This window comes from Mesoplodon bidens (assembly GCF_964165515.1).
Source record: "Mesoplodon bidens genome assembly, contig: HAP1_SCAFFOLD_495, whole genome shotgun sequence".
Lineage (NCBI taxonomy): Eukaryota > Metazoa > Chordata > Mammalia > Artiodactyla > Ziphiidae > Mesoplodon > Mesoplodon bidens.
Genome location: NW_027671328.1, coordinates 245,864 through 317,952, shown reverse-complemented (window position 1 = coordinate 317,952; position 72,089 = coordinate 245,864). Strand labels below are relative to the sequence as shown.

At 38.9% G+C, this 72,089-nt stretch overlaps 1 protein-coding gene and 1 long non-coding RNA gene across 2 annotated transcripts; both read left to right on the top strand.

Annotated features, from left to right (window-relative positions):
* The first annotated feature begins 26,233 nt into the window (after nucleotides 1–26,233).
* LOC308611561 lies at nucleotides 26,234–49,776 on the top strand. Its single transcript, XR_014014964.1, has 3 exons — nucleotides 26,234–26,353; nucleotides 43,444–43,665; nucleotides 48,844–49,776. It is a non-coding gene; the product is annotated as an uncharacterized lncRNA (long non-coding RNA).
* A 12,538-nt stretch (nucleotides 49,777–62,314) lies between these two features.
* Nucleotides 62,315–66,036, top strand: LOC308611562 (putative spermatogenesis-associated protein 31C2; the record flags this gene model as incomplete). Its single annotated transcript, XM_081260281.1, has 4 exons — nucleotides 62,315–62,363; nucleotides 62,719–62,779; nucleotides 63,008–63,984; nucleotides 65,954–66,036. The coding sequence occupies exons 3-4, from the start codon at nucleotides 63,138–63,140 to the stop codon at nucleotides 66,034–66,036; spliced, it is 930 nt and encodes a 309-aa protein (XP_081116407.1). The 5' UTR covers nucleotides 62,315–62,363; nucleotides 62,719–62,779; nucleotides 63,008–63,137.
* Between the last annotated feature and the right edge of the window lie 6,053 nt (nucleotides 66,037–72,089).

Genomic DNA, 72,089 nt, shown 5'->3' with positions numbered 1-72,089 from the left:
GATTCAACCAACCTTGGATCGTGTAGTACTGTAGAATTTACCATTGAAAAAAAAGCCCTATATAAGTGGACCTGCGCCATTCAAACCCATGTTGTTCAAGGGTCATCCGTATAGTGATGGGGAGTAGGTCAGTGGTTGCTAGGGGTTTGAGGCCAGGAGAGTGTGTGACTATAAAGTGAGAGCAATGGGGAGTTTTTTTGGGTGTAATGAAACTGCTCTGTATCCTGACTGTGCTGATGGTTACATGAACCCATACATGTGCTATAATTTATAAAAGTGTACCTCAAAAATGAGCCAATTTTATGGTATCATAATTTTTTTAACACAATTTTTAATTAATTAATTGATTTATTTTTGCTGTGTTGGGTCTTCGTTTCTGTGCGAGGGCTTTCTCTAGTTGTGGCAAGCGGGGGCTACTTTTCATCGCGGTGCGCGGGCCTCTCACTATCGCGGCCTCTCTTGTTGGGGAGCACAGGCTCCAGACGCGCAGGCTCAGTAGTTGTGGCTCACGGGCCTAGTTGCTCCGCGGCATGTGGGATCCTCCCAGACCAGGGCTCGAACCCGTGTCCCCTGCATTAGCAGGCAGATTCTCAACCACTGCGCCACCAGGGAAGCCCCAGTATGATAAGTTTTAAAACAAAGTGAAAAAAATATACATTCTTATTGAAGACTATTAAACAATAGGAAGCGTAAAAGTAAAATGGAGTCTTCACTCCTCACCTCCCTAACTCATACCTGGATGTGTATCCTTTCAGAGCTATCTATGCTGTTCTGACAGGCTGAGAGTTGCTGGGAAAGACATCAACTCAGGAGCCACATGGCCTTGATTTGTCCCAGCCCCTCCACTTAATTGTAGCTTTGTGACTTTGGGCAAGTTACTTAACCTCTCTGTTTCTCATGTTTCTCTTATGTACAAAATGGTGCTTATAGCTTGTTTACATAACAAGCACTGTAAGCATTTGCCATTTTTACTATAGGATCATGCGACATGCACACGTAAAATCGGTTTGTATTTGTATCGTTTTGACATCTTTCGTTCATTTGACATTACATAATTAATATCTTTCCATGTCAGTATATAAAGATCTTCCCTACTTCTGTGAATTCCAAAGGCTGCATAGTAGTAGTCTATTATATATATATGAATTAAAATATATTTAATATTACATATTATTTATAAATATATATTTAATACATTCATATTAAATTTAATATTATATATCCTATTTATAATATAATATATTTAATAATGTTCTTATTGATGAAGGCACCCTTTTTAACCTAAACTGGTTTTTTATTTTTGAAAAATTTTCTCTACCAATCGGATCCCAATGTGCTCGCAATCTTCCAGGATTTGTTCACAGTTCATAGTTTACTGCTGGTACCCTTTTCTCCCTTCTCATCCTCTTCTTCCCCTTTCTCCTTCTTTTAAAAATCTTTTCCATAAGTTCCGTGGGCTTTTCGGGAGGCATTGGACGTGATGTGTGTCTTCAGTCCGTCATCTTGAATCAGAAGCTCTTACCCGCCTAACATCCTTTCTTAAACCCATCTTATGAGTCAGGGGAAGTATTGAGGCAGAAGATTGCAGTGCTTAGGGAGAAAACTGAACTTAAGCTGGGAAATTTGAGTGTGAATTCTGCTTAGCCATCCATTAGCTGGCTGAAGGTGGGCATTCACTTCACATTCTCTGGTTCTCAGTTTCAACTGTAAAATGATATGCTTAGACTAGATGAACTCTAAAATTCTGTTACCTCCACTTACAAAATGGTGACACTAAGGCTCACAGAAATGATTTGCCAGTGGTCATCCAGGAAGTGAGATGTAGACTTGAGTCTTGAACACGTGTCTTAGGATTTCAAATCACAGGTGCACCAAGCCAACCTGAGCAATGCCACCTCAAGAACTGAGAGTGAAGGGGACACATCTCTCTGAGAGCCATTTCCTACCATGTGTGGACGTGGGCACGTGTGCCCCCACACAGAGGCTGTCCCAGGAGGTCGCCTCGTGGCTCTTATACGCCTGCCCTCCAGTGGACAGAGCTGTGTTCTAGAACGTTGCCTGCTCCTCCTCTCGTGGGGCGGGGGCGGGGGTGTAGCTCGGCTTTGGCCCAGCACTGAGAAGCAGCCCTGTACAGATGGTGGTGCGGCTGCGTGCACAGTGGTCGGGCCTCCCAGCACTGGAGAGCATGGCTGAGCTGGTTCCGAACTCGCTCTGACAACATTCCTCTCCTGGCAGCCATGTAATCTCTCCTCCAGCCTTGTGCAAGCAAATGGCTTTGCAGCGGCTCCCCTCAGTCCTGGTGTAAGCAAGGTACAAGCATCAGGGCTGTGCCTTTGTATACATTTCCCTTATTTGGATCTTTCCACAAGGCCTTCCCTAGATGTCAATTTCCTCCTTCCTTTCCATGGATTTCCCTTTGGGTTGTATGAACACGGTTTTTCTTTTTAGTCAATATTAGGATGACTTTTAAAAATTTGCAGCAAAACCCCTAACTCCTCTAAACACACAAACAAACAAGCCAACAGAAAATCAAACCAGCAAACAGACGCATCCTACAAATCCATTAAAAGTGCTTCTTCAACACAATCTCATCAGCCTCTAGTTAGGGGACGGTGTGCTTGTTTCTTACACGGTTTAAGAATTGAGTGCTCGTCTGTTGCCCCACACCTTTAGCTTCTTTGGAACATGAGCTTCTGGAGTTCTGATCTGTCACTTCATTCTTTCTGGCCGCCTCCTTCCTTCTCCTTTACCTGGTTCTGTCCATTCCCTGAGTCTCATGCAATTATACCATCTGGCCGACCTTTTGGTTACTCCAGACCAGCTGTTCTCAACTCTGGCTGCACGTTAGAATCACTTGGGGGTTGAATTTGTCTTTGTTGGATTCTAGGTGTGCATATATTTAAACATACCTTAAGTGACCTGTACACAGAGGGGGTAAGAAATGGATAACATCTGTTAAATGGGATCAACTCCTTCCTTTTTCTACCTACCTAATCTAGCTTCTTTCCTCTTTTGGTAATTCTCAGAGAGAAAATAGGGGGTTCCCTTGGGCGGTTGTTGGCTTTCAAGCCTTTGATCTGACAATGCATTCATAACTCTCTGGGAGTGTGGTACCCACCCTACAGGCTTATAGTCACTCTTAGAGGTCACAGGATGAACACGAGGTACAGCATGATTTTTCGCTTGCTTTATAATTTTCTCTATATCACTCTTTCATTCATAGTTTAGAAACAGTAGATGAATTATGTAGGCTTTTTAGACTCCTCAATAAAAGGAGAAGGGGAAAGGGAGCTCTAGGTTGAAGAAATTTGCATAGAAAGAAAGTATGCCCCAGTCACTGCACATTTCAAGATATGTGATATCAGTATTTGAAATGTTTTTGAGTCTGGTTCTTTTTAAAATACTTAGGGGCATCCTGGCTGTAAAGACACAAGGCATTTTGCACAGGTTGTATGTTTAAGCTCATGGGAGGAGAGTCATAAAGCCCATCTTCCATATCCACCTTCTGTTGGGTATTGAGAAAACTCTTTTCTCTTCGTCTAAGCACCTGTGTTGAATTTGGTAGCTGTGGTGTTTGGACTGATTCAGCAGTAATTAATCTCCAGGCTAATTATGAGCTCTGTTGTCATTTTGCTAGATGTAATTAAACTGCATAGCTGGAGAAAGTTGGGGAACTCTGGTTTCCAAGAAAACTCTTCCCTGTAACTTGGCAAGGAGCTCAAGAGTGTCAACATAATCAGCCAATTAAATATAAGCTGGAAGCCCGATGTCCTTCAGGATGAGTTTCCATGAAGAAGACAAGTGTATGTTCACAAGAGGCACCTGCTGTTTTACTGCTGCCTTTTTGGAAAGAGCTTGGAGTATTCTAGAGGTTTTCTCTCATTAATCCTCTTGATAGCTTTATTAAACAGGAAGCAGAGCAAACATTTTAGTCCCTTTCAAACAGATGAGATGATTAACATCGTGAAGGTCAACTGTCTTGTCAAAGAGCATAGTGACCACAGGTCAGAAGAAATTTCAGTAATGTATTTCCTTTAAAAATGTGATGATTGTCTACATAGATTTCTATAGCAACCATCAAATACATGATTATACTAGCATAAAGATATGAATTGGTGAATAAATTCTTTAAGTCTTTTGGGGCCAAGGTTCTGTTCCATTTTTTAGTCTAGGGTAAGGAGATACCCTAACAAACGTGGGTGTTGCTGAATCACACTGGCCTTGGCCTTGCTCAGAAGGGCCACTTTGAAGAGATGAGGAAGAAGGTGCATCTGGTCCGTCTTTCCATAAAAATCAGCCCTGGTAACCTGTTTGGCAAATAAGTTGCAGGCTTCCAATGCCTGACATAGGTAGAAAGACATATCGTACTTTGTTATTTTAAACAGGTTTTAATGCTTTACTCTATCTCTGAGCAGACTCTTTGCCTTGGTGTGCACAGACTACATGGTCAAGGAGAAAGCATTTAAAGCATGGGACAGCTACTCTCGTTGCTGTGTTTCCAAAAGCATGTGTGGGTGTGTACATGGGCTCCACCAGTGATACTCAAGAACTCAGGATGATTTGGGGAGGTACATTGACTCATATAGGTAGAGTTTTATACTGTTGGATATTTTTCATAGTTTTATTTATGGCAAGGGATTTCCATTTAAAAGAGTAAGGAATAAGAATGTCCTGTTGAAAATAAATTTATCTAAGTAAAACTGTGACCCATATAATTGTTAAATAAATAATGATATGGGTAACGTGTGGGTAGAGGCACAATTATGAAGGTGGCACTCGAATGACTAAGGTTTAGGTCACAGGGGCCTCTATCCGTTCTCTCCTACTCCTGGTAAGAGATTTACCTTCTTGATTCCTTTGCCTCTACAGTAATTCCACTTTGTTAAAGGTGGGTCAGATAAGAAAACTAATGTGTTGTACCATTAAGTCACAAATATGTATTCCGTTGCTATTGCAATAATGAAAAGATAAGGAAAACCACACTTAAACTCTGCCTTGAGTCTCCGAATTAATTTTAGTGCCCAGTCATTTGACTAACAAAAGTTTGGGTCTTACAAACATATGACTTAGTGCCTATAATAACCACAGATTATGATTATTCCCTGAGAGTGTTTCTTCTTTCCCTGCTCTGCTGAAAACAAACAGCCATAGTAAAAACTCGGTTTCTTCCTAACCATGGACAAACTAAATGGCAAGAGATCCAGGCTTTGCATATTGACTTTGGCTTTGGAAAAATAAGGGAAACTCTAAAGGACAATATGCCAGTCCACATTTCCTGACACACACAACACGGATAATCTCACTTACCTTGTGCTAAGTGAAAGAAGCCAAACTCAAAATGTTACATACTTGTTGATTACATTTATATGACTTTCTGGACAAAGTCAAACTATGGGGACAGAAAACTTATTAGTGATTGTCAGGGGGCTACAGGTTGACTTCCAAGGGGCAGGGAAAAATTTTCAGGATGCTGGAACTATTCTCTCTCTTCATTATGGTGGAGGTTGTAAGACTATATCCATTTGTCAAAACTCTTAGAACTGTACGCTAGAAAGGGTGAATTTTACTGGCTGTAAATTATACCTCAATAAACCTGACCGAAGAACAAATAAATGTTCTTAGTGTTCCATAAGAAGAATTACAAGTAAAATATGAAATAATAGTCAAAGCAAAACGAAAAGCCACAAATACCTGCAAATCATTTCTTGAGGGTGGAGAAAATCAGTCTCAAATTGCAAATTGATTTACCTTGATAGACAGCCTCTTAATCTGTATGTCTAGAGTGAAAATATCAAGTGTATCCTTTTATACAAACTGTTTCCATTCAATCTTTTTTTTTGTTCACGACTAGATTCATTTCAGCCCTACTGCTCCTCATAGTTTGAACAATTTATCATGGCAAAGCGTGCTTTCTCTGGTCGGGTATTATATTAGTACATCGCTGTCAATGATTGCCCTGTAGCAGTTTTTTCATATAAAACACACTCTACCTTTGGTACAATTAGGGAATGCCTAAGAGTGGAAATGATGGAGAAATTAGGAACATACAAACTTTTGGAGATAACGTACTCCGAATTAGTTCGGAATGGCCAACTTTTAAAATAGTGTGATCAGGTAGAGATAAGGTTTGTAGCCCCTCTTACCTTGCATGTCCCCCTGTCCCCATGCTCATGAGATTGTATGGAAAATTTTGGCTCCCCTGGGTGTCTTCAGTGTGTGAGTTCCTTAGGAGCAAGAGACATATTCATTTTTGTATCCTATTTCCTAGCACAGTGCTTGTAGGAACTAAAAATTGCTTCTGAATGAATAAGTGAAAACTTATGGCTTTCTAATGATCTTAAATGAATCATTACCATGTAAAAACGGACTTTTGCAAGGAGTTGGGCAAGTGACATGAATTCTGACATGCCAAGATGGACACATGAGGCCATATGTCTGTGATACTGTAGGTGTAGCTTTTCTTGGAGGCATGTGGCTGGACTTGAAGTCTTCTTGAAACTTGTTCTAGTTGCTGGTTGGTTAAAGTAAGAACTACTCAAAGCTTTTAATGCATTAATTAAAATTTGTTTAAAGTAGTATAATAATGAAAATTAAGTCATTTAGGAAAAAAATGATGCATTTTTAAAGGTTCCTCTGCCTTGCAAATATAATGAATTATCAAAGGTTACACATATTTTATAGACACTGTTTTCTTTCTTTTTCTTTTTTTTTTTTTTGCAGTATGCGGGCCTCTCACTGTTGTGGCCTCTCCCGTTGCGGAGCACAGGCTCCAGACGCGCAAGCTCAGCAGCCATGGCTCACGGGCCCAGCCGCTCCGCAGCATGTGGGATCTTCCCGGACCGGGACACGAACCCGTGTCCCCTGCACCGGCAGGCGGACTCCCAACCACTGCGCCACCAGGGAAGCCCTAGACACTGTTTTTATAGGACTAATTGACTTTCTTTTGAAGCACTGGTATATTGTTGCCAATTCAGATCATTCCATAGTTCAAATAAGAGGTCCCTTTTCCTCATGGCTTTTTAGGGAAGTCTTTTAAAGTAATACATGAAAATCTGATTAATATATAGTCTGGTTTTCATAATTGTATCTGTTGTGATTCAAGGACTGATTTAAGATTTCTATTTCATTTTATTTTTCTTGTTTTGTGGCAATCACAGACAGTTAGCCATGTTCACCTTCTGATACCTATGACACAATTTTCATATCACAGAAGGCAGAACTCACCTTACCAAGCCCTCAGGATTGTTTACTGATTATAGACTCAGTTAATTCTTCTCAAACAGTGCAAACAGTCAAGGTCAGCTCCTTTTTGTTGATTTGTTTCCAAGAGGCCTCGTAGGATACTGCCCACCTCTGTAGCTCCATTTCACAATTGATCTTGGCTGTGTTTCCCTTCACACATTGTATTTATCATCATTTCACTTATCCCAGACTTACTAATCAATACATCAATTAACAAATATTTGCTGAGTTCTTTTTGTGGTGGCACATGATATTTATCTTGCCCAGGAGACATTGCCTTTCCTATGGTAACTACATTTAGGTTTCCCTTTGGGGCGTCTCTCCCTACATCTCTCAGTCATGTGCTTTGGAAGCAGCAGAGCTCCAGCAGTGGGCACATGACTCAGACTGGCCAATCAGTGTAGTCCATTTCTCTGGCCCCAGTGAATTGTGTGGTGATGGGCACACGACATGAAACAGTCCATTAGGAATGAATTCCATGACTTTGGACTAAAACTGTTGGGAAGAGAAGCTGTCTTTCTCCCAGGGTTACTAACCAGGTGCAGTATTTCTGGGGCTATCTTTAATCCCACTATTAGAGGATCTTTGAAGAAGGAAGCCAATATAGAGAAAACCAGACCCAAGGAATGGAGAAAGAAATTCTTATGTCCCTTTAAAAAGCCTGATCCGGGCTTCCCTGGTGGCGCAGTGGTTGAGAGTCTGCCTGCCGATGCAGGGGACATGGGTTCGTGCCCCGGTCTGGGAGGATTCCACATGCCGCGGAGCGGCTGGGCCCGTGAGCCATGGCCGCTGAGCCCGTGCGTCCGGAGCCTGTGCTCCGCAACGGGAGAGGCCACAACAGTGAGAGGCCCGCGTAGCAAAAAAACAAAAAACAAAAAAGCCTGATCCAACTGTGTCTGAAGCTGATATCAGGCTACACGTGTACCTTAGAACATACACAATTTCTGTCCTTCACTAAAAAGGACTACTGGTTAAAATGCTCACATGTGCAAAGATTCTGAAAAATACAAATTTCTGGTTTCCAAGGGTTTACAATAGATCAGAAAGAATAAAATAGAATCATATCAAGTTAGCATTACTCTTCAAAAGTATGCTATTTTTTCTCTCTATCCCTGAAATTATTCAGGATTGTTTGCATATATTCCTTTCTTCCAAGATAGATTGCAGAGAAGAGAGCCTGATCTTCTATTCACCTCCTTTTTCTTAATATCTAGCAAAGCGCTTGTACATGGAAAATAGTCAATAAATTTTTATTGAATTTATCTGAAAAGACAACTAATGGTACTCAGGGATTTATGGTAAATGCCAAATGAGTAGTTTAGATCATGACATCCTATTTTATGTTAAATCACATTTTTTGTCCTCTGGGCCAGGTCTTCATTCAGATTGCTACCACTAGATAATTTGTGTTTTGTTTTGCTTTCTTGAGCAAAGCCATGGCTCAATACTAGACAGAGGCAGCTTTGTGGGGATAGAAGAAGGGGAATTGAGAAAGCCTCCAGGGATTTATGTTTTACAAGGAATATGCTCCATTATCAAAATAATGTTAAATTATCTTGTTCACTTAACTTTAAATTGATAAACCATAAAATTTTAATGAGGAAAAGAGAGAGGAAGATTCACTCCCAATAATCAAAAGTATATGCAATAATAACATCTTGATCATAATCATTGTTTTTGACCTTTCCTAGCTCAAATAACTCAGCCACTTTTACATAGTTGCAGTGTAGAACCATTTTGTCACTAGTTAATTAGAACCAAATGCCCTGACAAGGTCTGATTCTTTCTTTATTCTCAGAGCTGTGAATCTTTTTTCTTCCTGGACCAAACTAAAGTGAACTTCGTTCCTGTCTGATATTTATCCAGCTTCAAAAGTGGAAGCACCTGAAGGTACTTTGTTCAAGGTAAGTGAACTAGATATCTGCAGTTAATATTTGTTTCTTTTAAATTTTAATCGATACAGGCATGTGTGGTCTTATATGAGGATGCATATAAAACAATGCTCAAAACAATGCTTTTATTACAGTAGCTAAGATTCACAGAAGGAACTGAAAATGCATGAGTGATATTCAACACCTCTATCTTTTTCTCTTGGGTTATGTCATTCTATAGGATGAAATAATGATGGTTAAAGTTTAATTCGTTTCTATGTTTTTTTTAACAACTTTATTGGAGTATAATTGCTTCACAGTGGTGTGCTACTTTCTGCTCTATAAAAAAGTGAATCAGCTATACGTACACATATATCCCCATATCTCCTCCCTCTTGCGTCTCCCTCCCACCCTCCCTTCCCCACCCCTCTAGGTGGTCACAAAGCACTGAGCTGATCTCCCTGTGCTATGCGGCTGCTTCCCACTAGCTCTCTATTTGACATTTGATAGTGTATATATGTCCATGCCACACTCTCACTTCACCCAGCTTACCCTTCTCCCTCCCTGTGTCCTCAAGTCCATTCTCTACGTCTGTGTCTTTATTCCTGTCCTGCTCCTAGGTTCTTCAGAACCTTTTTTTTTTTTTTTAGATTCCATATATATGTGTTAGCATATGGTATTTGTTTTTCTCTTTCTGACTTACTTCACTCTGTATGACAGACTCTAGGTCCATCCACCTCACTACAAATAACTCAATTTCGTTTCTTTTTATGGCTGAGTAATATTCCATTGTATATATGTGCCACATCTTCTTTATCCACTCATCTGTCGATGGACACTTAGGTCACTTCCATGTCCTGGCTATTGTAAATAGAGCTGCAATGAACATTGTGGTACATGACTCTTTTTGAATTATGGTTTTCTCAGGGTATATGCCCAGTAGTGGGATTGCTGGACCATATGGTAGTTCTACTTTTAGTTTTTTAAGGAATCTCCATACTGTTCTCCATAGTGGCTGTATCAATTTACATTCCCACCAACAGTGCAAGAAGATTCCCTTTTCTCCACACCCTCTCCAGCATTTCTTGTTTCTAGATTTTTTGATGATGGCCCCTCTGACTGGTGTGACGTGATACGTCATTGTAGTTTTGATTTGCATTTCTCTAATGATTAGTGATGTTGAGCATCCTTTCATGTGTTTGTTGGCAATCTGTATATCTTCTTTGGAGAAATGTCTATTTAGGTCTTCTCATTTTTGGATGGGGTTGTTTTTTTGATATTGAGCTGCATGAGCTGCTTGTAAACTTTGGAGATTAATCCTTTGTCAGTTGCTTCAAATATTGGCAAATATTTTCTCCCATTCTGAGGGTTGTCTTTTCATCTTGTTTATGGTTTCCTTTGCTGTGCAAAAGCTTTTAAGTTTCATTAGGTCTCATTTGTTTATTTTTGTTTTTATTTCCATTTGTCTAGGAGGTGGGTCAGAAAGGTTCTTGCTGTGATTTATGTCATAGAGTGTTCTGCCTAGGTTTTCCTCCCTTTCTATGGTTTTATTAGATAACTAACATCATAGGTTTTTCATGAGACGGACCCCTGAAATAAGTTTGAATTTCAGCACCGCCATTTGTCAGAGCTGTTAATTGTAGACAAGTCACTTACCTTTGCCAGCCTGTTTTCTCATCTGTTCCTCATGGAGTTGCTGTGAGGACCAAGTATTCTAATGTACATGAGGTCAAAGGACAATGGTAGTAGTAGCAAGAGCTACAGATTAGCTGGAGTAGTAATTCTGTACAAGCTTTCCCTATATCCTCCCTAGGAAACTTGATGTAAAGGCAATTCCATTTTTCCCCAATGTTGAATGGGCCATATGGCTGGCTAGGCCCCCTCTTTCTTCACATTCCGCCTGTGTCCCTCAGGGATGTGTATGCGGTTGAACTGGTATCCTTCCAGGATGGAGGGAAACTGTCCTTCAGTTCAGGGTACACCTCTAGGAAACATGAGAATGACAAATAATAAAAAAGAACCAGCCCCAAATGCTGTCAAATTGTGAGTACAAAACTAATGTTGGTTTTCATGTCGCTGAATTTTTTGTTAAAGGAATTAAATTCTAACAAAACTAGCTTTGGTCAAAGAAGTTGACCCAATTTCATACAAGAAATAAGGATGTTACTGGGAATTGAACAGTTCATTGCTAGAATAATAAAGACGACAAGAGGAAGAATTATGGTCTCTTTTGTTCTCTCTTGAATCCCAGCTAGTAAAGTTGTGCCTGGACTATAAGAGGTGCTCAGTATATAATTATTGAATAAATGAGTGCATGCTGCTAAAAAAAATTAACAGGTGGACTTGGGCTGATTTTTAAGCATGATAAGTGTGCCATGTAAAATAAACTAGATAGAAGCAACATAGTTAAGCCAGGAAGCTGAAATTCCTCTTCTCTGAAGATCTCTAAGAGTAGGTTTAACTCCCATTTCTCCAAGATCCTGTCAGTTTACCTTTTGAAAAGAGGATAGGCCAGATATATTCTGAGGTTGAAAGGCTCTAGAACTCTCATGGAAAGTTCCATATATGTGTGAAAGGTCTTTCGTCATCTTGGAACTTGGAGAGCTTTGCCAGGCACCACAAATATTTATCCACAGTTAGTCTTTTACCCCCAATCATGCCTTAAGACAGATTTTCCTGCTACAGATCCATTTTGTTTCTGACACTCTTTTGTTGCAAGCCACCAGTTACCTGTGTGTGCAGGTGATAATGACCCCAGTGATATTTATTCATAGTTCACTTTTCCTTCACAGAAAGCAGGAAACAGTTCCTCATTAGTATCTGGGCCATATGTAAATAGCTGAATGACATTGTTGCTTTCTGTCCGCAAAGGAGAGAAATTTTGCTCAGGGTTTCACAGATAATACTGATTTTATGGTGTCCCAGATCATGTTCAGGATATCATCATACATTGTGGTTCTACTTTCCTTTTGAAAATAATGTAGTAGATCAAAGTACTTATTTCTTTTATGTGAATAATGCCTTATTCATTTAAACTCCTAATATGAAACAAGAATATTTATTAAAAGATTTCATGGAAATTTGGGGTAGAAAACAGTGCTCGTTTTATAAGCAATTGGAAATCAAATGGTAATTATTTTGAGAAAGAACTTTCTTATTACCATGGTGGGCTACTGACAATTGTTTAGGATAAGCTAACTAATTTAATAATTAAGTGACTATATTTGTTGCCCAAATCTCTGAAAATGGACAGGTTTCATGTTAAATGGTCTAATGTATATGAAGCCAAAGCACAATTTTTGTTGTTTTTCTGGTTTGATTACTTAATAGATACAGTACCAGAAACAAACCACAGCCTAGAAGCCCCCATCATAGCTAGAATACATCTCAGGAAGACATAATTGGAAGATAAGTTTGAACCAATGAAACCCACAGAGCAGAAAGATACCATTACAGATTTAAAGATCATATATCTTATACATTTTAAGATAAAGTTGATGAATCTGAAGGACCCAGATCAGTAAAACCAATTTAGTCACATTGCATATGTAAAGAAAAGACAATGGGTCTAGTGAAACTAAGATGACTAACATAGCAAAAGACTTCAGTGCTCTCTAGTTTGCTTTGAAGGTATAATTTATGAAGATGCTTTAAGGTCATATGTAATACAAATGACAGTATTTCTAGAGATATATTTGTGCTCTGTAGGATTCATGAGTAATAATGCCTGGAGCACTCCAACAAAGGTAGTTGCATGAATTAATGGAGCAATCTGGGCATCAGTCCAATAAAAATGTTGGCTGAATGCTTCCTTGGGGGGAAAAGATGCTGAGAACAGGAGAGTTATAAGCAATTGATGCTGGTTAAATAGAACATCTTCCTTACTCTTTTCAGCTTGCTTCTGAACTAAGTCAGCTGTGTGTCTTTGAGAGAGGAAGAAGAAGACTTTAAGGGGCAAGTTTACTTTAATGCAAAGAGTCAATTTTCAAGTAACGTACTTCTTTTTGGGTAGACTGACCTGAGTATGAAAACCCAGGCTTACTAGCAAGCCCTTAGTTATAAAGTCTCTGCATTTAATGCTGATATCTCAGCTTTATGCTGCACACTTCCTATAAGATCAAAGTACAATATGTAATTCTCAATTTCAATGCAACTACATATTTGAATAAATTTATTTTGTGTTGGGAACAGTGGGAAGAAATGGAGTCAGTTAACCAGGTCTAATAGGAAGAGTTCCCTTCTCTCTTGGCTTGAGGTCTTCCATGGGGACATAAAGAAATAAAAACTCTAGGCTCATAAGAACTTCTGTGTCCCACTTGCCAATCAAAAATAGAAGGCAACTGGTTGTCTTTAAGTGATTGGTAGTGGGCATGGAAGAAAAGAGCATGCTGTGGAATAGCTGGGCTGGGTGGAGTGTCACATGCTTTTTAGAATTGGTCTGAAGGTCACTCTCTCCATTTATAGCCATGGAATGGATGGAGACCAAATTCAGTGTCAGAATGTTTGAAATCCATCCTTATTCTATAACTTTCTAGCCATGTTACTCAGGGCAGGTGGCTTAACTTCTCTGAGGAGAAGTTTAACTTTTTAAATTTACACAATTGGAAAAATAAAACTCTCCTCTGTGTCTTACAATCATTTCCTGAGACGCTATTGAAATAATGTATGCAGATGTGTTTTGCTGGTTGAGGAGAACTATGCCATTGTGAAGTGTGGACATTATTATTCTCTCTAATGGAAAGCTCCCTGAGGGTTTATACCGTTCATAAACCTCTTCCAGCTGCCTACTTTATTTCCCAAACTCTCCTCCTTTGGCTCTTCTTGTTGTTCTAATTACATCCAGGAGGACAACTCCATTAGGAATTAATGAGCTTGAGTACCTTCATTTGCCATCTGCTCCCCTCCCCCTTTTAACAAATGAAGGTGTGTCTCAGCCTCAAGACCTTATGTTGACTGTAGCCAGGCAGATGTAGCCAGCGTGATTCAGATGAGAAAGATTCTTTATTCCATGGTACCAAGGTCACATTTGGATTTGGTGCTGCTTTTGGAAGCCAGATGGCGACTGGAAGGTGAGAAGAGCCTCTGTTTAGAGCCCTGCTATGGAACACACTGGCCCCACTGGCATTCATTTATTCAAGCAGGCGTTTATTCATTCAATTAACATTTACTGTGTCTGTTATATGCCAGACACTGTGCTAGATGGCAAGGATATAAAGTTGAATGAGACGGACTCTTTTCCTTGAATTGCTCACAGCCTACTGGAGGAGATAAATACATGTATCCAGGTAACTATAGTGCAATATTTGATGTGCTCTAATAGTCCTATAGCACTGAGTCTAGGTTCAGATATAGGGAAAGTTAGAAGAGCTGAATTGCTCTCACAATTGGGGCTTTTCAGAGAAAGGACTGTCTTCTCAGTTGCCTCCATGTCTATTAGCAAAAGGAACTGGTTTGTGGACCAGTAAGTATCTAGTTGATAACCCCCAATTGCACATCTCTCTTTTCCTTTATTCCTATGTCTGCTGTGTCCAGTTTGGGAATCACCTAGGACATAACTGCAATACTGGAAAGATTTGCAAATGTAGAGAATAATAATCTCCCCATCTCTATTTATAATAACTGTGTACCATCTATTGTTTAATGAAGAGGGTGGTAATTAGGGTCCTAATAGATAACAGATGGCACACAAAACTGTTACAAGGGTGTGAGTACAGCCCCATAGGAGGGATTGTGCAGGAATCTGGGGCTAGGAGCAGCTGAGCTGAGACAATCTCTATGTCCAAAGGGAAGAAGAGAGGGATCAGTTTCAGGACCCCAGCAGAAAAAGCACCCCTGGAGAATTGGTCTTCTTGAGAGGTACAGTAACCTTCAGTAAAAGGTCATAGTTAGCCCACTTGGAGGCTATCTAGCAGGGAGAAAGCCAGGGAAACAAATCCCCTGCCTTCACTTTCCTCCTCCCTCCCTCACATCTCTCTGATGCTCTCCATGGCCCAGACCCAGCTAGAAGTCTCAGGGGCTGGGATCCTGTCAACCTCACCCTTCCAGTTCACCAGAGAAGGGTGGAGAGGGGACCTGGGAGGGCAAACAGAAGATAACCACCCAGGAGAGATCAGGATCCTCACCTGTAACATGACTGTGTAAGAATGTAGACTTGCCTGCCCCCAAAAGTTATGTTAATTATGTATATATGCGTATATATATGTGTGTGTGTGTGTATATATATATAACATAACTTTTTATGCACATTTTATTATGCCTATATATACACATATATATGCACATATATACATGTGTGTTTTCTTAAAATAATAGCACACAAGTTCTGTACAGTAAGTCCCCTACATACAAACCTTCAAGTTGTGAACTTTCAAAGATGCAAACATGCATTCGCATGTCCAATCACGTAAGTTCAAGTGTCTGGGGTAAATTGTCACGTGCATGCATCTTCTACGAGTGGTTGTGCTTTTGTGTAGTTTACAGAACTGTATAGAGGACAGTAGTACAGTGTCTTTATTTCAAGCCCAGGCTGTCCAGAAGCAAGCGTAAAAGCGTAGGTAAAGTAGCTGGTACTACTGTACTTTTCAGAGTACTGTACTGTAAGATTAAAAATGTTTTCTTTATTTTTTCTGTTTGTTTTGTATGTATTATTTGTGTGAAAAGTATTATAAACCTATTTCAGTCCCGTACTATATAGCCGAGTTGTTAGTTGGGTACCTAGGCTAACTTTGTTGGATTTGCAAACAATTTGGACTTAAGGAACGCGTTCTCGGAATGGAACTCATTTGTATGTAGGGGACTTATTGTTTAACTTTCTTACTTGAGGTGCTTTACCAAACACTCTTTTTCTTTCCTTTTTTAAAATACTTTCTTAGTTATGGAAAATGTCAAACACACACATACATAATAAATCCCTAGATGCCCATTATTTTGCTTTAGTACTTATCAATTCATGACCAATCTTGTTTCATCATGCTCGCGTCCAATCTTCATAATCCTATGATTTTGAAATACATCCCATGTTTGGCTTTTGTTAGGCCAAAGGCATGTTAAAGCTATTTTTTAAAATGAATCCCCTTTCTCAATCACAAATTAAGCATATATTTTTAAGAGCTGAATCATAGGCAGTAATTAATATATTTTAAAAGGTCAGTCAGCCTCTCTTAACCCTAGATTGTTTTAAAATGATAAATGATCGCAAAACACAATGAATAACATGATTTATATAACTGTTTACTGTGTTATAGTTTAAAAATACTGGCTTATACCTTTTTTTTTACCTCTTTTTCTTTTCATTGTTTGGTAGTTAACTAAATTCCTAAATGACGATTTCTTCCGTTTTATTTATCCCCCACCCCTATATTGGGAACCTATCATGGGGTACCATTCAGTATATAGAACATTGTTCCCCTCTGATTTGTAATGTCCCATCTTCCATATATCAGATTTCAATACATGCATGGGCCTGTGTTGGGCACCTCTTTTTATTCTGTTGGTTTATTATTTTTTAAATCATTGTGCCAACATCATACTTTATAATAATTCTTCATATCTGGCGTTTGGAGTCTTTGGACGTATCCTAGCCTTTCTTGGCCCGCTCTTCCATATAAATAGGTTCAGCTTGTCAAACTCCATGGGGAAAAAATCCTATTGGTATATGGCAGTTGATTTCTAAAATGATCTGAACTACAAAACATATTTGTTGAGAACTTTGAAAGTTTTCTAGAAGTTTATGAACTGAAGGCTTCATGAGGCTTAAGACAAGCAGGAATAAAATATGATTTTCTCTTTGTGCATGTGAAGGCTTGATTAAAAGAAAAAGAATATATTTTTGTAATATTTGTGTGTCAAGCATAGGATCCATATCTTTTTGTTTAATGTAGTTTTCTACTCACTTTAAGATCTTTCTTTGCAATATGGGCTCTCAGTGACTAAAAAGGCAAGGTTGAGAAGAAATGAGAAATGATTGACAGAAGACCTCAAGAGCTCAATGGTCTCAAAAAATATGCACCATGGACCCAAGGGGCAATGCATAGAAGGAATATATTAATTGGCTGGTGATTTGAAGATATTAATGATGAAGACCATGGCTGCAATACAGCTGAGCCACCAGTCATTTAAAAATGTAGGATCTGAATGCTTAGGAATTGTATTAGTTATCTGTTTGCTGAGTAACAAATGAGTGGCTTAAAACAACCCAGGTTTTATGGGTCCGGAGTCCAGGCACTGGGTCCTCTGCTTGGGGTCTCACCAGGCTCTGATAAACGTGTTGGGTGGACCACATTTTCATGTGGACATCAGCCTGGGGGGGAATGCACTTCCATGCTCATTCAGGTCATTGGCAGAATTCATATCCTGGTTGCTCCAAGACTGGGGTCCCCAGCTTTTTGCTGATTGTCACTGGAGGCCACCCCAGATCCTAGAGGCAATGCAGTTCCTCCCTGTGGGCTTCTTCGGTGTGGCTGCTTGCTTCAGCCAGCAAGGAGGGTCTCTGGCCTGTAGAAGGCCCGGTGCCTCTTTTATGAGCTTTCACCTGATTAAGGCCACACAGGATAATCTCCTTTTTGATTTACCCTTTTGACTTGGGACCTTTATAACATCTGCCAAACCCCTTCACCTTTGCCATACTCAATTGTTTAGAAAAAAGTCACAGGTCCTGTCTATGCTCAGAGGGAGGTGGTGATCATACAAGGTGTCAACACCAGGCGAACAGAGTCATAGGGCCACGCTAGAGGCTCTTTGCATAGGGCTAAAATAAAATGGCAGAAAAATTGTCATCTGTGGTCACAGTTCTGGCCACCTGGTTCTTTAAAAGGAAAGGGCGTTTCTGGGATGAGACCTGCAGAGGCAGAGGTGTTAGGGTGATGTGGGTGCAGCCCGTTTTGCCTTGTGTTTGTGAGAAGCAGAAGGAACACACATTGGCCTCCCCGAGCTTTCAGGGTATCTGTGCTGTAGGGCTTGGGAGCTTGCTGTGGGCTGTCTCCCCTTCAGAGCAGTAGATGTGGGGACGCAGACACGTGGCTCTGACGGGCAGGCAACACGGATCTCCTTGCAGTCAGCAGCCCAGGAAAGAGTTAAGCCTTGGCTTTTGTTCCTGAGCTAGGAGATTTTGATTAGATGCTTAATTGCTATTGGAACCTCGTGTGTAGGGTACACGCTTAGCGACCTGAGACAGTCAGAGACCGAATTTAGTGCCTACTCTTAGGCCTGCTCCCAAGGACGAGAAGAAAAGGAGTTGTGAGGTACATTGTTGGCACAAACGCTGGGTGAACAATCACCTTCCTGGCCCAGCAGCAGTTTCCTGGTGCAGGTGATTCTGTGGCATTTGTGCTGTACAGCTCCCTTCACCTTTCTGGCCCCAGCCTGCAAAAAAATTCTGGCACAGCAGGGAATTAGTGCCTAATGGCAAGAGAAAAGGAAATTAGCATTTCCTAACAGCTAACCAAACACAAAAGCGTCCCCCAGCCTTGCACGGAACACCTCTGACCATCCATCCCTCTATGGCCAAGCCCTGCACCTTACAATTTGTGCTTAATTATACAGGAAAAGAGAAATCTGTTTCTCTGGGAGAGCCTCTGAGAACCTGTTGGGGAAAGCTTTCAATTTTAATTACAGAAGAAATACTGGCTGAGGCAATGGTGAAAAGGAATTACCTTTCCTTTTCTTCTGATTTTGCAAAACAGCTGGCAGCAGACACTGGCACATAGAAGGTGTGTAGGAAATTTGGGTCCAATAACTGAATAAATATGTGAATGAAAAAACAACTGTGAAACACTTACACAAGAATATTCTTCTTTCAAAAGAATAATGAAAAATAATTTCATTCAATAAGAGTCATTCTTAGTTACTGATACATGACTCAGTAGTTCCCATTCAATTTAAAATGTTCCATTTTTTTCTGATACTTAACAAGTCATTAATTGAATGTTGCTCACTTTTAAGGCCAATCTGTGAGACATTATTTATCCTGTCTACTCTAAAGTTCCAGCATCAACTCAGGCGGGGCTTCACCATGTACTGATCATGGGACCTTGGCCTCTCATTGCCTCAGTTTTCTCATTTGTAACATGGGTATAATAATAGGCTTAATTCATAGGCCTATGAGGAGGAAAACCTCATATATATTTGTGTGTGTCTATATATATGTATTTAAACAGTGTCTTAGAATAGTGTCTGGCACATAATAAGCATTACAGAGTATTGACTGCTGCTACTAGTACTGTTATTATGAGAACTAGCTGTTGAGAATAATCCTTCATATACTGGTTTATTCCACTCAAGATAAAGGAAACTAATAGAATATTAGAAATCAGATTAAACACAGAAAGCCAGTAAAATATACCAAGACAGAAGATGATGAGAGTGTAAAAGCATAGAAGAAAAAAAAACGGTTTTTGTTTTTCTTTTTCTTTTTTAAAGAAGGAAAAAGCCTAGAAATAGGACAAAAACTATTCGTTGGCTATACTGACATGGAGATCACTGGTGACCTCCATAAGTAAAATTTCAGGACAGTGGGCAAAGAGATTACGGTGAGAGAAGTCAGATGGATGTAACTTATAGAGTAAATGGGACATGAGGAAATGGAAACAATATATGAAGATAACAATTTTGAAAAGTTCAGACATGAATTGGCTAAAGAAGATATGCAGGGATTAGGGGAGGAGGGAGGCTTTCATGTTGCACGTATAGTTTTTAACATTTTAAGTTGGAGTTACTAGTCTAGAATGAGGTTGAATTTTGGCAAGAATCATTCATAAGGAGTAGATGGGCTGTAGAAAATGCAGTGCTGTGAAGTACTTGAGAAGATGAGAGGAAATGAAATGCTATCTGTAGTGCACATGGACTTTTAACTTTAACTCCTGTAGTAAAAGGGAATACAAAGATCAATGCAAATGCTAATGGATTAATGGATTTGGCAGTGGACTATTATGCATACCATAATGTCCTTTTTCTATTCCAGGATTTCATCCAAAACATCACATTACCTTTAGTTGCCATGTTTCCTTAGGCTCCTCTTGGGTTTGATAACTTCTCATATTTTCCTTGGATGACCTTGACAATTTTGAGTAGTTAGTTTTTTGTAGGATACCCACTACTAGAATTTGTTTGATGCATTTTTCATGATAATATTGGGATTATGTGTTTTGGGGAGGAAGACCACAGAGTAGAAGGGTCATTCTGTAAGATCACATCAAGTGTACGAAGTATCAATATGCATTATGAATGCTGAGGTCGACCTTGATCACCAGGCTGAGGTAGTGTTTTTCAGGTTTCTCCATCGTACGATTACTGTTTTCCCATTTTCATGCTGTACTTTTTGGAAGGAAGTCAGTATGCTCAGCCCACAACTAAGGAATAGGGAGTTATGCTTCAGATGGAGTACTACATAAACTATTTGGAATTCCTTTGCACTGGAGATTTATCTATTCTCCTGCATTTATTTATGTATCCAATTATTTATTTATATCAGAAGAACTCATGGATTTTTATTTTATACTTTGGGTTATAATCTAATTCTACTTTAGTTACTTTGTTCCTCAAATTGCTCTAGTCCTGACCCTTGTGAACTCTTTTCAGTTGGCTCTTGTGCCACTCTGAGGTATCCCCATCCTATATATTTTTTTGGAACTTTCTGACACTATAAGATGGTCTTCTCTATAAATCTTGTGTATTTACTGCTCCAGTCCTAGAATCAGCTATTTCTTCAAGGATAACTAGGTCTTTTTAGTGGAGAACGGTATTAGACAGGAGGATCTGGGTGTGGGGTGTACTAATTGCTGCTTGGATGTCATTGCTTCTAGATCTTCTCAGCTGACAGAGCAAAGAGATAATATGTGTGTACATGACCCATGTATAGGCACATATCTATAAGTATCTCTCTACATAACCATGTGTATTAAGGTAATATGAAGCAATATTAAGCTAAACATGAACGTATATTGATGTTTCCAACTTTAATCTGTTACCACATAGATCATCTTAGCCTCATCTCTTGCTTATCTTTAAATTTCAACTCCAGCAAAACACTTGGCTTTTAGAAGTATGAAAATCAAATTGTAGCAACTTTGGGAAGCCACATCATCTAGCAGAGTAATTCTTAAAGGGCAAGGTGTATATCATCAAATTTTAACTTACAGTCAGCAGTACTTTTTAACATCAGTAGGCCTCCAGACCTCTGCTTCCAAGAAGATGAAGTAGCCCATTTTTCCCAGGTTCTCCCACTTAAAACTAAAACCTTGAACATAACAACAAACAAACATAGGAAGACGCTGAAAGGTGGAAATGAGAAGGCAGACTTAACTAGGGACTTTGGGACTTGAGGAATAACATGGTGATGAGTCCCCTGTGTTTCCTGTTGCTTCCCATACATCCTGGAGAGGCTATTACAGGAACCCCCAATCAATAACCACCAACAGAACAACAGACAAAAAAGCTTCCGAAAAAAACACAAAACCCTGTTCCCCCTAGCCAAAGTATGAGGAAAGGGGTTGCTAAAGACAGAAGACCATTTGGGCAATAATATACACACTACTCGAGCCAAGTGCCAGTGGAATATACACACTACTCGAGCCAAGTGCCAGTGGAATATTGCACCCATCCCCTATGTCCTGTCGTTTCAGTTGGGCCAAGGTAGGATTTGATCTTCCACACCACCCCACTCCTGCCCTCCAGAAGAGCCATCGCTCTGATTCCCCACCAGGGTTGTTTCAGTGTGGTCCAGTGGTGAGCTGAGCCTCCACCCCTTTCCATTAGCAAACAGACTTTAAAAGGTGGTGCCTGACAGGCTAGTTAACACTGGGCTGCCCTCACACAGTCGTGGGGTCCAATGGTGGGACTTAGCCTCCGTCTCTCCCTGACATCAATAAGAATAGGATGTTACAGGTTGGAGGGAGTAGGCACCCCACTAACCGCCAACACATGGTGTCAGTGAGACCCAGTGGGGTGCTGAATCCCCATAACCATCCTGAGGCAGTAAGACAGAATGAGATGGCACAAGCAGGGCTAGTTGGTAGTTCTCTTCCTCTTACCTTGGTGTCAGTGGGGCAAGCACGTAGCTGACCCTCTACCCACACCCGGCATCAACAAGAAGCAATGAAGTGGGAGGAAGGACAGCAAACACTTCACTTCTCCCCTCCCCTGGTGTCAAGAAATCTACTGGGGAGATGAACTTCCACTCCTACTAAAAGGCAACACAATGATATTAATGTTCCCACTTTTGAGGGGAAGGTGTCAGAAAGGCCAATAGGAGCTGAACTTCTACTTGATCTGTCTTCAGTGAGACAATGTAAGTGCCCACTTTTGCTGGGGTATCGTCAGTAGGGCCCAATGGAAATCTGTACGTAACCTCCCAGTCCTCATACTACGCCTCAAATAGGATGACTTCCTTCTAAAAAGTAATAATAAAATTAAATGGGATACACAGTCATATAATAACTCACAATGTTGAGAATACAATGGAAAAATACTTATGACACCAAGAACCAGGAAATCACAGAATAAATGAGAAAGGACAATAAACATACACCAACACTGAGATAAAACTTCTGTTGAAATGATCAAACAAGAATTTTAAATAAGCTGTCACATAAGTGCTTCAATTAGCAATTATGTGTTCCTTGGCAGAAATGGGAAAAATAGAAAATGTAAACAAAGAACTAGAAGCTATAACAATAAAAACAAATGAGAACAGTAGAACTGAAAACTACAACAATCAAAAAACTTTGCTCAAGAGTAGAGTGGAGATTATAAAGCATAGAATCATGAACTTAGAAGAGATCAATACAGTGTACCACATGTACAGAGAAAAATAGACTGAGGGGTAAAGATGGGAGAAAGAACAGGATCTCAAGAACCTGTAAACAGTAACAAAAGCACTAACATTCGTATCATCAAAGTTCCAGAATGAAAAAAGAGAGCAAGTAGGACTGACAAAGTATTCAAAGAAATCATGAGTAAAAAGTTCCCAATTTTTTAGAAAACATAAACACAAATTCAAGAATCTGAACAAACCCAAAGAGGAAAAACGCAAAGATATCCTTGCCAAGACGCGTCATAACTAAACTTCTGAAAAGTAGAGACAAAAAAAATCTTGAAAGTGGACAGGAAGAAATGATGCATTACTTATTGAGAAACACCAATTCCAATGACAGCATATTTCTTGTCTAAAACTCTGGCGTCAGAAGCATTGACATAACATTTTTCAAGTGCTAAAAAAAAGAACGCTCAGCCACAAATTCACACTTTCTATATCCACTTTCTTGTTTGACTTACATTAATGGACTACTAACTCATCTTTCTATATCCGGGACTGCCATCACCCTTCTCCAAAAATCTAGTCACAGCATTTCCAGAGTGATCTTTCTGAAAATGAAACAACTTTTTCTTATAAAAATACCTGATTGTGTTATAAAACTTTTCTCTCTTCTAAGTTACCAGTTAAAATCCTTCAATGGATTCCCATCTTTCTTGGAGTAAAAATCTCACATCCAAACTCTCTTTGTCCTTTTGGGCTGCTGTAAGATTATGGTGCAGGTTGGGTGGCTCATAAACAACAGGCATTTTTTTCTCACAGTTCTGGAGGCTGCAAGTGCAAGAATAGGGTGGCAGTATGGTCAGATGAGGGCCCTCTTCTGAGTCACAGACTTCTCATGGTAACCTCACATGGCAGAAGAGCTTCGGGAGCTCTGGGGCGTCTCTTGTATAAGAGCACTAATACCATAATCATTTCCCAAAGGCCCCACCTACTAATACTATAACCTCCGGAAATTAAGATTTCAACGTATAAATTTGGAGGGGAACACAAAGAATACACCACAGCACTTACTATACATACATGGACCATTCATGGTCTGGCTTCTACCACCCTCTCCATTGTCTTCTTTTCTTACACTCCAGTGAGCATTTCTTTTTTTTTTTTTTTTTTTTTTGCGGTACGCAGGCCTCTCCCTGTTGTGGCCTCTCCCGTTGCAGAGCACAGGCTCCGGACGTGCAGGCTCAGCAGCCATGGATCACGGGCCCAGCTGCTCCGTGGCATGTGGGATCTTCCCAGACCAGGGCACGAACCCGCGTCCCCAGCATCGGCAGGCGGACTCTCAACCACTGCGCCACCAGGGAAGCCCCAGTGACATTTCTTATACTGATTATGAATGGAACTCCTTTCTGGACTGATCCTTAACCATTCATTTTCTGGCAAACATGAATTTATCTTCTCTTTTCCTCAAAAATTCACCCTTCCTTCATATTACATATCCATTTCCATTGCCTTCTACAGGAAGCCCTACTGATATCCCCCATATACTACTCTCCACAGCATGAATTAAGGTCTTACCGTGTCTTCCTATAGCACTCTGTAATAATTTTTATGGTAACTATGGATTTTCTTATTTGAGTGTCACAATACATTGACTTCTAGGTGGCACGATAATGATTTTAGTAACAGTAACACAGGTGCCTAGTTTAACCCATGGCCTACTTTAGGTGTTCAATAAATGTTTGTTGAATGAGTGAATGAATGAATGAATGAATGGTCAGTTTGAAATCTTAATCATGTTACTTTTCAAAAATCTGTTAAAAAGATACCCACAGTTTTCCAGAAGATTAGGGACTTAGGATCTTCAACTTGATTTAATAGAGGAAATTTTTACTCATACATCATGCTTAAATACCTCAAAGTAAAACCATTAACCCAGGAATTTAAGGTTACCATTTGGACTTGCAAGCCAATAATTAATATCTCCTGCCCCCACTGTATTAGATGGTTTCAATGCTCCACTCATATCTCCCCAGCACTCATCATTCCAGTATATGCTGATAGACTCATGCTACCACCTGCAATTATCCACCTTAGGGCAACCAGAAATGTACAGGAGTTAATGTATCTGGGTGTAGCTTTCAACCAAGGACAGAGGGGACTGGAAGATAAGTACTTCAAGTTTCTCACCAATTCTTGGGATAACTCTGAGACATGTTCTATAGAGTTTCACAGAACTCCCCTGAAGTACTGGCAGCAGTTTCCTGCAGGAGTAATTGATTCAGTAATGCACCTCTGTTGGCTTCCTTCCATGCCTCCATTCTCAATTCCCACTCCACTTCTGAGTTTTCTGGAAGCACCTCCCAGATGCACAGTTGGCATTCAAATTATTGCCTCAGGTTCTGCTTCTAGGGGAATTCAATTTATAGCCTCCTAACAATCCAGTGCTCCTTACAGAGCCATCACTGGTACAAGTACCAAGGCATGGCACATTATGTATCACCCCTCCTAAATCCTAATATTTTGAAACAGATAGGAAAGAGCACGACCTTGAAGAGAAAAATCGTTTCTATGAGAATAGCCAATGGATAAAGGGAAGGAGAGACAGTGCCATTTGTTTTCCATTAATGATAGTGTGAAATTTATGGGCAGATGGTCTAACAGGTGTGACTATAATTTGAGGAGCCTGCTCCCTTGGTTACAGAAGACTGCTATTGTTATTATTATGGAAGCACAACCTCATGACTTTATTGCTTCACTTGATGTAGCCTTTTCCTTTACCCTTAAATCTTTCTACATCACTGAATTGCAGCCAATAGATTTATTTTCTCCCTATGGCTCCATAACAAAAAAAAGACACACATGTGCACACACACACACACACACACACAGAGTTTTGTGTATGCCAGTGCTAGAAAAGACAAGCTCATGGTGCATGTATGCGATGGATATTGTACATTACAGGTCCCTGTGAGATAGTCTTCTGCAGGTTCGTATGTTTATTTTATGAATAATTAACTTTAGTAAAGTTAATTTCCTGAAGATCTTGATGAAGACTGAAGAAAGGAAGTAAATTTTAAAGAAAAAGACTTAGAAACTTGCCCTTTTTGCCCTCTCTTTGTGTCTTAATGAACAAAGGATAACTGGGCCTTTTTTGAAGTCTTTGCTTGAGTTGAAGACACAAAATGCAACCTGTACTCTTATCATAATATGTTCAGTTTATGAGTACACAAACTTATAAACTGTGAATTTCCCTAATGTTATTATAGCATGTAGAAGATGTTTGCTGGGACGTTTACTTAAAACCAAACAATTGAGGTCTATATGTCCAAATAATTTCCTTCTCTCTTGCTGTCTCCATTTCAGTTTCCTGAGTTTCTGGGAAGGCCTGGTTTCCCCAAAGGAACGATTTCTGGTAGAATTCTGGAAGTCTGACCCAAGAAAAATAATCCAGTATAGCCAATGAATTGAAGACAAGAAGGTTTCCAATCAGGTAGGAACATTTAATCTCATACATTACAATCACCTTAAATAAGGTGTGCTGATAGCTGGGTATGATATAACTGCTTGGAAAAAGATGCATATCTAACCTACCCCACAAGGAAGCTGTTCTCAATTCCCTTAGAGGTTGTGGTGTTTATCAGAGAGTGCCTTGGGGGAAAATGAATACAATAACAGTATGATGCTTTTTTTTTTCATTTTTAGCTCATTGTTGCCAAGTACACTTGGTGATCTTGGTGCCTGTGGTTTAATCCCAGGAGGTTAGACATGTGGAACAGCACATTAACCCTTTTTAGTATTTTCTCCCAAGACAAATCATTTTTATAGGTTGTCTCCATGGTCTTCTAGTTGCTTATCAAAATTAAGCATCATGTCTTCTAAGTGAGTAGTAGCCCCAGTCAGTGTGAGGAAATCAGCTTGGTTCTTATTGGGGCACAAATTCTTGGTCTTGGCACAAAGTGGGTTCACATATGGAGTTAGAAGGAGAAGAATGGGGCATGCGAAAGGGGAGTTCTGTGTTCTCATTTACCTATGCATGTTGAAACTCCACTAACAGTTTTATTTTCATTAGCAATTTGTGATAAAAACTTAGGGTAAAGGGAATAATGAAGCTGTGCCATTATATGGCAGGACAAAAGATAGTAGTGACATCAAAATCAGGGCCTATCCATCTCATTTGCAGTTATATACTCAGTGTTTAGCCTAGCATTTGACCCCTCATCAGTATTCAATAAGAAGATGCGTGTTGAATGATTTAGGGATGAAGTAATGAATGAAAAAAGTTAATATGGTAGAAAATGTGTTTTATCCTTGTATTTTCGTGTGTTGACTTCTGTATTTCAAGACCCAGCACTGTAACTGACACATAGAATATAAGCAATAAAATTTGCTGAAAGAATGAATGAGTCCCCACAATTCTAAGAATAATTTTAAGACCAACACAGACCCCATATCTACCATGGTCTATGACAGAAGTATCCAGAGATGAAAGCCTGATCTCAGCTAGTGGTAGAGCTGACAGAATTTATGTAGTTTTAATAATTTACAGCTCATCCCATTACATCTAGGCATAGTACTTACGTGAACCATACAATTAAATGTGGACTGAAAAAAATGCACAACCTAAAAGTTGAGAATTATGTTTTATTTGGAGGACATACTGAGGACTTAAATCAGGAGACAACCTCTCAGATAGCTCTGAGGGACTGTTCCGAAGAGGTAAGGGAGGGCACAGGATATTTAGGGGTTCTTGCAAAAAAAAAAAACCAGGTAGTTGGAACATCCAAAGATTACTGTTAATTAAAGAAACTAGACATCTTAATTAAATAAATTTAGCACTTTTCTATATATGGTGAGATGCAAGAATCTGGTCTCATGGAAATCATTCCCTTGATATGCACTTTAATTATCTAGGGCCAGTATCCTGTTTTCTCCATCCTGAATCCCCTCAGGGTGCAGCATTGGGGGTGGCTTCAGTGGCTGATGGCTTGATGGCTATAACATCCTTTGTACTGATACCGCAGGCTACATTCTTTGTCCACGTAAATGACTTGAATATGGATAGTAAATCTGTGGATTTGCAAAACGTAATTCTTGGAGCATTTTTAGAAGGACAAAGTTAAGGGCAATTTCAGAATCACTAGCAGCTAAAATTGCTATTTATACTTTTCCACCGGTAGGTAGTAATCTGTTGTTGCTATCTTCAGTATTCCCAAGGGATAACAAAAGCCATTTAATTCTAGAAAGAAATGTAAACTTTAGCACAATGCAACTTCCATAAAACCAAACACACAAACACACACCCAACTCTCGCAGATATGAAGTAATAATCTAAAATAGAATCCTGGAACTAATTGCAAAAAAAGAGCAAATGTACTCATATTGGATTTTATTCTTTTATTAATGTTTGAGATATATATATATATAGGTATTTATTAATAAAATTCAGAGTTGCTATATGGAGAACTAGCTTTGTACCAATATTGTCTTTGTATGTGTTTATCAGTAATGTATGAGATTGCCTCCTATGCTCCTTTTCCTTTATTCTCTTGCAGGCAGTAGATGTAGTTATCAGTTGTTTTTAAAATTTCTAGGCAGCCAAAGGACTAGTATCACTTAAATAAAGAAGGCAAATTGTCCTAAAGTAGGAACAATTTTCCTTCATTATGGAACATAAAGTCCTCCTATGAAGGGGGAAGAATTTCATAGCTAAAAGCTTTCAACTACAGAAGATGTATGAGTAACTATGTATGTTGTTTCAAAGTGGACTCTCTATAATTAATGTCTAGGGGTTATCTTTGGTATATAATGGATTTTGATTTTTAAAATATTATTAGATAATCTACAAAAGAATATATTTAATTGTATGTAAGTTATGAGAAATAATAAAAACTCCTGCAAACACACCACCAAAACTAAGAACTAGAATCAAAACTGCTGAGTCGGGCTTCCCTGGTGGTGCAGTGGTTGAGAGTCCGCCTGCCGATGCAGGGGACACAGGTTCGTGCCCCAGTCCGGGAAGATCCCACATGCCGCGGAGCGGCTGGGCCCGTGAGCCATGGCCACTGAGCCTGCGCGTCCGGAGCCTGTGCTCTGCAACGGGAGAGGCCACAGCAGTGAGAGGCCCGCGTACCGCAAAAAAAAAAAACCAAACAAACAAACAAAAAAAACTGCTGAGTCTTCTCTCTATTCTCTACCCTGATCCCACCTTCCTGCTTTCACCAAAGAAATCACTCTGATCTTGGCTTTATGTTGAACATCCACATAATTTTTATCTGATTTTGCTTATTATTGAGATTTATAAAATTGATATCATACTTTAGTCTTCTGTGCTTGCTTTTTTTACTCAACATTATGTTTCTAAGGTTCATCCACTTTACTTTAACTAGTGTTCATTCATTTGTACTACTGTATAATATTTTATTGTATAAATACAAGAAAATGTGTTTATTATTCTATTAATGATATTTGGGTTGTTTGGGGCCTATTACGGACAGTACTTCCATGAACATTTATTTTAATGTTTCCTGGTACACATGTGCAAGATTTAACATAAGTAAAAGAGTAGACATACTAAGAGTAGAATTGCTGAGTTGTAGGGAATTCAAATACTCAACTTTAAAAATGCATGTCAAAATGTCTTCCAAAGTTATGGAATCAATTTTCAGCCCTTTTGCTCTATAGCTTCACCAGTTAGAATGGCCATTCTAGTCTTTTGTTCCTTGTATTAGTCTGCTCAGGTTGTCCTAGCAAAATACCTCAGATTCAGTGGCTTAAAAAACAAGAGATTTATCTTCTCACAGTTCTGGAGGCTGGAAGTCCAGGCTCAAGATGTTGGCAGTTTTGGGTCCTCCTGAGGCCTCTGTCCTTGACTTGCAGATGACCACTGCTTCCTTGCTATGTCCTCACATGGCCTTTTCTCTGTGTGTATACATCCCTCTTATCTCTTTCTCTTCTTACAAGGACACCAGTCATATCAGTTAGGGCCCCACCATTATGACCTCATTCAACCATAATTATGTTTTTAAAGTCCCTGTCTCCAAACAGCCACATTGGGAGATGGGGCATCAACATACGAATTTTAGGGAACACAATTCAGTCCATAACAATTTTAATTTGTATTTCTCTAATTACTGATAGGCTGAGAATCCTTTCATTTGTTTAACAGTTGCCTATGTTTCCTATTCTGTGAAGTCCAGAGAATATCTTTTGTCCATTTTTCTACTGTTTATCTTTTTCTTACTTATTTGTATTGTTTTTTAAATACAAGCAAATAATCTTTGGTCAGCTATATATGACACAAATAAGTTATTTCATACCTTCTAACATTTTTAATGTTGTCTTGTGATAAATAGCGGCTCTCAATTTTAATGAAATCAAATTTATCTTTTAGCTTAGTGTCTTTTTGTTCTACTTAAAATGTCCTTCCCTAGTTTAATGCTACCCAGATATAGTATATTTTCTTCTGAAAGTTCTAGTGTATCTTTGTTTTATATTCAAGCCATTAATGCACTTACAATCGACTTGTCTGTATTATCCAATTTCTTTGTTTTCTTATGAATAATTAAGTTTTCCAGGACCATTTTGGAATGAATGGATTTTTTAGGTGTGTCTGAGCTGTTCTTGACCATTCACATAAATTTCAGAATTGGCAATCCTGTAAAACCTCTACTAAGTATTTTTATTGTAATTGTATTGACTATATAAATTAAGTTGGGGAAAACTTACACCATTATGATGAGTATTTTCAATCCATAAACAAGATGTACCTCTCCATTTATTTAAGACTTCTTTAACATCTTTCAATAAGGTTTCATTTTCTCCATAAATGTCTTGCACATTTTTATTTAGATTTATTCCTAGGGAGTTTTTTTTTCCATTTTAAATAATTTTTAAGCTCTCTCTTTGTTCCTGGATTATAGAAATCCAATAGATTTTTGCATCTTGAGTTTATATCTAGCCATCTTGCTAATATTGTTTTTTAGTAAGAGAGAGGATTTTCTTAGCAAAGAGGAATAAATGTAAAATTAAGTAAAAAGGTTATGGGTCAGCTCTGGTCAATAGAACTTTCCATGATAATGGAAATGTTCTTAGTGCTGTCAAAAACTACAGCCATTAGTCACATGTGTTTTTAAATTTTTAAATGTAAGTTCAATAAAATTAAAATTTCAGTTCCTAAGTCAAACTTGCCCACATTTCAAGTATTTAATAGCCACTTGTGACTAATGGACACTATACTGGACATTGTATCTCTAGACTATTAGACTGTGAAACCATGGCGTCCCGGGATTTTATCTTTGTCAATGGCATAGTGAGATCTTTTATGTGACAGTTATTCTGTTATTAAAAAGAGAAGTTACTTAACCAAGTCATCCCTAACTTTTTGAAATAATCCAACATAGCTTTCACCATCCATGAATTTCTTGAATCATATTTATGTTTCTAAACTATTTCTTGTATCAGGTGTTCACTTTGTACCAAGTTCATTGTCCTAAAATGGCACATACCAAAGTATCAAGAGGTTCCCTTATTCCTGATAAGCTGTGATTGGATGAAGAAGACCTTGTTACCCTGCCTGTCTGATTTTTATTATAATCAGATGTTAATCTGTACCAGTCTCCATATTCAAAATTCACCTTCAAAATTATATGTTATTTACATGATGGTTGTCTTTATTTCATTTAGCTAGTATCATGACCTTATAAATGCAGTTTTGGTCATTTTCTGCTAAAACCTCATATTTATCTGTGTGGAAAAACATCTCCTACTTGTTTGCCCTCTTATAAACTCTTCCTGTAATTTAATCCTTATGAGCTTTATTTCCCCTAATTGTAATTACTTAATATTTTGTAAAACATTTAAGAGATCACTGGTATGCTCTTTTTTTCAATCATCTATACATTTAAGCAGTGTGTTGCAATAAGAAATAGTACTGGTAATCAGAAGACCCGAGTCTTAGTTTTACCCGTAAAAATGAACTATATGTGCATTTAAATAAGTTTTATATAAGGTTATATAAGGTTTATTCTGATTCTAAAATTATGATTATTTAGAAACTTATGTTTGAAATATGGCATTATTCAAAACCAATAGAGGTTTGAAATCTATTAAAAATCTACAAAGAATTCAACTATTTCACCTTTTTCCCTGATTTGATATTAAACTGTAATCCTTCATCTTTCACTTACAGCATGCTGTAGCTGCTGTCGACACAAAGACAAAATATAATGTCTAAATATTGTGTACTTGTTTTTTTTTTTTTTTTTTTTTGCGGTACGCGGGCCTCTCACTGTTGCGGCCTCTCCCGTTGCGGAGCACAGGCTCCAGACGCGCAGGCCCAGCGGCCATGGCTCACGGACCCAGCCACTCCGCGGCATGTGGGATCTTCCCAGACGGGGGCACGAACCCGTATCCCCTGCATCGGCAGGCGGACTCTCAACCACTGCGCCACCAGGGAAGCCCTGTGTACTTGTTTTTTTTTTTTTTTTTTTTTTTTTTTTTTTTTTTTTTTTTTGCGTTATATGGGCCTCTCACTGTTGTGGCCTCTCCCATTGCAGAGCACAGGCTCCGGACGCGCAGGCTCACCGGCCATGGCTCACGGGCCAAGCCGCTCCGCGGCATGTGGGATCTTCCCAGACCGGGGCACGAACCCGTGTCCCCTGCAACGGCAGGCGGACTCTCAACCACTGCGCCACCAGGGAAGCCCTACTTGTTTTTTAAATGAATACTTTTGTTTAAAATTGTCTTTTACATAGATTCTTGATGCCCTTTTCACAACTTTTCCATTCCCCATGCTACTGCAATCAATCACTCATGATAGAAAATTATTCTCTTTTCTGTTTGCTAAAGCTCTTTTTAAAATACCAAGTTTCAAATGATCATCAATTCAAGAAACTTTGGGAAATGAACCTCATCATTTCCAGAATGAATATTTTGTTTCACTGGCTACCAGGACACCATCCTCTCCTAGATTTCTCCCCTCCTCACTCACCATTCCTTGGCAGTCTCCCTTGGTGATGCTTCCCATCCCTCAACGTCTTTTAGAATGCCCTAAGGCTCATTCCTGGCCCCCTTCACTCTCCATCTACCTTAACTACTCATGAGTTTTAATCTAGTCCCATTACTTGAATGGGAAGATGACTTATGATTCCCCAATTCGTACTTCTAGCCCTAAGCACTCACCTAACCTCCAGACTCCTAATTCCAATTTCCCACTAAATATCTCCAATCTATGCATAATAGACATTTCAAACTTAGCAAATAAAACTAAATATTTTGCTTTGATCCATCCATTGCACTCCCGTTTTTCCTGGCTCCATAACTCATCCAGTTGCTCAGGCCAAAAATGTTAGATTCATCCTTGAACTCTCACTTTCCCACAATTCCTGTGTCCAGCGCATCAGAAATTCTTGCCAGTCTAACTTGAAAATACATCCTGAATCCACCTACCTCTCACCTTACTCTTGCCGTCTTTACTTACTCCAAGCCATCATTGCTTGCCTCATCTAATGCAATAGGCAGCCTCTTCCACAACCTCCTTGCTTCCTCCCCTCTTGCCCCAATCCTTATAGTCTATAACCAATACAATAGCCAGAATAATCACAAAAAAAACATGAATCATATCACATTATTTCCCAAAACCTGTTCCCATCACTTTAGAATAAAAATTAAACTTTTTACCTGTCCCACATGCTTTATTCAGTATTTCTTCTGCCCTACTCTCCAAGCTCGTTTACTACTACTCTTCTCTCACACACACATCCAGATTTTCTTTCTGCAGTGGCTTTCCCAACATCAGGGCCTTTGCACTTGCTATTCCCTAAAACCTGGAAGATTTAAAAAATCTGTAAGATTCCTCCAAGCAAGATCTTAGAAGGTATTTACATTTCATTTTGTAGAGACATTTGGTAGAAGACATTTTTGCAAAAGATAGATACATTTTACTTTGGCGGCTATTCACACATCTGGCAATTTCCAAGTTGGTTAAATAACAAATGTGAATTGATGAAGCTAAAATAAAAGAACTGTAGTTGGTGAGACCTATGTGTTTTAAACCGTGAACTTTGAGGAATTGTAGACATGCAAACTCCACCATGGTTTCAGTGTTAATGTGTGAGAATTAGCTAAGGTATTTTCCAAATACTCATTACTCTCTAAAGAGCTTCTGAGCAGGAAATCAGAACAGGGCCTGTGGACCTGAATATTATCTAGTACCACAGTTGATTCTGTTGCAGGTGGTTTTCAGTCAGCCCTTTGAGAGACACCAAGCTGGGGTATTTGCCCAGATATGATTACCAATGGTCATGCAAGTCACCAATGAGATACAATCGAGAATCAACAAATGACTGAAAAGAGTGACAAAAGAAGAAGAGGATCCAGTAAGGATCAGTAGAGACGCTATCCCAAACACTCTTGGCTAGGAGTTTTACACATCCATTCATATAAATGGATGATAGTTAACAGCCAAATGGCACTGCACATTTTTTTAAGTTGCAGAATATTAAAGTGTATGGCTAAGCATCATAAGTTTTGTTAAATTATATTTTGTTTGCTATAAAATTAGGTGTACATTGTGTGTCATAGATGTAGGGATACAGATGTGTAAATATATGTCATTGTTTCAGTTCTTCAGCTGATACTTCATAATGTCTTTGCAACTTTTAAATGAAGGGCCTCTTCAAATATTGTTTAGAAAGGAAAGATACCTGTTCATCCCTGTCCACCTCCCTTTCTTCACCCCCTTCCTTGTCCCTTCCCTTTTTTTTAATATCTTTATTGGAGTATAACTGCTTTATAGTGTTGTGATCCCTTCCCTTCTTGAACAAATTAGTCCATTAAGTGAGGTAAAATAACCCTTTGTCAGCATGGGGGAGGTGGGCATTCAAGGAACCAAATGACTTGGCATTGGGTCTCAGAGTCTGAGAAAGGGGAGAGGATGTCTGCATAAGGGAGCCTGGAGTTGACTGCTGAAGTCTGATTCGTGTGAGAGGGCATCCACATGAGGAAGTGGCCTTGGCAACCACTCTGTACAGATTGTCCTAACCCGTGCCAGGTGGAGAAAATGTGCAGATGGGAAAGTGGCAGCTACAAGAATTTACTTAAGTACAGGAAGATTGATCAAATAATTAAGGATATTAAGAATATGGTAATCAGTGTTATTTTAATATCTGTGGAGGGAGTTAAAATATGAAAAGGGCAAAAACTGGAATGAAAGGGTGTTGAAAGGGAATGGAGGATGTTAATGTGAACACATGATTTTCAATATAGAGACATTATAGAAAAAACATAGACTATATGTATGCATATGTTTATGAATGTGTTTGTGAATATGTGTAAATGGTTATGAATATGTGTTTTCATATGTGTGTATGTATATGTGTACATAAATCCCCTAGCTCTGCCTATTGAGAGTACCTGGGACCACTGCTTCCCAAGAGCAATGAATACACCTAGTGTCCAGATCTTGGTTTCTAAATACAGCTCTCCAACTGAAGGAACTAAAGGTCTTTGGAGAAATGGCTGATTCTAGAACCGCTACAGGGAAAATATAAGATGACCCTAGAACATATTATTGTTTCAAGAAGTAAGGGATCAGCCATAAAAAGAAGCGAAATTGAGTTATTTGTAGTGAGGTGGATGGACCTAGAGTCTGTCATACAGAGTGAAGTAAGTCAGAAAGAGAAAGACAAATACCGTATGCTAACACATATATATGGAATCTAAAAAAAAAATGTCATGAAGAACCTAGGGGTAAGACGGGAATAAAGACACAGACCTACTAGAGAATGGACTTAAGGATATGGGGAGGGGGAAGGATAAGCTGTGACAAAGTGAGAGAGTGGCATGGACATATATACACTAGCAAACGTAAAATAGCTAGCTAGTGGGAAGCAGCCGCATAGCACAGGGAGATCAGTTCAGTGCTTTGTGACCTAGAGGGGTGGGATTGGGACGGTGGGAAGGAGAGCGATGCAAGAGGGAAAAGATATGAGGATACATGTATAACTGATTCACTTTGTTATAAAGCAGAAACTAACACACCATTGTAAAACAAGTATACTCCAATAAAGATGTTAAAAAAAAAAAGAAGGGAGATATCACAGAATAATTGGGAAACATCAAAGGATATAGAAGCCAAACTGAAGGGGTTTCCACTGGACAAATCTTGAACAATCTCAGCCTCAAAATAAATAATGGCAGAAACGTATTATAGTCAATTGAATAAAATAGGAGTCTATGAGTTCATACTGATTTAAATAATTAAATTGAGTAAATTATGTTTGATGAGGAACAGGATATTTACATAATTACAAAGTGCCTTACCAGAAAAATTATTAATAATGGAGAAAAAAATAACTTTACAGTGGAGAAGACTGGGTGATACACCTTAATCAAATGAGTCACATGATATTCCAGTAAGGTTACAGGTTAAAAGTTTGCCAAAATTGTTTGATAGGAAGCAGTGAGAAGAACAGAGCTTCACCACTGTGTTATTCCTGCCAACTACACATATCCTGAATAATCATGAGGCAAATACAAACAGCTAAATCCTACAAAATAACTGATCCATATTCTTTAAAACTTTCTAGTTCATGAGATTCAAGGGAAGCCTGAGAAAATTTTCCAGATTAAAAAACTAAAGAGACAGGACAACTAGATGCAACATGTGACACTGGGCTGATCCTTTTATTATGAAGGACATGATGGGGATAATTGACAAAACTTGAAAGGGGTCTGAGGATTAGTAGCTCTGTGGTCATGTGTCAGTGTTAATTTCCTTATTTTCATGATTATATTTGGATATGTGTTTGTAGGAAATACTAGAGGATTTGGGGGAGACATTGCATTGTGTTAGCAACTACTCTCAAATGGTTTGGGAAATAAATTATTTTTATTGTCATTTCAATCTTTCTTTAATTTTCGAGATTGTTAAAAGAAGGCAAAAAAAGAGGAGTAACCCTCCTTTTCCTGGCGACTGCCATAGTTAAAAGCTCAGTTTACAATGGTGGTCAGTTTTTCAGTCTATTTGTGCTAATTTCTGTTACTAACAACATAGCATCTTATTTTCTATTTGAGGTTTTTGGATTTTTCCGAATTATGCTTTTGCTTTTTATTCTATCAAATGTCTATGAATTTGATAAAGTCCTCGGTATTAACACAAAATCAGTAAGATTCATAAAAACAAAAATAAGTTCTTGGAGAAATTTATAAATTTCTACCTGCATTCAAATTGGAGTAAGTTGGCAAGAAATTTATAAGGGGAAAATACTATAAGGAGCACTCCCATTCAGAAACTCAAAATGGTTGCATGTGTTTATCTTGTAAGAGGTCTGTGATGAAACAGCAGGATGAAGGCTATATGTCCAAACTTAAATGCAATCTTTTAAATCACCTTTCGTGTCAGGCCATGTAAGAACTGGGCAATTCAAGAAGTAGATTAGAACAATTTTTATTTTCAATAATTTCTTAGGTCAACACTTAGAATAATGAAACACTTATCTTTAACTCCAAGAAATCTGGACAGTTATTAAAGCAAATGTGTTGTCCTACTGGCCTACACCTGGTTACAAACAGCAGTACGACTTCAGAAAACCCTGGACACTGAGTGGGCTTTCTAAATATAGCTTTTTCTTTCTATAAAGGTGTTTTACAAGAATGCTATCTTTTGTGAAAATGTGGCCTTTAGAAAGGGTACACTAAGGTCTGTGACTTTTAGACCTAGAAAAGATTTGAAATATTTTCTTAGCCTGGGAATCCACATTTTAGAGGCATAGAAAGAGAAACCCAATGAAATTAAATATTTTGCCCACCATCAAATGGCAAACAAGTAATAACGACAGCACTCAAGCCTCTGTCTTCTAAATCCATTGAATGCAGCATAAATAGATTTCAATAACTGCTGATTTTCATTGTCCTCAACACTACATTTCTTCTGTGCCTTATCCCTCTTCTTTTAAGAGGGATGACAACATTATCTGCAAACTTTATCTATAACTATTTTTTTTTAATTTTGCTGTTTTGTAAACTTTTTGTTTCTATGTTGAAAATGTGTAAGGACATTTACCTTCTTTCTTGAAACACCTTTGCCTGCATTTATCACATTTTATTGTTGAACTATCGTGTAGCAATAAGTACAAAAGCGCCTCTAGTAGAGGAGATAATATCAGAGGCAACAAGGTGTGTGTATGGGGGGGCGGGGTTAGAGTTGACATACCTTAAGGGAGATGAGGAGAGAGGGAAGAGAATAGAAAGTTTATTTATTTGAAAAAATAGGGCAAGTTAGAGAATTTTGGCTAAACTTAATACAATATAGCTTTCCTTAACTTAAATTCCGGGTTAACTTCCACTCTTTACATTGCCACAGACTAGGGAATAAACAAAGCCAAAAGATTTTTGGTACCACCATTTTGTGTTAATTTCATAAAGATTTCTACAAGACTTTTAAAAAATAAATTGAAAAACGAAAGTCTTGTCTTTAGCTTATTTTCCCTGCATGCTTGCACTTTAATAAGTTGATAAATGGCATTTAAACTCAATAGTTATGATTAATTCTGTCCCACAATTTTTAAAAGCACTGGGGATTGTGTGCGTGTGCATGTGCCCACCTTTACAACCAGTAAAATAAAGTTCTTGATCCAAAAATTATTATCACTTAGACTATTGAATAAAATCAGATATGATAGAGGGGCCAGCTGTTGGTAGGTTTAAAAGTCACCCTAGGTGATTAATTCATGCAGCAGTGTTGCACGTCTCTCTTTAGATGAAGCACTTAGAAGTAGAACCAAGCATGGATCTAATTTCATATCTGAGATGTGTTTTATTTAGAGTTCTTTGGCAAGTGCTTGCTCTATGTGTTTTTATAGTCTTTGGTTGTGCTATAAAAATGTCAAAATTATGAATTAACAGATATGCAAAAGTGAAATCCTAGAAGATAGGATAAACATGAAGTCCTCTAATTATCACTCAAATAAGTTTGGTTGACACAGAGCTGGGAATCAGATAAAGACATTAATAATTCATAATGCTGAAGTTAAAATCTTCTAGTTACAGTACAAAAGAAATCCTAATTTGTACCACAAGGTAATGAATTCAGTACTTTTCATTTGTTAAACATTTGCTTATTACCCTGCACCGTGCATATAAAACTGTTCCCAAATTTGGAGGGCAAACAGGAAAAACAGACACTCTCTACCCTCAAGTTGTTTATACTGCAGTCAGTGAAATTTCTCTACTTTGAGATCTTTTAATTCCTCAGCTCATTGTAACATCTTCTTCAGATGAATTGTTTTTTATTTGTTAAAACCAATGTTTAGCACTTGAAATAGTTTCTTCAATGTTCCTGATAGTGAAATAGAGTCATCATGGTAATTTCCGATACTAATTATAGAGTTGATAGGAGAAATGCTCAAGATTGATAGTAAAGTGATTTCAATAATCTACAAAATGTCTTGAGGTTTCCCAGATAACAACTTGTCTCCCAGACAAAAATGCACTTATTATTTATCTTCCAAGCTTATAAAAATTTTTGTACTTTAATCATATAGAGATTTTACAACATCTTTTCATTCATATTTTAAGATATTTTGTTCAGTAGATTATCTCATTTAGAAACTATTGATTTATATATACATACTATGTAAATATTAGTATACATTTCTCAATGACTAGATTAGTGCTTTCTTAACTACTTAAATTTGTTTAATTCATATTGTTGTTCTTCAGCATTTCTTTTACTCACTGGAGCCTATCCTACTGACTTCAAAAAGCCTGAAAAATCTGAAAATCCCATTTAAAGTAACTGTATGGAAAATCTTTAAAATAACATATAATAATGGTAGAGAAGAAGTGTATTGAACATTGTGCTGAGATTATTCCATTAATAAAGAGATTAATCAATAATTCTAATATTCAGACATATAATCAAAATGAAAAACAATCATAATACTGAGCAATGACATTTTCAATAAAGGGAGATATTAAATATTGTATAGGAAACTAGAATCTGCAAAGCAGACAAGTTGGCAATGATTATACATATATTTAAAATATGTTGAAACAGTCATAGACAGTTTTTCTTTTTGGCTGAAAAGAGGCCTATTGAAGTGTTTAAGCACTACTTCAACTGGAAGAGATATTTAGACACTATACAGAAAACACGATTGCAGAAGAGCAGATATTAGCAGGTGTGTGAACGTGTATGTCTTTTTTTTGTGTGTGTGGTACGCGAGCTTCTCACTGCTGTGGCCTCTCCCGTTGCGGAGCACAGGCTCCGGATGCGCAGGCTCAGCGGCCATGGCGCACGGACCCAGCCGCTCCGCGGCATGTGGGATCTTCCCAAACCGGGGCACGAACCCGTGTCCCTTGCATCGGCAGGCGGACTCTCAACCACTGCGCCACCAGGGAAGCCCGTGTATGTCTTTAATTAATGTATTTTCATTCATTCAAAAAGGGAAGAATGCCAAATTTACTTTAAAGGTGGCATTGTGATATGTTAAAGTTCCATTCTTAGACTTTTGCTGCTGTTGCTGTTCCTTTAGTATTCACCAAAGAGTACCGTCCTGTCATTTATCCAAGTTAGAAATCTAGGAGCAATCCTAGGATTCTCATTATAGGGTCCACTACCTTCATGCTCCCCCCTCAATAAGTAACACATTCTTGGCTCTCCTATATAGGAAAGCTCTCTCCAATGTACGCCTGCTCTGTCACTCTCCGGGTCCAGCATCTCTGCCTCAGCCTCCCATTGAAGTCACTTCTAGTTCATTCTGTGCAGGGCCATTTTTAAACCTTCCTCAGTCCTAGGCAATGCCCTTTTAGAAGCTTTACCCTAAATGTTATCAAATGCATTAAAATGTGCCCAAGTCACATATCCAATATAATTTATAGATAACTATATGAAAGCTGAGTAACATTGCTGTTGTAGTAATATTAGTTGAAAATATTAATTACACAAGTTTTGATCTCCATTTTGCAGATTTGTTTTCATATTCTGGAGCCCTTTTTTTCAGGTTCCAAACAATTTTCTAAGTCCTTCTCAAACTCCTAGTCCCTAGTGAGTGTGCTTTTACTGTCACAGGGTTGAACAGCCCAGACAGCAAGATGTCTGAAGATGAAGACCATCACAGGGATGAGTAAATCAGATACGTGGAAGTTGGAATGCAAAGTGTTTGTAGAAAAAAATATACAAATCAAGGAAGAAATTGCAGTGTCAATTAATATGATGTATATCAGATGATAGTATTAAAAAGCCAGGTGAAAATAAAATAACTTAATAATGTACCTATTTGTCTGATTGTTTACTAGTGATATACTGCTCAGTGTAAGGTGAGAACCACAGATATTATCTTCTGGAAAAAAACCCTTTAAGCCCTAACAGTTTCAGTTTATAAATTTCCTCTCTAATAAATGAGGAATAAAATAATTTACAATAAATTATTTCCTCTTCTGAAGGTACCAATACCACAAATTCAGTCAGAAGATGGATCAAGTTTTTCATACATTTCTCTCATTTCACATTTTTTAAATAAATGAGACTATATTTTGTCTAATGACTACCAGAACAACTATCTGGAAACTGTGACTTCATTATATGTGAGAGAGTATTTTAGGAGATACAGATGTATATTTAGATGGAGATATAAATACATAGCATATATACACAATATTTAATCAGACACAGGAAATGTAGGATAGCTCCAGAGTGGTACACCCTATGTTCTGAGCTGCTCCGAAATGCAGTTCCTTTTTTTTTTTTTTTAACATCTTTATTGGAATATACTTGCTTTACAGTGGTGTGTTAGTTTCTGCTTTATAACAAAGTGAATCAGTTATACATATACACATGTTCCCATATCACTTCCCTCTTGCGTCTCCCTCCCTCCCACCCTCCCTATCCCACCCCTCTAGGCGGTCACAAAGCACCCAGCTGATCTCCCTGTGCTATGTGGCTGCTTCCCACTAGCTATCTGTTCTAATGGGAGTTCTCTGGGCACAAAGGGCACTATTTTCTGTAATGATATTAGAAGAAAGGATTTGCTAATAATTGCTTCTATAGCAACTAAAAATCTTGGAATCCCACCTTTCAACATTTTGAAAATCTTAAAGGGGTTGTTGTCAGTAACAAAAAAATTGAAGACTGATTATGTATTTAAATTAATGATTCTTTAAATTCATCTGCCCATTCATCTTTTAAATTGATTCATGCTTCTCAGAAAATAAAATATGCTAATCCGTATATCCTTTTTCCACTGTGTAGGGCAACTATATCTAAAAACAAAAATACTATCATTTTACTTTCCTTTACTATATTCCTCCACAACTTGTGTTGTACTTTCATATTTTCTTTTCATTCTGCTAGTGAGATATATATCCATATATGTATGTATACATATATGTATATATACACATAATATTTAGATTTTAGATATTTGCATTATGCAGGGCAATCCATAAAATGGATAGATGCTTAATTTTAATACCATTGAATACAATTTTCATAATTTTATACTTTAATTATTTTTGGAAGCACAAACCAGAAAGGGTAAAGCAAACTTGAAATGGAAAAAGATGACCAAGCTGGCATTTTGCATTTCAGACTTTATATTTGGACTACTCAGTGGGACAGATTATAATAACAGAATTTTGCTTTTGCAGGGAGGTCAATCTTTGCTTCTGCATTGCCTCATCTCTTTTAATCCCATCCAGTTTATTTTTCATCTCAGAAACTATATTTTTCATCTCTAGGAACTCAATTTGGGTTATTTTTATATCCTCTGTATGTCTATTTAAGATGTTGACGCTTTCCTTTAAACTTTTTGAACCTACGAAAATTAGTTATAATAACTGTTTGAATGTCTTTGTTTACTGATTGTACCATTTTTCAGTCTGTTTTCATTAATTAATTTTTCTCCTTGTTATGGGTTATATTTTCCTTCGTCTTTGCATCCCTAGTAATTCTAGATTGCATGTCAGATATTGTGAATTTTACTTTACTGGTTGCAGGGCGTATTTGTATTTTTGTAAATATTTGTAACTTTGCTCAAAGAGGTAGTTAAGAAATAGTTTGATCATTTTGAGGCTTCCTTGTAAGCCTTATTAGGCTGCAAGTGAAACAATTTAGTCTAGGGCTAATTTGGTCCCACTACTAAGCCTATACCCATTGAATAATCTGTGTACTGAATACTCTAGTTGATGCTGCATGTATTAAATTATATCAAAACATATTTGTATAATCTTAAAGCAATAAATGCAACACATAAAAATATTTTAAAATTTAAAAATTAACTTTTATTAAATAAAACAAAAATGTTTTCTTCTAGTAATTGTAGTATTTTAACATATTTAAATACTGCATTCCTATGAAATTCATTTTGTTAATAAATATGAAAAGAGAATCCACCTTTATTTTTCACAGGTGACCAGGGACTTGTTCAAACACCAACATTTAACTGTATTACACAAAACATTATGCCACTGGTTTTTATGGGTTATCATTATAATTAACAGCTTTATACAACCGTTGTCTTGTGCTGTTTGTTGTTCAATGTCTAAAAGTATTGTTTAATATATATATTTTTTTACTTTTAGCAGTTTAAGCCAGGAGAGTAAATCCAGTTCCTATTACTCCATCCTGTCCAGAAGCACAGGTCTTAAGTGAAATTTAATACCAAAGGAACAGTTCCAAATTTTACAACGGATCTATCACTGGTTGTTAGCATATCTTCCCACACCCAAGACACCAAGATACCTTCTACTCACTGTTAAAGCTTTATGATGAGCAAAACTTCCACCACTGTGCTTCCTTAGCATGTGAGTATATTTTTAACTTACTGGTTATATATATTCTCTAATTATCCATTATTTTGTCCCTCTTTTTGATTAGATATTGATATCCACATTTTTTTTTCTAATAGCTCACAGAAATTTCTCTCATTAACAACACCAATAGAAATAACAATAAAAATCGCCTTGGGGGACCAAATTTATATCACATTATCAAGTTTTTATTTTGCTCCCATAAAACTTCTGCAAAATACAACCACTGTCTATCATCAGTATCATTAGAACAAAACCAAGTCATTCTAATCTCAAAAGCACAATATTTTATTTAACTTAATAAATTTCACATTATAAAAATTTTCTCATAGCATCATCCTTAATTCCTCAGTATTCACTAATATTGGGGGATTTTTCTTTCAGTTATTTGAGACTAAGGATGATTTTATTCATCTCTACAACCTGGTATATATATGTACAATGTTTGTCAAAAGGTGGATATTCAAAAAAATTCTTGACTAAATTATGGTAATTCATGTGATCAGTTCTGCAGTTCTTAAAACTTTAAATTACTTGTTAATTCTAAGAGAAAGTCAGATAATTTTTAGAAGGATTTCCAAACCATGCTAAAGTGTCAACCTTCATTTCCTTGTGTGAGGGAAACAGGAGAGGAATAGATGGTTTTAAAGTTCTCCAAGCTTCTGTGTCCTTTATACATCCACAATTTTAATCCTTATCATTTTCAAGATTTGCTAAATTATTTGAGGTGATCCATTCTCTTATTAGAGTTACATATTTTATGTCACATACTGAGCATATGAACAAATAACTTACTGATAAATGACAATGCCCATAACATCAGGTTAATCTGATTTCCATGAAATGAGCTATAACTTCAAGAATATTAATTCATCTAATAAGGGTGATGATTTACATAATGTTGCCTAAAATATTTCTCTTGATTATTTAAGAGAGTTTTCCTAGGGGAAAATAGCTGGGAAGTCTATAGAAAAAAAAAAATAACAACCATGATTAATTTAATTCCAGTCTAAAGGACTCCATATATAATGTATTTGAGAAAACCAAGTCACTATTATAGATTCAGATAAATGGTTGTATATCTGAGATATTTTTAATGTAACCCAAATTATAAGAAATAGTTTTTTGGTATAGAAGCAACCACTCTTTTACCTAAAGGAAAATATAAAATCTGAGTTCATTGAAAATTTGCCTCATTGCCCTCTGTTAGTTTGTGCCTGCCCCATCCTTAGGGGCCCAGTTAAGGACTATTCTATCATCCATACATCAGAAGAGAATGTCTGTGTTCTATGTTGATAGTCAGTCTAAACAAATATTTATACAGTTGAGATCAGAGATATAAAATGTCAGTTCCAAATCCACCCATGATGGCACATATACCAGACAGATGACAAAGGTTATAAAGGCCTGTGAAATACTTGAATCATATTTTGCAACCCTTGAAAGAATTCAAGTTGGAGATTAGCAGAAACCAGGCTCAGTTCTGTCCATAATCCCCTTTATCTGTCTTCTAGCCAACAATATGAAAACCTGAAGCCAAGCTGACAAATAGAGTGTGAAGGGCCTTCTACTGCATTTAAGAAAAAACTGAGACTTGCTATAGGTAGAAATTATCTTTTCTATTACTATTATTGTTGATGTTGTTGTTATTCATAGAAATAATGAAAAAAACCCTAAATAACATTATTCTGCTGGATTCTTTACTATATGCAACACAATAAATTAACTCGCTTCATATTACACTGGGCATATAACATGAAAACATGTGCAGAGAACAGAAATCAGTATCTGTACAGACAAATGCCCCTGTGATAGAGAAATCTATTATTTTAAGTCCAGACAATTAGATCTATTAAGGGGTAAGAGTGTTTCAGTACAGTCCTGCTAAAAGTAAACCTTAAAAGTAAATCGAAAAAAAAAAGGAAAACTGATGCCAGTTAGATACAAAATATAAGATTATGCTATGTATATGGGACAGGATAGAACTCTGAATGCACTCACATGTAGGGAAAGCAATATTAGTGACAAATCAACTAATGTCCTTATTGAGCATAGACGTTCCAAGAAGGGTGAAGAGTACTCTATATTAGATGTAAGACTCATAATATTCAAGTTAGTTGTAAAAGAAACAAGGTAAATGCTTTCAGTCAATAGGATAGGCTGAACTGATATTGAGAATCCTTTCTTGCAATCTGAACACACAGTTTGTTATACTTGTGTTTTCTTTTATATGTTGCTTTTACATGTAGCAACACATAAAAAGAAAATGAACAAGCTTACAAAAAATGGGGGGGGGATCCCCAGTCTCAGGATTTAAGGAGAAAAAACAAATTCAACATTAGAATAGTGAGGAGGAGTTGAAACCAAGAAATTCAAGGGGGCCCTGGAAATAATAAGCCTTGTTTTTGAGGGCTGGCTTTAAATATCTGTTGTCTTATCAGAAAACAGGTAGATGCTGTTGTCTTATCAGAAAACAGGTAGATGCTGGAAAACAATAGAATAATATCTTCAAAGTACTGAGCACATATAGCTGTCCAAATTAAAATTCTACACCTCATTTTAAAAAACTACTCAAGAACAAGAAGTAAAGAAATTTTCATTCATAGACAAAGAGGAATTACCACCCACAAACTGTAACAACCACAACAACAAAATGACTAAAGCAGTAGCAGCAGCTATTGGAATTGTCTGAAGGCATTAAAAAATATTCTGATGCCTGAAGCCAATACTTGGAGATTTATTTTTTTTTAACCAAAGTGATCTAGGCGGTGTTTCAATAATGGGAGCTTTAAAAAGTTCTCACATAATTCTCATGTGTTTTAGGCAAGATTGGAGACCATTGTACAAAGAATGTTCTTCAGTAAGAAAGAAAATAAGCATAAAAAGAAGTAGGAAGGTGCACTGAACAGTGACCAGCAAAGAAATTTGTAATGTTGGAATGAATCTGAATAACGGTTGAGTGTAAAAAATAATAGCCAATGGGGGTATGTACAAAGTAAAACTAAAACACTAGATAATATACTGAAATACTGGAGATCAGATTTAAAATTTGAGGGGTCCATGAACTGCTTAGGAGGAAGATGAGATAATTAGTTTTAGACTTTTTCAAGTTAGAAATATATGTCAAATTTTTCAGAAAACACTAATAATGAATACTTCATATATGATTCATAAAAAGGTAGACCATAAAAAGAGAATGAAAAATGTGTTTAAACGAAGTTAGTACCGGGAGGGATGAAACATGGAAAAATAAAGGAGAAATAGATCAATAATCACAATACATTTGATCACAGAGACAATCAAAATAAATTTAAAAATTCCAGTTTATGCTGCTTACAAAAGACATATATAAACTATTTTTAAGATGCAATGCAATACTTCACTCGAAATAATTAATTATATACATGATAAATGATTTTAAGATTACATATTTGGCATGATGACATGTCTACAAATTTTTAAAACTCAAAGCAATCATGTGTTTTTCATGGATTCATTTGCATATAGTAAAAAGTTCAAGCATGGATTCAAAGTATTTATATTCAATTCATGATACCAGTTATCTAAGAAGAGGAAAAATGGGACTGAAATGAGAATAGAGAGGAGAGAAAAGAAATGTGTGTGTGTGAACACACGTACAACAAATGTGTGCTTCTTTCACAGCATGATTCACTGTATTCCATCACAATATTAAGAAGATTTCACACAATATGGGCATCTCTGCAGAAATTAAAATTGTCCCATGCTTATGTGTATTGGGCAATGAGCTCACCTTACTATTTCCATCCATTCTTCAATTAAAATCTAGAAATGTGAATGGGCTGGTAGAATTTAGTTAGTGAGCCAATTATCTTTACAGAACATGCTAGTTATGCACAGCTTTTCCTTGGCTTAACTATGTTTTAAAATAGCAGGCATTCATTTTACGTCTTTAATTGATGGCTATCACACACAATTAGTTTGAAATTTCTTATCAATATGCTTGAAATATACTTGGTTGAATCATTGGAGTAATCTTTTTTGAACTTACCCAAAAGTATGTGTTTAGCCTTCCTAAACACAGTGGCACATTTCCAAGTACAAAGTAGTTGCATTAGAATTATTCCTAATATGAAGACATTCAATATTTGTGGCAACAAATTTTCTCTTGAAAACTTAGCTTCCAGATGGAAGAAAAATAAGGGTAGAAATGTATTTAAAGGCAAATTTGAAGATGAGAAATCAAAATTCACATTCCATAGTGAAAGAAAAAGGGTTAGTAATTTCAGAGAGAAAGGCAAATACAATGCAAAAATTATTGGAACATATTTTGCTCAATTACAAACAAACTTACATGGTAAGTTGTAGCTTCCATTATTGCACCAATTTGTAGCATATTTTAATATTTTCATTTTGAAAGGAAAATTTTAAAAAGTCATCTATTGTTGTTTTAGAAAGTATCTAGAGTGGTTGAAGTGAAATAACTTTCAGAAAATGTGTTAAAATGGGGCTACAAAAGACTTAGGAGGACATAAGCTTGGTTCTTATTATGGACAGTTTGCAGATCAGCCATGGGGATACACATTATTTCCAATTTAAAATGAATGATGATTCTATACACATATATATGCATCTTATCATATTGATTATAAACCAAGTAAAATCTCATGAAATCTAAGTATGTTTGAAAAACTTAAACCTATTTTTATGTTTTTCCAAACACTAGAAAATGAAAGCAATTTCTGTTGTTTGTCATTTTCTTTTGGACTCTCTTGGCTTCCTGAAAATGATTATGTCAAGATATTGGAGAAATATTCATAGGAAGCAACAGAGGCCATGAGAATAGAGACCTACACTGCTTCCTCATTAGAAAAAATAAAATAAAAATTCCTGTCTATCCATTTCAAATTACACTCAGGGATGCTTATAATATAGAATTTGAAAGTTGAATACATACTAGTTGTCAAGTAGTCAGCCCCGTTGATTATTCATGCATTCCCTCCTAAGTATGTTGTTCTTAGAATTCAGAGGGGTCCTTTAATCACACCCCCCATCTTGACCACTCACATCTCCAGATTTTCCTACCTCACGGCATATTGGTGTTTAACTTATTAAACAAATATTTGTTGAACAATTACTATGCATGCTAAGCAAAGGGGATCAAAGATGAATGAATATTCATTTGTCTTTAAGGAGACACAGTCTACTGGAGAGAGGCAGAACTGTGAACAGATGACTGCATAAAGAGGCAAAGTCAAGTCTTATTTATTCAGAGGAAGAAGTCCCCGTGATCAAGCAACAAGTAAAATCATTTCAGTGTGCAAGACGTGGATTTGTGATTGAAAATGCACAAGCATATTTATTATCCATCATAGATGATCACCTATTATAATCAGGGAGATTTCTTAATGGCACAGCATCTAGAGGAGGACGTCATGCATGAACCTGTCATATTCAGAAAGTAAGGAAGTGGCACAGTGGGAACAATTCAGGAAAGTAAATAAAGATGACAGTAGGTTTTAAATCTACTTTACCTGTTCTTACTATTATTAATCTATTTGGGCAAGTGGTAGTTTTCATTGATGTTAGCATTTTTTCATCCACGACTTGAAATCAGACATTAAATATTAATATTATAAAAATATTACAAATGGAATTCATTCACAAATTTATAAAAATAGATCAGCACCAGAGACCTATTTATTGGAAACAAAGTAGGTAGAACAATGAAACTCATTTATAGTTCCTCCTCAACCAAAGTGGACAGAAGTTTTATATGTAGAGGTCAATCCTGGGCCAGAGGCTATTTAATATTTTCATCAAGTCTAGGATGATAGAAAAGCATGTGGATTTAGTCATTTACAGTTCTCTTTAGTTGATAAGACTGATTAATACTTTGTCAAGATCAAAATTCAACATGACCGTAATATGACCTTGACAAATTGGAGAAGTGGTTTAAAACAATGCAATTTAATAAGTCTAAGGGTCAGGTATGGGCTTTAGAGGGATTGGGAAGGAAATGGAAATTATAATAATGTAGGTGATACCATGCCAGTGAGAATGCATTTGTGTGTGTAATATAATATGTAACAAATAATATTGAGTATGACTTGAGTCAAGAATATAGCAATAGCTTTTATTTTTTTTTCTCTCTCACCATGGCATAGTGCTTACTCACTCACAAATATTTCTAATACATTTCCTCAAAATTTCATCATTAAATCCTGTATCCCTGCTGATAAAAATAATTCTAAGATATATAAATGAAGAGAAGGGTATAAAGGTACAAATAAGTGGGTGAATATTAATGAAATTACTTTGTATTGTGCTTTACAAATAGGATTTATGCATTTATCTTGTTACTAACACATTCATTCATTCATTCATTCAGCAATCATTACATATTTATAGAACTTCTAGTAGGTCCCAGGCACTGCATTAGGTGCTGGTAATACAAGGTGTGGAAAAGCAAGCATTGTCCATATTTCTTAGAGCCTGCAGTCTAAAGAAGAATTACTAATTGTAGTAAATATAGACAGGGTACTGTGAGCCATGGAACAGGGAGCCTTTCTCACCTGGAAGGATGAGGAAAGGCATCCCTTGTGAAATGTCTTCTTAACTGAAGTATGACGTAGGTAGCCTAAGGGGACAAGGGAGTAAAGGAGTAAGTATTTCTTGCAAAGGGGAAAGCAAGTGTTAAGAATTTGAGCTTCAAAAAAGGAATGCTTCACGTTGATATTACAGTCTCAACAAATACAATTAAATTTCTGGTTGTTAATACATTGCATAAAAGTGGAGGAGTGGATTTCTGCCCAAATTAGGGCATATAGTTAGGATTAGAAATGTGCTCTGTGATATCAGTGACTTTAACATTGCAGTGAGACTGGGAGAAAAAAACGTACAAAGAGGCTATCCTCTGGACCCAATGGCACTGATGTACATCAAGGCTTTTGCTGAAGTAGAAAACCTGCTATTGATATTGAGATGCTCTTGAATGAAACAATGACTTCAAATAAGAGTTCCAAACTGAAACTCAGAAAGACCACCAATCTGACATGACTTAAATTTGAACTGCTTCTCAGATAGGCAATTTATACTTTGGGGTAAATGGAAACTGGGCTTGGTTTCACTCATGATATCAATGACATTTTGCTATTAAATTTGGTTTAATATTTTCATTTTACAAATCCCTAACTTCAAAAACTCTCTAAGGGAAAGTAAGGGGAAAAGGATAGGACTAACTTGTTTAGTTACATTACCTTGAATTTTACATTTAAATTGAGCTGCGCTATCTCCACCAATGCTTGACTAGAAGCCTGCACAGTGAGTAGTTGTAATGGAGGAGATTGGCTCATTTTAATGGCCACATCTGATGGATCTCAGAGAAATTCAGGTAAAACAACTCTCTGCATAGTTCATAGTCAATTATTTATACTTACAGAAAAATGCCAAAGCCTAGAAAACTTTAAATGGTGGATAATCGGCAACATTCACATTTTTCCTTGAGGTTTTCAGGATCGTACAAACACATTTAGGCTTTGAAAGACACGTTTTGGAACTTTACTGGAGGTATTCTAAGAAATACCTTCATGTTAAAACAATCTCCAAATATTTTAGGAATAACTAGTATCTCTCCGTAAATAATTCATGCCTTAATTAATTATTATCATTGTTAGAAATTAATACTGAAGTATTTCAGAAAAAGATGACATATTAAGAATGTGACACTGCTTCCATGTCATATAAGAGCATGAGGATATCTCTATTATGAAACTTACTGCATTTTGCTACAACATTTTTGTCTATCTTCTCTTCCAGATTACAAGCTTCTTAAAAAATAGACTGTGCACAGATCTAACTTTCTGGCCTACATTAGCAGCACTGGAGACTACTATTGAAATATTAATTCAAAGGATATTTTAGAAAACATTATAGACAGAACTCTACCATAAAAGAGCATATATAAATATAGCATATTTTCTGATGTTATTGAATCATCTTAAATATTGGTTAATGCAAATTTCAATCTCTAAGGCACTTCTACAACATACCTGAAAAATGATCATCATCTTGTACTTGAATGTCCTCACTGAGAAAGAAATTGCCAACTCAAAATCAGTTTGTTTCATTTTTAGGAAGCTCGAATTGTTAGAAAACTCACTCTTAAAATAAGTTAAAATCTCTCTTCCTCAACTTCTATGCATTTTCTTGGTTTTTAAATTAGGGGCAACTTGATCTTTTTTTGATTTGACAGCTCTAACATAGCTAAAGCTGGCGTTCAGGTCCTTTGCCCACTTACCTACTCTTCATAATTATTTTATTAAAAGAAATATATTGTGGTATAATATAAAAAACATACTGACTTGAATGTCCACTTTAATGAATTTTGACAAATGTAAATATTTTGTAACTCTGTTTCCATCAAGGTAGACAATTTTCCTATTACCCCCCTTTGTAGTTTTCCCTTTCCTCTTTGCAGTCACTCTCTACTCCATATTTGATACAGGCAACTGCTGATATGTTTTCTGTTGCCATAGATTCATTTTTCCTTTTCTAGAAAGTCATATAAACAGAAACATAAAGTACATACTCTTGTGTGTCTAGCTTTTTTCTCAGCATAGTGTTTCTGAGATTCATCCTTGTTGCATTCCTCATAATTCTATCCTTCTACTGCTGTATGATATGACATTGTATGGATATACCACAACTGGTTCACCCATATAAATCTTGTTGGAGATTTTCTGATGATGGCCATTCTGACCGGTGTGAGGTGATACCTCAATGTAGTTTTGATTTGCATTTCTCTAATGATTAGTGATGTTGAGCATCCTTTCATGTGTTTGCTGGCAATCTGTATATCTTCTTTGGAGAAATGTCCATTTAGGTCTTTTGCCCATTTTTAGATTGGGTTGTTTGTTTCTTTGATATTGAGCTGCATGAGCTGCTTCTAAATTTGGGAGATAAATCCTTTGTCAGTTGCTTCATTTGCAAATATTTTCTCCCATTCTGAGGGTTGTCTTTTCGTCTTGTTTATGGTTTCCTTTGCTGTGCAAAAGCTTTTAAGTTTCATTAGGTCGCATTTGTTTATTTTTGTTTTTATTTCTCTAGGAGGTGGGTCCAAAAGGATCTTGCTGTGATTTATGTCATAGAGTGTTCTGCATATGTTTTCCTCTAGGAGTTTGATAGTGTCTGGCTTTACATTTAGGACTTTAATCCATTTTGAGTTTATTTTTGTGTATGGTGTCAGGGAGTGTTCTAATTTCATACTTTTACATGTACCTGTCCAGTTTTCCCAGCACCACTTATTGAAGAGGCTGTCTTTTCTCCACTGTATATTCTTGCCTCCTTTATCAAAGATAAGGTGACCATATGTGTGTGGGGTTATCTCTGGGCTTTCTATCCTGTTCCATTGATCTATATTTCTGTTTTTGTGCCAGTACCATATAAATGCTGGAGAGGGTGTGGAGAAAAGGGAACGCTATTGCACTGTTGGTGGGGATGTAAATTGATACAGCCACCATGGAGAACTGTATGGAGGTTCCTTGAAAAACTAAAAATAGAACTACCATACGACCCCGCAATCCCAGTACTGGGCCTATACCCTGAGAAAACCATAATTCAAAAAGAGTCATGTACCAAAATGTTCACTGCAGCTCTATTTACAATGGCCAGGACATGGAAGCAACGTAAGTGTCCATCATCGGATGAATGGATAAAGAAGATGTGGCACATATATACAATGGAATATTACTCAGCCATAAAAAGAAACAAAATTGATGTATTTGTAGTGAGGTGGATGGACCTAGAGTCTGTCATACAGAGTGAAGTAAGTCAGAAAGAGAAAAACAAATACCGTATGCTAACACATATATATGGAATCTAAGAAAAAAAAAAAAAGGTCATGAAGAACCTAGAGGTAAGACGGGAATAAAGACACAGACCTACTAGAGAATGGACTTGAGGATATGGGGAGGGGGAAGGGTAAGCTGTGACAAAGTGAGAGAGTGACATGGACATATATACACTACCAAACGTTAAATAGATAGCTAGTGGGAAGCAGCCGCATAGCACAGGAAAATCAGCTCAGTGCTTTGTGACCACCTAGAGGGGTGGGATAGGGAGGGTGGGAGGGAGGGAGACGCAAGAGGGATGAGATATGGGAACATATGTATATGTATAACTGATTCACTTTGTTATAAAGCAGAAACTAACACACCACTGTAAAGCAATTATACTCCAATAAAGATGTTTAAAAAAAAATCTTGGATATTTTGGTCATATCCAGTTTTACCTATTATGAATAATGGTGTTACACATTTTTGTGAACAAATTTGTGTGACCTAAGACTTCATATCTCTTGGATAAGTATGAACTATTAGGTAATTGCTTGGTCATATGTAAATGTATATTTAACTTTAAAGCTTTCATGCTACAAGCCCATTTACAATGTATTCATGTTTCTCTAGGTCCCCACCAAAACTTGATATTAACAGTTTTTTAAATTTTAGACATTATAGTGGTATGTAGTGGTATCTCATCATAATTATAATTTGTACGTCTTTGATGGAGCAATCTCTAATATATATAAATAATATATAGTTAATATATATGTTGTATACAATATATGTAAATATTTTAATTAATTTTTTTGGAGTATAGTTGATTTACAATGTTGTGTTAGTTTCTGCTGTACAGCAAAGTGAGTCTGTTATACATATATCCACTCTTTTTTAGTTTCTATTCCCATATAGGTCATTACAGAGTACTGAATAGAGTTCCCTGTGCTATACAGTAGGTTCTTATTAGTTACCTATTTTATATGTAATAGTGTGTGTATATATATATAAAATGTAATTAGGCACTTAAAAATAAAAGGAAGACATGCAAATAGCCAATAGGCATATATTCATGGATACATATACTTTACATTTATATATATAAAACATATCCATAAATATATTTTTGCCATTTTCTCCCATTGGATTGTCTTTTTATTTTTGAAGTGTAAAAATTCTTTAATCTGTATATGAGTTCTTTGCCAGATATTGATATTGCAAACATTTTCCAAGTTTGCTCTTTCCTGTTGATTTTCTTAATTTTGATTTTTATTCAGCAGAAGTTTCCCTTTCCTCTGTGGCTGTCACTGCCTTGTCAGGGTTGGGTTCTGATCCCTAGTCGTTGGAGCAGAGGCCCTCAGGTCTGTTTCTTAGCTGTGTTTCTGATCTGCGGTGTGAGGTCGGGAGGACTGGAGCACCCCCACTGGGATAGAAGCCATTGAGTATTCCTCCTCTGGAGGTGTTCACCTGTGGGTATGCTCTGTTTTGTCTCCTTTCCGCCCATTGTGTAGGCTTACAAAGTACACTGCTGTTGGTACTGCTCTCAGTCCCTCCTTAACCGTGGTTATGGCGGCAACTGGCCCTGGTGACTCAGGCATCATTTTCACCAGGCCACTGGCCCAGATCCACTGAGGTCAGGTCCCAGGACTGCAGTCATTATGTACCTGGACCCACTATGTGAGATACGGAGGCAGCTCAGACTCTGGCCTGGCCAAACCCCAGCATGTATGTGCCCACAAAACCCACAGCTGCTAAAGCCAGACCTGTCTCAGCTGCAGGAGCACTTGTCCATTGGGATGTTCCCAGGTGCTGAATTTAGGAAGCCATCAGAGGAAGTGTAATGCCATGATTTGCACAGCCATGAGGAGAGATTTCAGCTCTTCTTCCTTAGTTGCATGTTCCCTGGAACTCAGCTGTGGCTTCAGCCCCATCTCTGCATGTGGGCCACCCACTGGCGTCTGCTCCCAAGGCTGCTGGAGCACACGAGCTTGTCAGGCAGGAGGATGTAGAAGCGGCAATCAGGGCAGGCAGGCTGCCCAGGTGAGAGGGTGCTGGGTGGCTATGGGATGTACGAGCCTGTCAGGCAGGAGGGAGTCAAGGTGGCAAGCTGGGCAAATGGGCCACCCAAGCAGGAGAGTGCTGAGGTGATGATGGCTGGGGGCCCGTGAGCCACTCTGGCAGGAGCCCTTCCTAGTGCCTGTGGAGGCAGGGGCCAGTGCGTGAGGAGAGAGGCTGCAATGGGGGCCCCGCCCTTTGTGCATCACGCAGCAGTGGCACTTTGCTTCTCTGCTGGTCTGGGCTTCCTCCAGGAGCATTCCTTGTTGTGGAGCTCCTCACTCCTATCCCCTTGAGCTGTCTCCTCACAGCCAACATCATTCCCCTTCCTGGGTCTGCTCTTCAAACCCCACATTCCAACACTCAGCCCCCGTGTGCACCAGTGGTCCCCATGGCTGGGGCATGCAGAGCTGTGGCCAGACCACTTGTGTAGGCCTCACTCTCTCCTGCCTGCCACAGACTGGTTGCTGCACTGTTCTCTGAGCCACCAAATTTCTCCTTCTGCCCCAGCTTCTCTCCCCGCTGCTTCCCCAGATGCGGGGAACCTCTTCTCACCTGCAGCTCCGCTCCCCCGCCCAGGGTCACAGGTCACGTCCCACTTCATCTGCTCTTCCTTTTCCCTTCTTCTTTCTTTCGTCCTACCTGCTTACGTGGGGATCTTTCTTGTCCTTTTAGGTGCCTGAGGTCCTCTGCTAGTGTTTATCAGGTGCTCTGGGAGAATTGTTCCATTTGTAGATGTATTCTTGATGCATTTGTGGGGAGATAATGAACTCCACATCTTCCTACTCCTCCGTCTTCTTGACTGACTAATCAGCAGTTTGAGTTTTAAAAGGCCACTTTTTCCCCTTTTTTAACCTTGGTTTCAGGTTCTACCTAATTTAGCTAATTAGGCTCAGTCTCAGGTCATTGTGGTCTGTATTTACATTTCTGATTTGTACCGATTTGCGAGACAAAGACAGTTGCTTTTAATTCCCCAAGGAACTGGCCTGTCACCTAAATAATATTAAAAGATTGATTTGCCCAACTACGTTTTCTTTAGCTTCCTTTTCTGTCTCAGTGAGAAGATTTCCAACTAGACTGAAATTTCAGAATTCTATAGTCTAGAACTTTATGGTTTAATTGATCATATCTTCTAAACTTGCATAAGGCATTCAACAAAGACCCTCTTTCTGAGTGCACAGGTTAGACCCAGAGTAAAGTCTCCATTATTTATTTTTATTATCCCTTAAATATTAGCTGTCAGTTCTTACTTTATATTGTATAGGCTCAGGTAATCCCACTGGTTTCCTTTAGTATGTTTAATTAATATTTCCTTCATATGCCGTCTTATAATATCAGGCAGGGGAAGAATTCCCCAGTGAAACATGTCTATCCCACACAATATAATTAGGCAAAACAGAGGTAATTATCTTACACAATGCCCATTTAAACATACCAATTTTTATAAGGACTCTGGGGTCCCCAGAGAGTGGTTGAACCAAGGGACTCAGGCACTTTTGTCAATCTTTTAACTTGATTAATTGGTCTAACTTTTGCCCCAAGTAATTGTTGGTCAGGTATCTCAGTGTAATTTTACGTGTATAAAATTTACATGTAATAAAATATACGTACTTTAAACTGGGGTAAATAGGGCAGACTTGTTTGGGTCTGGCCCTTTAATGTTGATGACAAGTAGGAGATCCCTTTGGCCCATCCAATCTTAGGTAGTATTGTATCCAATCTTTGATTTACCTCATTAATGTCTGTTTTATTTATCCCACTTTAAAATAACCATCTAAAGGTTTCTTATTCATTTAGGAGAAGTCCCTTTAAAATTTCCACCTTGTTGGGAAAAAGTTTTTAGGCTTTTCCTTCAGTTTTTTTCCCTGTTACTTAACCTAATTAACAATAATTATTCTAATGTTTTTATTAGCATCTGTAAGACCCATTTAGGGGAAGCAGAGACCACAAATAAGGTTTCCCAAACCAATTTTTTGGGTTTGTTTGAAACTAAAGGAGTTTTTAGGTTAACCATTATATGACTAATTTCCAGCATTTCCGCCCCCCCCATAGGAGCCAATGAAACAGCTGTTTATAATGAGAGCTCTCTAAAAATTTACCAATTTAGAAGTTTCTCCAATTTGAAGGATCCATCATCTGGCCATAAATGAGGTATACCTTAATAGTGACTCAAACCAATAAGACGCAAGAGGCTTCCCCACAAAAGAGTGTAAAGGATGCTGTCTAAATAAAATGCAGAAAGTTTACTCCCAAAAGTAGTTTAAGAAAGTAATGGTCTTTGTTGTACAGGCTGACACAATGAAGGTTAAGATGGCAAAAAGCCCCTGAGAGTCGTACAGTCAGACAAAAGACTGCTCAGAATCCCAGTCTATTTGACTGGCTGCCAAATGTACACCATATAAGTACTTTTGGATGGTAGTGACCAAGTTCTCAAAACACACACACACACACACACACACACACACACACACACAGAAGAATATCAGAACACTTACATTTCAAAGACACAGGAAGAGAAATGCAAGTTTCCCCTAGAAAGCCTTTTGTTTTTTTGAAGTCAGAATTCTGAAAAGATGTTTTTATCGAGCCAGCTTTTTCTAACTTAACTGCATATGCAATAAAAGAGTCCTATCTTAGTCGTTTTTAGGGCAAGATTTTCTTTAAGTCCCAAGTAAGTAAGCACTTGTAAATGTAAAATTTGTATGGACATAAACCTGGCCAGGATATCCGTTGGAGGCTGGAAATCTGTTGTTCCCTTTTCTTTTGTATTGAAAGCTAAGTTCCCCATTCTGAGTTCAATTTGTGAAGATCACTTTTATTTTGACAAACTCTATTAAAGTAGCCAATTCAAGGAAGACAGGTTAGTCTTCCACCTAATTACCCAGTCCAACTTTTACTCAGTGTCTTTCACCTGAGCAAAGTCTCCCCAGTCTTTCAGCTGAGGATAAACCACAGTGTCTACACTGAGCAAGATCTTCCCAGTGTCTTTTAAGTGAGGCTAACCCACTTGAGCAGAAGTCTTCCCAGTGTTTTTCTACTGAGGATAAGCTCTCAGTGTTTAAACTGAGTAAAAATCTTCCCAGTGTCTTTCACTGAGGATGACCCAAGTACTTCTTCTTGAAACCAAGTTTCAAGGATAACCTACTACTCAAGAGAAGAGTTGAACACCACTGAATAAAACTTAGGATCATCAACCAAAACTGGAGATCCAAGAACCAGGAGATACTCACCCAAATTCGCCTGGACTCTCTGAGAAAGCGGACAGGCCCAAGAAGCCTCTGCTGGTGCCAGGACTCTGGATCCTCATAGAGTTCAGGCAAAGAAGAAAAGTCTGCTCTGGGCCCCTTCATTGGTTGCCAAGACTGCTGACTGAAAACTATGCACAACCCAAAAGGAGAATTATGTTTTATTTGGCAGATTTTCTGAGGACTTAAGCCCAGAACACAGCCTGTCAGATCACTCTGAGGAACTGCTCAGAAGACCTAAGGGAGGAGTCAACCAAAACCAGGTAGTCAGAACATCAAAAGGTTACTATTAATTAAAGAAAACTAGACATCTCAAGTTAAGGACTTTAGCGCTTTTCTATGTATGAGAAGATGAAAGAATCTGGGCTCCGTGAAATCATTCCTTTGATATGCACCTTAACTCTAGAATCAGTACCCTGTTTTTCTCCATCCCGAATGCCCTCAAGGTGCACAGTTGAGGGTTCCTGCTTTGACATCTGACTTGATGGCTGCAACATCCTTTGTGTACTGATATGGCAGGGAACATTTTTCATCCACGGGTAAGAAATTGAGGAGAAAATTAACATAATTCAAGGTATAAAACCATTACAATATTAAAAATTCCCAAATGTCAAACAAACATAAGTACCCTTGACCTGTAAAATGGAAGATGCCAAAGAAGGGAAAAAAAGAAACAATAAAGAAAATGTAGAAAATAAAGCATAAAATAAGATGGCAGAAATCAATAACAGTAGAACAATAATTAAAGAAATCAAGGTAAATGTTATCATAAGATTTTTAAATTTCCAAAAAAAAACCCCATCAAACAAAACATATTGAAAATAAAGTAATAGAGAAAATTTAGGGAGCAAATATGAATGCAAAGAAGACCTGTTAGGTAGTTAGTCAGACGTTAGCAGCAAGGAGGTGACGGTGGTGAGAAAGACAAGAAGAAGAAATTGAGTCACACGCAGCCGTCTGGGGACTCTCCCTTTACCCCACCCAGAACGGGAGAGACTGTGGTCTGGTGGTGGGCAGCTTATCCTGATAAAGAGAGGCACAGTAACACAAGGGGACTTCTCCAGGCTGTGCATGCCCAGACCAGACAGGCGTATACCCTATAGTAAATCCAAACTCATTATACCATAATTACCATAAATTACATGTGGTTTTGCCCCTCCCCCCACCCAGTAGGCATTTCTTGGGGATTCAAGGATGAGAGCATGCGCAGCAGAAAACTTGTTACATAGCTCAGGACTGTCAGTCAAATAATGATCCTTGTCACTCACCCCCGCCTCTCTGCAAAATGCTCCTTAAAAGCGCTCGTAAGGGGCTTCCCTGGTGGCGCAGTGGTTGAGAATCTGCCTGCTAATGCAGGGGACACGGGTTCGAGCCCTGGTCTGGGAGGATCCCACATGCCGCGGAGCAACTAGGCCCGTGAGCCACGACTACTGAGCCTGCGCGTCTGGAGCCTGTGCTCCGCAACAGGAGAGACCGCGACAGTGAGAGGCCCGCGCACCGCGATGAAGAGTGGTCCCCGCTTGCCACAACTAGAGAAAGCCCTCGCACAGTAACGAAGACCCAACACAGCCATAAATAAATAAATTAATTAATTAATTAATTAATTTTAAAAAAAAGGCAGAGCCTTAGAAATAGTCTATCCTGTGTATTTCAGGCTCTAGGAAACATTGTTTTACAAAAAGTGCAGAGCCAGCCTGGATCACAGGGATGGACAGAGTTAGCTCAGGCAACAAAGCATAAAGATTAAAGTAAAAAAGATCTCATGTGGAGGCAGATTTGTTCTTCCCTATTACATAACTATTTATAATTCTTTCATACTCATGAATTTTGAAAAATAAATTATTTTAATTTTTGTGTGTAGTTCCCTCTGATAGAAAATGAGGCAAAACATACACTATTCAAAATTCACAAAACTAAATAAGTGTAAAAGAAATTCAAGTTCTATCCTTGGGTTTACACAAGACACATACATGATGTGGGAAAGTTGGAGCTGAGGACAAAGGAAATCCTGAGTAAAAATGTCTGTGAAACAGCCAGTTTTCCAGGGTCAGCTTAAGATGTTCAAGAGTTATCAAGTTAGTGGGCCTCAATTAAAGGTCACAAATGGATGAAGGAACCAGGTTCCAGATGGAATGAAGAGAAAATTGGCTAAGGTCTCTCTGACAGGATGAGAGTAGTTGGAAGGAGGGATCTGGAAGCCCCAGGAGGGTGCAGGTGTCTGTGGGTCTGGATGGGAAGGAGGGGCAGTGATTCAGCCTATTTCTCGTATTGCCCCTCCCCCACACTCAGGAGCCCTTTGTGACAAGGCCACAGCTCTGTGATGCAGGCCTGGGGTTCTGCCATCAAGTGAACTCCCAGTGCTCTGTTGCCTGAGGGCAGCAATGCAGTTCAGAAGATGGAGAATCTCTTTTCTTTGAAAGACATTGTTGCTATCTGGCTGAGATCCAGCCCAACTTCCTGGGTGATTGATATCATCCTTGGGTTCCTGTGTGGACTGGGGCTCTTCCTAATGTTACTCCACTGCTTCCAGAGTAATCTATTCTTAGCACCACCTAGGAAACATAGAAACATCAGGAAGGTAAGAAACCTTTGGCTTAATCCCAGCAGAGATTCTCTCTTTTTTTCTTATTCTTATTTCCACTTTTCTAAACCACGTAGAGAGACTCCTGAGATGGGAACTCTCAGAAAAGTATAGAACATCATCCTTCTAGGGAAAAGCCAGGCCAGAGAGGGGTTAGAGTGGGCATGAGGATTTCTAGCCTAAGATCTTAGACCAGGAGTTCAGGTATGGTAGAGGGCTCCAGGGCAAGTCCCAAATGCAGTGACTAATGGTTAAGGACTGGATTACTAAGAGTTCAATCTCTGCAGGAAGGCTGACCCCTGAGCCCTGGTTCACCAGCCACCTTCCCACAGCGGGTGTCTCAAGTGAGACCTTCCTCTGTGTTGGGGCTGAGCCCCTGAGAGCCTGAGAGAAGAGGCTGGAGAGGAGGTCTGGCTTTGGGAAGCAGAATCCTATCTGACAAAGCTCACGTGGGCATTTAGGTCTGAGGATATGTGTGTTTCTTGATCAGAGGAACAGTGACAGAAGAAATCTATGGTGATTAAAACTTAAAAAATCCTTCTTGGGCTTCCCTGGTGGTGCAGTGGTTGAGAGTCCCCCTGCCAATGCAGGGGACGCAGGTTTGTGCCCCGGTCCGGGATGATCCCACGTGCCACGGAGTGGAGTGGCAGGGCCTGTGAGCCATGGCCGCTGGGCCTGTGCGTCCGGAGCCTGTGCTCCGCAACGGGAGAGGCCACAACAGTGAGAGGCCCGCATACCCCCCCCAAAAAAAAAAAAATTCTTTGCACTCTTCAAAGAAGAAAAACTGAAAATATTGTTATACACTTTAAGTAAAAGGGGAAAAAACCCCACAGAGTTTTAGTTAAATGTAGAAAGTCATGTTGTTCATGAACACAGCTTGCCTAGATAGAGGACAGTGAGAGTTGGGTGTTAGCCCCTCACTTTTTCTTATCTCTCAGCATCAAGTAAAGCTGAAGGGGAGGAGCAGGAGTAGGAAGAAAAGTGGATCTTTGAAAGGTAAGCCTTTGCCATTCAGCCCTGCGCGACCCGAGAGTTAGCTTCCATCTCTCCTAATCCTGAGGGCCCAGCTTCACGGTCTCTGAGGATGCCAGGGGCAGAGCTTATTCCTCAGGAAACAGAGCCTGAGCCTAATTAACAGAGCCTAATGAACGTGGAAGCACTTTGCAAAGGACAAACCCTTTTCAAGTGAGACTTACCATCACTGTCAGGGACATGTGGCCTTGGACACTGATACTTGGGCTCCAGAGTCTAATCCTCCAAAGATTTCCCTTAAAGGGTCATTGCACTCAGCCTCCTGAAAGACTCTTAGGCCTCTGCCTTCACCACCATGACCCAGTCTCCTGATTTCCAGCTTGCAGAGATTGCTTGGAAGAACTGGAGGGGACTCACGACCTGGTTTCACTTCTGCAAAGGTAAAGAACCTTTCCCCTTCTCTCCTGGGTCGTCCTTCCTCCCAGAGCCTCTAATGTGACCCCAGCCCTGGGAGGGGGAGCCATGGGAGGGCGTGGCTAAGGCCCTAGGGTGAGGGAGAGCAGGAGCATTAAGAAGTCAGTGTGGGGGCAGAGGAGGGTTCTTGGGCTGCAGGTGCCCACCCCTGCCTGTCCTGTCCGGCCATCCTGGCCCCATCTGCTCTCCTACAGCTGCCTGGGGAGGCTTCCTGGCAAGGGCAACTTTCATCAGCTCTCATGTCAAGACCCTCCTGGTGAGACGTGCAAAGCCGTGCCTGCTGGAGCCTGTGGAAGATACTGCTTGAAGGGTTGGGAACCCTGCATGAACACCTCCTGTAGGGTTTCCTTCCCTGATCCAGACACTCGAGAGGTGCTGGAAGCACATATTAAAAGGTTTTGGGTAAAGCACAGGTGGACCCTACCCCTCAAGGTCCTCAAGCCCATAAATCTCTTTAAGTCGAAAAAGTTCCAACCCTCCACCGTTCTGCAGTTTGCCACTTCCCCTTCAGCCACCTGTGTGTCTGGGTCCCACTCAACAGTCAAGTTTGCTGAGTTCCTGGAGAAACCTCCTCGGGCTCATTCAGGAGAGAAGGTGATAACAGAAGAGTCAGTTCCTACCCTGAAGAGGCCTCTCCTTGTCCCCTCAACTGTGTGTAAGGAAATCCAGAGTACCCTGGGAGCGGTTCCATCTATTGACTACCATGGGCCCTCAAAGGCTTCTCTGACTGGACAGGAGGGCAGGCCACCTTCTCAGTCCCTCACACTCAGCCTTGTGGGCAGAACCTGGAAGAGTGAGAGTGTGGAAGGAGTCAAGAGGGACAGCCTAGAGCCAGGTCCAAGTTCAGCAATGGTCAGGAATGAGCCAAGAGAGGAGAGTGGTGGTCAGGCCTCACGAGACCCCTGCCATAGGGTAACAGTGATGGAGGTGAACTTCGGATCCCAATCTTTGAGAGGTGAAGAGGCCAGGGAGGCTGTGGAGGCCAAGGAGTCTCCTGCTCTTCAACCACAGTCTAGTGTTATCTTGGAAACCAAAGTGTTGACAAAATCCCAAACCACAAATGTACATATGAGGAGTTTAGAGGTGCCAGGGGCCAGTAGAAGTTTCCTACTACCTAGACTGTCTGTTTTCCAACATCCAGGTGAGCCATGCCTTAACATGGAGGTTGCCAGTGAGTTTAACTCCAAAGTAAAGGTACAGTCAGACAGCCAGCTTCAGGACTTTCCCAAACACAGGTTCCTTGCTGCAGACAACTTGGCTTCTCAGGTGCCTCAGTGCCATCCCCAGAGAGTCCCCACCAGAGACAGGTTAGCTTCCCAGGAGCCAAGTGGCCTTATGGAAGCCCAAAGGAGCCACCTAGGGCAGCAGGAGCCCAAAACTTCAAAACTCCAAGACTCATGGAAGAGCCAGAGCAAGATGATTGCCCCTACTTACAAAAGAGAGGACTGTAGGAGGCATAAACCAGGAGAGCATGAAGAAAGGTTTAAAGAATTAGGGACCTCTCAAGCTGGAAGTATGAGCCGCCCTGCCCAGGTCAGGGGAATAACAGACTCTATTGGGAGCAGATGTCTCCAGCTCATGCCAGAGAAGAAACATAGCCCACCAGAATGCCTCTTCAGAAAAAGGATGAGGCTATTTTTAAAGTGGATTTTCCCCAAGAAAAAAGTCAATGGTCGAGATGCTCTGCAAAAAAAAAAGCCCATATCAGCCACTGCCCAGAGTCACGGATCAGTCAAAAGCAGATCAACCTTGAAGAGTGAGACTGCTGAGGGTCGGGCACGCATGAGAGCTGTTGGACAGATCCCAGAAGAAAAAAGAGCAATTCACCATGGACTTCATGCCACAAAGTTAAATGAACACAAACTGGAATTCCAAGTCCCAGTATGTGGGTGTTTCTGCTACCACAGGCTTACCTCCTACCCAGAGCAAGGGAGAATGATGGGTTATACAGCCTGCAGTCATAAAGCCACCTCCAAGGGCCAGAGTTGTTCTATCAGGGAAAGGGAAGTCAGACACCAACATAGTTTGAAAAGTGTAAGGTTCGACGATGAGCAGCTGGGCCTAAGGTGCCTCCCATCCTTGCCCCCCAAGAAGAGTTTGTTTTCAGTTAGTACCTGCCAGTATGGGCCAAGGATTCCAGGTGCCCCAGCCCGCCATCAACACTACTGTCCAAGGCATTGTCATCTTTGGGGAGGTGTCTTGCCTGGTCGACAGTAAAATCCTTCTTTAGTCTTCCCTTTAGTAGGAAAACATGTCTCCAAGTAAAAATTCAGTCCATGTAGAGAAAATGATTTTCTCATTAGCACATCCAAGATATTTAATGTTCCCCAATACATATATATATATACATATATTTTTTCTAATAAAAGCATAGTGTAATGGCTGCTGTCTGTGCTGTGCACTTTGTCTTCTAGAAGGGAGGGGCATGGAGGGAGGTGGACAGTAGCATCACAGGCTTGCTCCTTGTCTCGTGTCCCTTCATTGCACCTTATGATACTGTCATTACACAAACCAAAATTACTCTAACAATGAGATGGGAAAAACCTATGAAGCCCACACCCAAGGATCGGGTTCAACCAGTCTTTCTCCTTCTTCTATGCTACTTTGAACTTTATGCAACTGTAGTGGATAGGTTTACACGATAGGGCCGGACATTGCAATTCAGGCTCCAGGAAGTGTCAGAGCCAAGTGGATGGAAGTTTGGGGGGAATACAGTATGGGCTCTGAGTTCAGAAACAGGAGAAATCTTGCCCCTGGATCTCTTGGTAGGGAATATCCAACATCTGCTCTTAAGAGTTCCTTCTCTCTCTGCTGAAGGCTGGGATTGAGATATGCCCTATGAACCCCTTTTAGCTTAGGCATAATAAAATGTACAGCATCACCCTCCCCCACCTCTGTTTTTCCTAGACTTTAGAGCAGCAACAAGGATGGCATTTCCAGCTCTGTGTGTGTAGGTGGGGGGAGTATCAGGGAGGCTGCTGAGGGCTGTGTTGAGTGCAGTCCCATATAAATGAATGGCTATGTTCATGGGTCACCTACCTTCCACTCTATGTTAACCCCAGAGAAGGAGTTTTGGATGAATGGAATAGGGGTGTGACTGTGGGTAGTAACTATCTGATGGTCAAACACTGTGAACTTAGGGTGGGACGTAGGTGTAGAAAAATCCCTGGATCCAAGGAAGGAGGCAAAGTGGTACCAGATTCCCCTAAATGTGCGGTTCTGAAAGAGCAGCCCCCTGACATACAACCACCATCTAAAGGCCTAAAGGGGAGGAAAAGTTAAGGGTCCAGTAGCTCATCATGACCCCACCCCAGGGTCTCTACCCTATTCCAACTCTAAGATCACAGACCTAGAGAAACCACCTTTAGGTCAAAACAGAAGGTCAAACTTATAGAAGTAAAGCAAATCAGGGAAGGTTAATCTCTTAATACTATATTTAATAAGCTTACACATCATCACCTCTTGACTTTTAGGAAGGATAAGTTAACAATAGGTGTAAAAGCCAGGACTAGGGAACTTGGGATGTGACTCCTAGTCTGGTGACCTTCACGTAAACACATGGCCCAAGGACTGCTCCAGGGGAGAGGTGGGGACTGGCCTGTGATTGTGTAGTAAGCCTTGCCTGTCTCCCAGTCCTTGATCACCCCAGAGCCTGGCAGGTGAAGAAGCAATCAGACAGGATTTGTGGTGGTGTGGAGGTGACCTGGCAAAGTGGATGGGGCAGGGTGCAATCCAGGGGTGTTCCACTGATCTGCTTCTGGCACAGCTTTTCTTGTCTCCTGACCCCCATCCATATGGAAAAGCAGGGAGACGAGGAAGAATTTCTCTAGAGTGATTTGGTGATTTCTGCCATGTGCAGGGCGCGTGGTGGACACAGCTCCAGGTGGTGTGTTTCTCATTGTGGAGATTTCTGTTCCAGCTGATGCCCCTGATCCAGATGACAACAGAAATGGACCCCATCCCCCATCCCTGTCAGGCCCCTCAACACGTGGAAATGCTGTGACCTGGGGTGGAGGGGGCAGAGTGAGCACAGGACTGCTCACACCCCTGGTTTCTCCCTGGAGCCAGGCCCTACCTCTGGGCCCCAATTCCCAAGGCAGCCTCCAGAATGGGCAGAGCAGTGAGAGTGGAGCCAGGACTTGTGGGAGGGGTCGGTACCCAGAGGAAAGAGTTGACAGGGCTGGGACCTGAGCCTGGCTGCTGCTGGGTGCTCTCAGGGGCACCCAGAAGTGAGTTCTGGGAATATGGGGAAGCTGGACTTGGACCCCCCTGGCTCCTGCTGGGAGAGTGCCACAGTCAGGTGATGCTGATGGAACAGCAAGAAAACAAAGAATCAAGTCCCTTTGCCCTTCTCTTGCTGCTCCGTCTTCCATAAGGTACAGTAAGACAAGAAATGGAGAGACCAAAAGAAAAAAAGAAATGGAGAGACCCAGAGACAATACACAAAGACTTCACCGACACACCTCTCAAGAGAGACTTCTCATGCAAACACCTTTCTCAGAGATCACATACTGAGTCCTCACACAAGGACCTCATGTTGCTTCACAGACCCTCAGACAGAAACCTAGCACAGATTTAACAGATTTCCCAGAGATACCTTCCAAAGGGACCTCATACAGAGACTTCACACAGAGATCTCACCCAGAGACAACACACAGAGACTTGGCACAAAGACCTCACAGAGACCTCACATCTATTCTTCAGTATCCATTGACAAGCCTTTCTTAGTGAATATGAAACCACTTAGCAAACTGGCAGCATGATAAATATATTATCAGTTGTGCCCCTCTGAGATCCACCAGACACTCACTGTCAGCATTACTCTAAATGGGGACATGTTTGAGAAGTTTTGTTCTTTTGGAATGTCACTGCCTCTGAACAAAAGAATTATACATTCCAAATGTAGATTTTCAAATTTCTTTCTTAGGTGTTCATTAGCTTGAAAATCACATATTACATTATTTTATTTTTATTTATTTTAGAAGAATAAAGAAAATAATGTTTATTTCTTAGAAATGCATGTAGTACTCTATTTTTTTATTTTAAAAGATTTTTAGTGGAGTATAGTTGAGTTACAAATTTGTGTTAGTTTCAGGTGTACAGCAAAGGGAGCCAGTTATACATATACATATGTCCACTTTTTTAAAAGATTCTTTTCCCATAGAGGCCATTACAGAGTATTGAGTAGAGCTCCCCGTCCTATACAGTAGGTTATTATTATCTATTTTGTATATAGTCGTGTGTATATGTCAATCCCAATCTCCCAATTTATCCTTCCCCCCTTATCTCCTGGTAACCATAAGTTTTCATTAGTACCCTTTTTTTAGGAGAATCACAAATTTTAAGCACAACTAAAACACTGTCAGTCTCCAGTGAGAGAAAATATTTGTCCAGTTTTAGTTATCATCCAGTCAAATGGTATCTGGCACATTTTTTACTTTATTGAGGACAGAACTTAAACTTGAGATGGCTTACTTGTTTCCTTTGGGAACATAAGAAAAACCTGCAACAAAGGTACTCTAGGAATGAAATAAACCAAGAAAGAAGTATCCGGACTCACATTCACTTCCCAGAGGGCTGTGTAACTAGCACATTATTTTGCACATAATAGCTTGCATCAGGTTTGTGGGCTTTGCTTTATTTTTTAACAGGCCAATAATCATGTGAGGATTTTTCACAAGTCAAATTTCTGGTTTTAAATTTTACATTCTGGCAAAATTATGCTTCTGAATATTAGTTTATTTCTTTTTTTTTTTTTTTTTTGCGGTACGCGGGCCTCTCACCGCTGTGGCCTGTCCCCTTGCGGAGCACAGGCTCCGGACGCACAGGCCCAGTGGCCATGGCTCATGGGCCCAACTGCTCCGCGGCATGTGGGATCTTCCCGGACCGGGGCACGAACCCGTGTCCCCTGCATCGGCAGGCGGACTCTCAATCACTGCGCCACCAGGGAAGCCCCAGTTTATTTCTTAAAATGTGGTAATGCCCTAAAATGATATTACACAATCATAACGTTCAGCTAACATACTTAAAAAGATGGGCTATTAAGGATTCATTCTTAAATAATTCTATGAAATGCACATTTTCTAAGACATGCAGTTAGGATCCACTTTATATTCATTATAGGGTTAACACATTGCTTAAAAAAGTTTTGAAAGATTATAAAATATATGACTTAGCCTATGGTTGACATTCTACATGTTACCTCATAAAATTACTGAGGGAAGGATATCTTAATATCTGAATTGAAGGTAGTGTACATTTAATCTACATCTGGCTTATAACAATGAATAATGAAAGGCTTTCATTTATTATATAGCTCACACTTTCCAAAGGGTACACTTCTAAAAGACTACTGATTTCTCACTGCTAATAAGCAACCTATTGCCCTTGCCTTGGTAAAATCTATTTTAATGACAGCTGGTTGTCTCCCAGATTATCCATTGGTATTACAGCGTCACGGTCTTTTAAGAGGAACAGGGCTGACACGAGGACTCTTTGGGCTTATTTCTACAAGAAATTTAGTTTTTCTATTCTCCTAATTAAACAATGTATAATTATTAATTTTTCCCTTTACTCCTTTATGTCGTTGAATCAGAAAGCAATGGACTCTGGTCCCGTATGTCATCTAAGACTCTATCAGATCACTTTTGTTTCAATAGTGCAGCTTACTCAGGTAAGTTTACTGATCAGAACCAAATGGAAGCAATTAGGAAAAAGTTCATACAGGAAAATATCCTTTTCAAAGTTGACTATTTTAACACAGTTAAATAAGCGATTATTTTTTAATCCTTTGAGTTAAAATTGTTCAGGGTGGCCAAGAAAGCCTGGAAACATGAAAAATGTCCATAAAAGCACTTTATTACTATAATACGTTGAATGTGTTGCTCCTCATTATTAATTCACAGTTCATTAAGCTGGGCAAAATTACAATGAACAATGTGCATTAAAGCAAAATTCCCATCAACCATTTTCCATCTGTCATACATTGTGTCAGATGATTTGTGTCTAATTTTCATGGAAAAACTTGTACCTTTACTCCAGAATAAGAAATCAAGGGGGATCAATCTATTAAAAAGATATTAATATTCCCAGACTCTGTGGCCTTCCGTATTTTCTTTTTAAGAAGATTCACCTAGTGCAAATCTTATAAATATTTTTACCATTTAATATGCCCAGGCAAAATGGATACAAAAATTAGATAAAAGAGAAAACAACAAAAACAGATCCCCTTTGTTTTCAAAACATTTGATGTTTACATCAAAATATTTTGTTGAAAATGAAGTGATTTTTAATCTATAGTTAAAAGACACTACAATGATATTTACAACATATTACAGATCTGGATTTTTACAAATAGATTTTTATTTAAAACAGGTCTCACACTGATATCAAGAAACCAGGCACTCTAGAACGAAATGTGGAGAGATGGCAATTATGCGATGACTTCTTAATACTCCAAGGGAAAAAGATTGTTTCCAAAGTAGTCCATCTACAATATTAACCCTTAAGATCTCCTCCCCTTGATAGGTTTCAATATTATTTTCTCTTTTATACACATTTACTTTATAATTAACTCCTACAGGAGGACCTTCCTGGAAATGTTCCCAGATATCTACAGCCACACTTTCTGTCATGATCACACCATGGAAAAAGTAGGGAACATCCAGATCCTGATGATCCAGGGGTTTCATAATTACCCCTTTGAGGTCAGTCAGAATCATAATCATTCCCAGAACAGGGTCGGTCTTTACATTTGTGCCCCTAGACATGCAGATTGTAACACTACCCACCCAAAGGCAAGTTGTCTTCCTTACTCAGGTTTGCAGGGGCACCACTCACTGTGGTAGCTAGAAGAGTCCGTTGCCCCCAGCCCGGACGTGCATTCTCTACTCTCCACAGACACATCGTACTACAAATATACCAGTGGTGCTGATGAAACTTCCAGAAAGCTATAAAATAATGCATGCCAGGCATGGTAGATGAGGATTTAGAAAATGCTAACATCTTCTCTAGGAAATAAAGGTGACATACCTATGTGGCTTTAAGCATTTTTGTGCATTAGCTGGCGCCCTGGATCTGGGAAAAAGCATCTGATTTTAAAGTTTCTCAGCCTCATTCTCTGCAATGAAATCTGAAGCTCTTCCTTCCTTCTCTGAGTCCAGAAGCTGGAATTGATACAGTCTGCTCTCTGTGATTTGTCTCTACCATTTGTTTCCAGTGACCACTTCAACTCAGATATCTCTCAATTCAGGGATCACTCCTAAACTTCAGGACGAAGGTCACTGCCCTTTTTATTCCCACCACAATTCTATGCTAGTAACCCTTTACAGTGTCAATAAATTTATTTTGTAGAATGTGCCCCCTGGACTCCACCTGCTAAATCTGTTTTGTGGGCAAATCATTTGTTACTTAGCTAAACAAATTTTATAAAATCATATTTCATAAAATTGTATTTTATAAAATGTTACTTTCTTATTTTATAAAATTGGTAAATCCAGGGATTTAGGCTTAATTCTTATTTTTTAAAATGTTGGTACTCATTTTGCCAATTTTTCTCTTTTTACATATATCAGAAAATATGTTAAGAAGTCAACTGTGAAGATACCACTATTTTTATTTTTTCTCACTTTTTGTACTTAACTTTTATAACAAACCTTTATTATTGCACAGGAAACAAGAAAGTTTGTTCCTTGGAAAACATCAGTCCTAAGAATGTACTAAGTTAAACCTTAGCATGTTAGATCTGCGAGTAGCCTTGTCTTTTTTTTTTTTTTTTTTTTTTTTTTTTTGGTACGCAGGCCCCTCACTGTTGTGGCCTCTCCCGTTGCAGAGCACAGGCTCCGGACATGCCGGCTCAGAGGTCATGGCTCACGGGTCCAGCCATTCCACGGCATGTGGATTCTTCCCGAAACGGGGCACGAACCCGTGTCCCCTGCATCGGCAGGCGGACTCTCAACCACTGCACCAAGAGGGAAGCCCAACCTTGTCTTTTTTTTAATGATGCTTTTTTCTGAATTGGTAAAAAAAAAGAAAAAAAAAAAAGCCTTAAGGCTTAGGAACAGAAGCAAATTGAGAATTAAAATCCAAATCATTCAAATGAAGTTTGTCAGAACAGTTTGTGTGTGGAGAGGACAGCTTCTAGGCACTTCAGAGAAACCAGCAGGACAGAGTTGAGAATAGCCAGCACCTTACAGGGCTTCCCACAGAAATGCTTTAATGCAAAGAGGTGACTAGATTTCACAGGGAGACCAGGGAGAGGATGCAGAGATAATTAAA